Source organism: Gobius niger, assembly GCF_951799975.1.
Source record: "Gobius niger genome assembly, chromosome: 16".
NCBI lineage: Eukaryota > Metazoa > Chordata > Actinopteri > Gobiiformes > Gobiidae > Gobius > Gobius niger.
The window spans coordinates 3,363,086-3,435,174 of NC_136867.1; the positions used below are offsets into that span (position 1 = coordinate 3,363,086).

General features: G+C 42.5%; 1 protein-coding gene across 1 annotated transcript; it reads right to left on the bottom strand.

The window, feature by feature from the left end:
- Nucleotides 1-28,981: 28,981 nt before the first annotated feature.
- On the bottom strand, nt 28,982-59,815 carry tunar (TCL1 upstream neural differentiation-associated RNA). Its single transcript, XM_079573238.1, has 2 exons — nt 59,229-59,815; nt 28,982-30,203 (listed from the first exon to the last, which is right to left on the bottom strand). Exons 1-2 carry the CDS (start codon nt 59,298-59,300, stop codon nt 30,018-30,020), a joined length of 258 nt encoding a protein of 85 aa, XP_079429364.1. The 5' UTR covers nt 59,301-59,815; the 3' UTR covers nt 28,982-30,017.
- Nucleotides 59,816-72,089: the final 12,274 nt, after the last annotated feature.

The window sequence follows — 72,089 nt, forward strand, 5'->3', positions numbered from 1 at the left end:
TAAAAATGTTAAAATTAAGTATTTTCCTCCCCCTACATGTTCCAGCCATGTCCTAATGTGTAGAATGAGCTTAGACCTGTTCACCACAACTGCCTCTAAAATCCTGTACGGTCACTCAAAAATGTGTCACTTCGGCCCGAATTGCCGTCATGCACGAGCTTAATGTAGAAGGTGCAGTTACACATATGGCCTGAGGTGGCAGTAGTGAGTACAAAATGGCGAACTTGCTTCCAGCCCCTTTAACCATGAACAAATATTTAGTATAACCACTAAATCAAAGCAAAAGCTCAAACTGCCTTCATTTAAAGGGGCTGGATGCAAGTTCGCCATTTTATACTCACTACTGCCACCTCAGGCCATACGTGTAACTGCACCTTCTATATTAAGCTCGTGCATGACGGCAATTCGGGCCGAAGTGACACATTTTTGAGTGACCGTGCAGGATTTTAGAGGCAGTTGTGGTGAACAGGTCTGAGCTCATTCTACACATTAGGACATGGCTGGAACATGTAGGGGGGGGGAATACATAATTTTAACATTTTTAAACTCCCTATAGTCCCTTTAAGTCATTTGCTGAGGCGGCTCTTTAACACACTGACATGTGACTGAGCTGTGGCGACGAACATGTATTTTGTCACTTTTATAGAGTTTGGCTTGTGCACAATTTTTTTTCGAATTATTAAAGCAGTACTAAGTAACTCTTCCCCCTAGAGGCCATAAGCGCAACTGCAGGTGTCGCAGCAAGTTACGATTTTTTAACTTCTTAATTGTCTTCGAGAGTAAATACTACGCTGACAGGAAAGGCGAAGGGAGAGAGGGTTACTGTGCATCCAATTATACAATGGGAATATTTTTTTTCACTCAAAGTTGGCTGTAAATATTGTTTAAAGTGATGTTAGCCCGCAGTTAGCTTTGCCCGTTAGCATGTTAGCTTCTTCTTCGTGATTCCATTAGTGTGTATTGCTTTCTCCGGTCCGGTGGCAGTCAAGTTGCAAACATGGTTTTCTGGCCAAAGACACCAGGGGGCGATGAAAGACCCTCCAATCATCCCATAAACACTTGTATCACCCCCACAGGGACTACGGAGAGGATTTATTAAGGTAAACACGTTACTTAGTACTGCTTTAATATTGAATTCAATGTGTGCCTGTCGATCAACAGCGGTGCCATGAATCAGTCAAGGGTGGGGGAGAGGGGGGTGGGGGGATTGGCGGTGCAGTGGCTTATGGGATGCCACAAGCTCCTAATCGCTGGTGAAGAACCAGGGGCGTATTCATATTTTCTTTGACCACATAACAGTGGTTTAGTGGTTTGACAGTGCAGTTCATTTATATTCTATTATTACTTTATTATATATACCTTAACTAAGTGGGGGAAAAAATGGGTCGGCCAAAAAAGCGCTTCACATACAAACACATATCCAATCCAATGGGTGCTTAGTTCATGGTTTGTTTGTTGTTTGTTTGTTTCAGTTACAGAAATTGAATAACCTTTAATCCTGTGACATAGATATTTAAATTCGGGTGGAATATTCTACTTTCATTGGGCCAATTAAAATTGTTTAGTTTTAGGTAGAGCATAATGATTATTAGCAGATCACATTAAACAGGAGGACTGCACCAGGGACAGAGGATATTTGTGCTGAGAATAACACGTGTGACTTTAAAATAGGCATTAAAATGATGCTATTTTACAAAAGAATAATGATACTAGTTGTTGTTTCTGTGGCCCACAGGCCTGAACAAAAAACTCTAGGGCTTCAGTCTGATTTAGTCTCACCATATTTGAAGCCTATACCTTTAAGTGTATTGTCAGTAAGTTCTTGTTCTAAAAAGTTACGCTGGAAGAGGTAAAATGGCTCGAGCTCCACCTTTCACTAGAAACAGGCTGACTCGTCTCCAAAGCAGCGCATTTATAATACATGAATACAAATGCGCGCGGCTTATTAGCATAATTAATCTGGCGAAAATAGCGTGCGCGACCTGTGGCTTTTGTCACTGTGGCCTGATGACTCAATTATAATAAATATAAGGAAAGAGAAACTTTAGAGGCTAAAACGAGGAGAGAAGGAGCTCTGTCTCTGACTCTACACCATCATATCAGAGCAGCAGAGGCAGGACTCACCTCACCTCATGTTTAACTGTCATTTATGACAAGAAAGTTGCCTCTAAGGTCCACTAGAACAGGCTAGTGTTAAATAAAAGAACATTAGAGCGAGGCCAGACTAATAACTCTCTTTCCTGGCTCTGTGTCATTGCATTACAGTCCACCTCATCAAAGTCACTGCTGAACTGAAGCCATAGACTGTATATAAATGGACAGGTTCTGCTCACTCCTCCCCGTTTACCATAATGACCACGGTCGTGGGGGAAATCATGGAGGATTTACAGACTCCCCCCCCCAGCTCTGACGAAGCATGTTCCTAAAAAGGACATAAGGGCGGGATTTTCACCGTAGACTTGGCCCTTGCGTGATGTGTAGCTCGCGCAGCTCAAATGCTAACAGTCCGACCCTCATTAAGTACGAGATTTCAAAAATTCTTCTTACGAAAACCAGCCTGGTTTCATATATTGTGACTAACCCAGCGTTATCTCCGGAGGAATATCTAGCCTAGTCTAGTATTAAAAAAAATGAAACCAGGATTTAAAGTTGTTTTTAAGGTGTCTAAACTCCAATGCTTTTCAATGGGGGCCTAGCGGCGATATGGAGGTACTACAGTAATGGCGGAGCAATGGCGGCCCCCAGTGTTGTGGTCATAAAGCAGAGCAACCAGCGGCCATTGGTTGAAGCGCACGGTGCTGAACACCGGTGTGTGGGCTGAACCATAAGGCATATTTTAAAGGGGTGTCAGGGCGCTGAGATAATATCCATCATTATTGTTTGTGCAAAATTCTGTGTCACCACCATTGTATTTCAGCCCGGTTGTGTTCAGTTCTTATAGTGTCAATTATGAGGAAACTTAGAAAGTACAACACAGAACGCTTTTTGCAGCACTTTTGAGGGCCCCTACCCCGCTCTGGGCCCTGGGTACTCAGTACTCTTTACCCCCCAGTCCGACGCCCCTGTGAAGAACCACCAGAGGTCCCTAAGGTAAAGGAGGTATGAAAGGAGGCTCAGGCTCCTTCCTCACTGACAGGACTATTCAGCCTCTTCTTATCAGGGCGGACACAGATGCACATCCTCTTACCAATCTGATCGTTTCGGATGTACCTAAGTCTCGAGCCCATTCCTGTGTGGAGTTATGAATTTTTAAAGAATGCTCACTCCAGCCACTAGGGGGCATCTTAAATAAAAAAAATAAAAATGGAAAGGATTCCACACATGTCCAGCAGAGGGCACTGATATAAACACCAGTGGCTGTTTTTCGACCACTTTAAAGACGTCATCACACGCCGCCGAGAGCTGTTCACTCAGACCCTCAAGCTCCAGCTCCACTCCTGTTGGCTCATTTACCCAGGATGCACCTGTGAATCCTCCGCAGCCTCACACCTGAATATTACCCATAATGCACTGCAACCGTGGTCGTTTTTTTCCCATCATTTTTGCCCACACTTTATTTAGCAATGAAACCACCTAAATATAGAAGATGTAAAAATGAGGTTTATTTAGTTCATCTTAATGAAAGGCCGAACAGATATGTAGGTCGATATTGAGAAAACAGGCCTATGGTTGTTATCTAAGGTCAGAGGACACTCGGCTCCGTTTTGGAAGAACCCACCACTGAGGACGTCAACGAAGTGGACAAACGGAGGAATTGAGAAACATGCAGTAAATGGACAGTCTGCTGCAGGGCGGCTGTGGCTACAACAGCATCTTGCCACAGAGTGTGGAGTGAATGAATAATGACGACAGTGGAGCAGACTCTTGTGGCACAGGCTTGTAAAAGTGTATCACAAGTGCAAGCCCTTTATATGAGGCGACAGTCCTGAAAGTTTCCTCAATAGTATTTTCCCATTCAAATATTTTACTGGAGCATCTGTTTGTGGACCCCATTCACTCCCGATGTATTTTTACCCCAGGGAATGTATGCGGAGACCCATATATTTCTTTTAATTTGACTTCCTGTCAGCAGCTTAAATATCCAAATATCCTTAAACCTCCTCAAATATCCAAATGTGACTCAATTTCTCGGCTTAATCGAACGCTTCCAAACGTTTATAAATAATAAAAGCAAAGGTTTGTTGTAATTGAGGCATTGAAAAATAAAAAATGGATAAAATGTACACTTCACTTTTTGGATTAGAATGTTTTGTGACCTTTTTGTGCAAAGGGAACGCTTTAATGCAGATCTTTGTTATCTGTCCCTCCACATCGCTTGTTTCACCCCGCCTGATAAACGCCGTGCACCATCTAAAACCCAGGAATAACATGGTCTAACCTTGTACTGTCATCCCGCTCACCACCAGAAGAGGGCAGCATGTGTCTTCAGGCTGAGCACCAACTCCACTCTGTTATTCAGTGTGTGTTTGTGATGTGTTTTTGCTGATTTAAAGGCAGAGTTTGTAGATTTATTTGTAAATATCAACCAGTATCTCCAGGTGCTTCAGTTCAAACCTGATCATTGTATTTGTGTTGCTGTCGTCGTCAAAACATTTGACACGGAAGTTGGTTCACATCTTCGTCCACTCTGTATAGATTTATGAAACATTTGGGGCAGGGGTTTCCAAACTTTTTTGCCCCGTCCAGTTACTTTTACGCGACAAAAAACATCAGAGAGCGGCTTTTTCTCTGAAGACACGTTGTGACTCAGGAGGAGTTCACCCAGGAGAGTCGGCAAACACACTGTCGGCTCATAGCGCTCTGTGTGTCGGTCAGAAGTGTCTGAGGGGCATCATACAGTATTTGTGCCTCTGTTTCATCAACACAGCAGACAAAAGAACACCCGTATTCAGTGAGAATAATGAGAAAGAAGAGCTATAGAAGCCACTGAGTAAACTTCTCTTTCTGATGACGGCATCATTTCTTGTTTGGTACAAACTTGATAATTCAAACAAAATGAGCTTTTTTCCCTCATGAACAAAACTGATAGCTTGTACATAGGGACAATTAAAAATGTCTGAGTCACAGTTATTGTGAGGAGAAATTATGCGATTTTATGATTAAACCTCGTCTGGTGTCCATGACAGATTATTAAAAAAAAAAAAAAAAAAATATATATATATATATATATATATATACAGTATATATATATATATATATATACGGTATATATATATATATATATATATAAAATTAATTCTTTTTTTTTTTTCAGTACTGTCGAAAAACATAAACGAGACATTATAGTGCCACATTATAGTCTGCCTCTTTATGCTTTTACCCTTATGTAAAAAAAAAAAAAAAAAATTACATGGGCCTAATAAAATAATGAATAGGTAATAGAATATCATCATATCCAGTGGTTAAAGTGGACTTTGGGAGGTGGTGGACCCCATTACAACAATGAATGGGGTTTGTGACCCCCGTCCGTATGTATTTTATAAAATAAATCAGATTAAGAACAAATAATGACACTCTGGTAAAACAGCTCACACAGGCAACAATAAAAAATATGAATAAAAATAGATCTGCTACAGATCTATATCTGCATGATCTGGCAATACCCCCAAATTTGTCTCATGACCCCCTTGGGGGTCCCGACCCCCAGGTTGAGAGCCACTGGTTTAGAAGACTCACAGCTCTACATTCAGCACGGTAGTACAGTTAGCACTCGTGCTTCACAGCTAGAAGGTTCCATTCCCACCTGGACGGGGACTTTCTGTGGAGTTTGCATGTTCTCCCCGTGTCAGCGCAGGTTTCCTCTACCACTAAAAACATGTACAATAGGTTAATCCTTCAGCCAGGTGTTCTGGCCATTAGCCTGGCTTCACATCTGGAGATGGTCCCTGAGCGGCTCATTGCTCCTACAGGTTAAGGATGGGTCAAATGCAGACGACGAATTTCCCTACGGGGATAAATAAAGTGTAGCTTAAGGGCTGTGCACGTTGGGGCTGTGCACGTTAGGGCTGTGCACGTTAGGGCTGTGCACGTTGGGGCTGTGCACGTTAGGGCTGTGCACGTTAGGGCTGTGCACGTTAGGGCTGACGCTGAGCTCTTGTGCTTGTGTCAGGATGTAGCTGTATGTGGCTAACAGCTGCTAAAGCAGGGGGAGGAGTCTCTTATCCTACAAAAGTACATTCCTATGAAAGTTTCATAAGACACGTTCATGACTGAAATAAAGCACCAGGAGGAGGAGTTTTTATTTTTGCCTAATTGCAGATTCAGCCAATCAGCTTTCAGCTGGTGAGCGCTACAACATCGTCCCCTGAGCTGCACAACAGTCCAGAGTAATATGTGGTTTATCATTCTCCCCACACATGTGCTGTTGTTTATAGGTCCCCCTGGTGGACACTCTGGGTCAGCGGCTCAGTGATTTGGACAGCCCTGACAGATCCTGGAGGGTGAATGGACCCTTCTCAGTTTGAGACACAGCAGTCAGCTCCCGTCCACCCGCCTGAGTCAGCTCATTAGGAGAGCTGCTCACTGTGATCTGCCTTCTCCTGCCGGGGCTAACCACTCTGCCATTCCTCACTCAACTGTAAATGCACCATATTAAAGAAAGGCCAGCGAATAAAAGTGCCATGTTATTTAATAAGTATGCCCCAATGTATATCCTAATATTTTGTTTAATCAAAGTGCTTCAAATGCAGTTCCTGTCACTGAACTGATAACACAATATCTATCAATATCCTAAGGCTGGGTCCAGATGACCAAGGTGAGGAAACCCCATCAAAGGAGCCGTCCTCCCCGGGAGCAGCAGACCGGCCGTGGCAGCCAGGGCGCCGACACAAGGGTCCCCATAGGAGGCACGGCAGAGACACTAAATAAATGGGACTAAAATAAATGAATCGATATCAGCTAAAAGCTAAACTTAAAAGGTGGGTCTTGAGCTGCTCTTAAGAACATTTTCGTTCTCTGCAGCCCTGAGCTCCTCCTCAGGTGGTTCCAGAGGCGAGGGCCGTGATATTGAGTCTTTTTGTTGACTTTAGGAATAACTAGGAGACCCCTGCCGGAGGAGCGAAGGGGCCGTGAAGGTTCATAAGCTAAAAGCAGTTCTGAAAGATAAGCAGGACCCAGACCAATAAAGGAATTTTAAAGTTGATCCTGAAACACACAGGGCCAATGCAGCGATTCTAAAACCGGTGTAATGTGGTCCCGCCTCCTGGTCTTCGTCAGGACACGAGCTGCTGAAGTTTGTAAAAGTTGTAAACCTGAGATCCTCTTTTTGGGAAGACCAGAGAGCAGGGCATTACAGTAGTGGATACGACTGGTGATAAAAGCATGCATGAGCGTCTCCGTGTTGGCCCGAGAGAGAATGGGGCGACTCTGGCTATGTCCTTTAGATGGTAAAAACCTATCTTTGTGATATTCTTAATGTGTGGAATAAACACCAGCTCAGAGTCAAAGATCACACCAGGTTCTTCACCTGTGAGGAAGGATTCATAGACAGTGACTGTAGTTTGGGTAAAAGTCTCTCTCTCAGGGCCGATGATTAACATTTCAGTTTTGTCCTGGTTAAGCTGGAGAAAGTTTTCAGCTCAGCAGTGACTTGATGAGGTGGACTTTGTAATGCAATAACACAGAGCGAGGAAAGACAGACATTAGTCTCGCTCTAATGTTCTTTTATTTAACACTAGCCTGTTCTAGCGGACCTTAGAGGCAACTTTCTTGTCATAAATGACAGTTAAACATGAGGTGAGGCGAGTCCTGCCTCTGCCTTCGCTGAGAAGAGGATGGTGCAGGTGCAGAGACAGAGACAGAGCTCCTTCTCTCCTCTCTTTAACATCTAAAGTTTCTCTTTCCTCATATGTATTGTAATTGTCTGCCATCAGCCCAATACAGTGACAAAAGCCACAGGTCGCGCACGCTATTTTCACCGAATTAATTATGCTAATTAGCCGCGCATACTTGGATTCACGCATTATAAATGCGCAGCTTTGGAGACGAGTCAACATTGTTCTAGTAAAAGGTGGAGCTCGAGCCATTTAGTCTATTCCAACGTAACTTTAACAATTTACTGACAATCCACTGAAATGTATAGGCTTCAGATATGGTGAGACTAAATCAGACTGAAGCCCTTGAGTTTTTTGTTCAGGCCTGTGGGCCACAGAGACATCTTATAGCATCATATTTTTTTTTTTTGTAAAATAGCATATATTTAATGCCTATTTTAAAGTCACAAATGCACAAATATTCCATGTCCCTGGTGCAGTCCTCCTGTTTAATGTGATCTGCTAATAATCATTATGCTCTACCCAAAACTAGCCATTTCAACTGGCCCAATTCCACCCTAATCTAAATATCTATGTCACTACAGGATTAAAGGTTATTCAATTACTGTAACTGAGGCCAAATCGGATGCAATTACAAGTCAAACATTGACTTGAAACAAACAAACAAACAAACAAACCATGAACTAAGAACCCATTGGATTGGATATGTGTTTGTATGTGAAGCACTTTTTTGGCCGACCCATTTTTTTCACTTAGTTAAGGTATATATAATAAAGTTATAACAGAATATAAATGAACTGCACTGTCAAACCACTAAACCACTGTTATGTGGTCAAAGAACATAGAATATGAAATGTGAATTTCATATGGGGGGACCACCAAGGTAGTTTGTACCCAGGGCCCACAACTTGGTGCTACGCCCCTGCCTGGGGCACACCACATGTAATTCCATGGACCTTAGAGGAGCAAGTATCCACACTTGCCATGAACGTCCAGAGAGGCCGATGTGTTTTAAACAAGTTAAAAGAATAGTGTGGTCGACTATATCAAAGGCAGCGCTCAGATCCAGGAGAAGCAACACTGTGACCTTCTGTGAGTCATAATTTAATCTAAAGTCATTTAAAATCTTTAAAAGGGCGGTCTCGGTGCTGTGGTTTTCCCTAAAGCCAGACTGGATTTACTCCGGACATTGTGTGCAGTAATACATGATGTCCTTAGACCCAACACTTCAGGGGTGACATTAAAAACACGCAGTGATGGTCAGAGACAGCCAAGTCAGAGGACACAGTAGTGGACAATGCCATACGTGATGACCAGGTCCAGACTGTGTCCTCTGGGGCGAGTTGGCTGCGTGACATGTTGGGTGAAATCCATATCATTGAGGACATTTAAAAACTTGGTTGCAACCGGATCTAAAAAAATCTGCAAATTCAGTGTTAAAAGCTGTGCATTTCTTTGGGGGTCTATGAATAGTGACGGCTAAAATGGGAGGATTACTAAAAACAACAGCATGACATTCAAAAGTGTTTAAATGCTCCAATAAAACAGGTTTGATGGCAAGAATATTATAAATTACTGATGCAGTGCCACCTCCCCTTTTTCAAGGGGAGAGGAGGCGGGCTCCAGAGAAGTCGGGGTGGAGTCTGTCTTGTCTGAAATGTTCGGGCCTGTTAAAAAAGCTTAAAATGATATTCAGGATTTTTGACATCGGGCCTCATTTCCTAGTTATCCAGAGTGTTGCTGATTTCTGGAGATATTTTTTTGGTGTAATTCAAGCAGTTCTTGTATTTGAAGAGTTTCATGGCGCAAGGCTAATGCAAGGCTAGCGCATTTCTATGGTATCAGCTAGCCTGCATTAAAAACAGTCTGACCCGCTCCACAGAGCACCTGAGGCAAATCACTTATAACACCAGACGAACCATATAAATGTCTGTGTCGATAGAATCATTTCAACCATTTTGCATTTAAAATACCTTATATTTGAGCAGCATCAGCTTCGTGGTTGTATAAGCTACACGGGGGCGGAATGATCTGCGAGAAAATAGTCCCTCAAAATGCGATAATTCATGTGATGCAAGGTCAGTTACATTCCAAAAATTATTCTATCGACACAAACATTTATATGGTTAGTCTGGTGTTATAAGTGATTTGCCTCAGGTGCTCTGTGGAGCGGGTCAGACTGTTTTTAATGCAGGCTAGCTGATACCATAGAAATGCGCTAGCCTTGCATTAGCCTAGCGCCACGAAACTCTTCAAATATAAGAACTGCATGTATTACAAAAATAAAATCAGCAACACTCTGGATAACTAGGAAATGAGCCCCTATGTCAAAATTCCTGAAATATCCCTTTAAAAAAATTGTCCACATATGGGATGTTTTTGTCAGTCCAATATTTCTTTTAAAAACAGGTGGAGGAGCCTAAGTCTACGGAATTTTCCTTCACCAAAACAGGGAGCAGAAAAGGGTCCAGAGAGGCTGCAGGTTTTATTGTTGATTTTGATGGTGTTTATGAGTGAAATGAAGTCCTGCTTGAGTTTTTCTGACTGCTGAAGGATGTTTGGGGCGGAGTTGTTGATATCCAGCACGAGGGCACTTGGGTGGCAGGAGGTGTGGCCATTCGTCGCTCTCCAGTGGAGGTGGTGTTCTCTCCTTGTAGACAGGAGATGCGGTGTAGTGCAGACTACCGCAGTGTCTGACCGACTGCTGGGGGTCCACCACAGGCCGAGAGTCGTGGAGGGGGCGTCCCGGACTGAGTGAGCCCCGGTTATTTCCCAGTGCTAGGCCTTCAGTGTCATGGGGGCCAGACTATGGACGACTTTCGCTGGCTAGGATGTCTGTCCACTGGTCCGACTTCTGTGGAGTCTAACTAATCGGACCTTTGGGTTTAGCTCAGACTTGAAACCAGTAGTTTTCGCAGCGAGAGACAGCGCTGGGACCGGACGGGGTCTGCTGTGGGCGGGCAGCTGAAGCGTTGGACTGGTGGTTGGAGATGTTCCCGGAAGAATGGACCGTGTCAGCGAGCTGCTCACTGGTGGGACTGGATTGAGTTTGCCCACGATGATCACAGAGTCCCTTTCCTCCTGGATATTGTTTTATTTATTTATTTATTTATTTGAGCATACATTTTGCTCAAAAGGAGTAGGCTGAAGCAAAAGCTTATGAGCGCCTACCCCCAACTCAAAATGATGAACTTTTCATTTCTCATAGTATAATCAGTGTAAACAAAACAACAACAAGGAACAATAGCAAAGAAACAAAACAAAAAATGAAGAACTCGTTTCCTTTCAGAACAGCTTTTTGACGCACAACCATTGTTTGAGCTATTCCCATAATAACAGAAGCAAACACTATTACACTATTACTATTTCCTGCAAGATCGCTACAAAGCAAGTAACAAAGCGACCATTCATATATTTCTTTCAGTTTCCAATGCCAAATATCAGCCACGTTCACTAGTTTTCATGACATAAAGGCACATTAATGCACGTATTATAGTCCGTGTTCTTGTTGCTCCAGTTGTCATTACCAGGCTCAACACAATTTTAATCTCTGTGCATTTTTAATGTATTATTATTATTTATATATCTTTTATTATGTACAGTGTATGATGTGACCCCTACATCGAGTGGTGCGTTAAAAAGCCGGGTGTAGAGCGGGCCAGTTGAAGAGGCAGTAGCTCCCCATCGACAAACCTGCCCCCAGCCGCCCTAACAGCTGATTTTGTAGATGTTGTTCGTCTGCTGTAAAGTGCATTAACCAATGAGGTTTATGAGCCCGTTGGAGGGGCTCATTATTTATTATGTTTTAAGAACAATATTGAAATCCGATTCTCCAGGTCAGCAACTTTTTGGGTAAAACCAGTACCCCCGGTATCATATGAGTCCACCAGGCGGTTAAAAATTTGATAAAAAATATGTAAAAGTATAGATCCAAGTAAAAACGATGTTAATAGCGGGTGCAGACTCCGAGGTTTGCAAAAAAATGATGTAAAATTCAGTTTAAGGGGCTGGATGCAAGTTGGTGATTTTATAGTCACTACTGCCACCTCAGGCCTTATGTGTAACTGCAGCTTCTATATGAAGCTCGTGCATGACGGCACTTCAGACCCGAGGTAACACCTTTTTATGTGACAGTGCAGGATTTTAGAGGCAGTTGTGGTGAACAGGTCTGAGCTCATTCTACACACTAGGACATGGCTGGAACATGTAGGGGGAGGAAAATACATCATTTCAATTTTTTAAACTCCGTATAGTCCCTTTAAGGTTTCCAGATTCTGTTCAGAAAATGTCTTTAAAATGTGACTTATCAAATGTGTGTTTGGAAAGCCTTGGGCGAGTGAGACCACCTTTATAAACTGTTGGGCTTTTCCCATAGAATAATAAAACTGAATATTTGGTTAATGAAATGTGAATACTTTAAATGTGAGTGTTTTATGAGTGTTTTCGGCCAAGTGTTAATAATGAGGGAATTTATTAGAGAAACATTAACTGCAATTAATCGAATTGTGAATATTTGCGATTTTAGAAAGATTCATCAATTGACAGCACTATTCAACGCTTTAAAAATATTGATTGATTAAATGATGTCAAGCAAATGTTCTCAGTCTCGTTTTTACTGTCCCGACACATTCCCACATGTGAATCTACCTCCTCATGAATTGGTCCTTTGATGGCTCTGCATGGACAGGATCTTAATGAAGGTACCCGTGCATATTCTCATGGTGTTTTCAGGTTATCAGGTTCACCCCTCCACAATCATGCTCCTTAATAAGTCATTGCATTACCATGCGCTCCATAGATCACCTTGACACCGTATGGATTATCCGGGGGGTGTTTCGGTATCATTAGAACATCATTAAAAGTCTGGCCTTGCATACGTGTTACATCATCCACCAGCCACTTCGGGAAGCACGGGGGCCTCCACCAAGGCGTTCATCCGGTTAGTGAAAACATCGTCATTTTGAGTCATTAAAAGGGAAAACGTACCCTTTGCAATGCTGATTTTAGGATGTTTTGTCACAAGTGAGCCGGAGATTTCCCGGAAATAACATCATGGTGGCTACACATGTTCACTGGGATGACGCTGTAATCCAAATATGGTCATTTCCTTTCCAGGGGAGTAAGCCATGGCTAGAGACGGGAGAAATATACAGGCACATGCACACACATTACAAAACTTTAGACCCGTTTTCTCCAAATGAGGGTTTAACTAATTACTCAACTTATTCTTTAACTTATTTTTTTCCCATCACACAGCATTGTAGATTTCATTTTACACAGAGAGCAGTGTCTCATCTCTCAGGGAGACCAGACACTGAGGGGAGGGCTTCTCTCTTTTGAATGGGGGACGATGGAGTTCGTGAAGAATTGGACAAACGGAAAGTTTACGAGCAGAACACTTGACAGTAGGGGTGGGCCATGTGACAAAAATAGAATATCACGATTTTTTAATTATAAACACCCTATTTCGATTTTTTTATTGTACAACAATAACTTAAATTACACACTGAAGAAGAAAAAGATCCATCCATCCATTTTCTTCTGCTTTATCCGGGGCCGGGTCGCGGGGACAGCAGTCTCAGCAGAGATGCCCAAACTTCCCGATCCACACACACCTCCTCCAGCAGTTCTGGGGGGACCCCGAGGCGACACCAGGCCAGCTCGGAGACATAGTCCCACCAGCATGTCCTGGGCCTTCCACGAGGCCTTGATGAATGAATATGCTAATTTATTCAACTTTGTTATAATCAACACAACAAAAACAGTTTGGTAAAGGCTTGTTGTTCGTGTCTATTGCTGTTTTCTGAGACGTCTCTCTCATGGCGTCAAGCTGTAACGCTCTGTCGCTGTCTGACCCTTTCACAATAAGAGTCTTATTAAAGCAATTGGCTTGTTGCACGGTATGGCTATGCTAGTTCCTCTGACCTGAAGTTGTGAGCGCCAGTACTTCCTGTCTGTATTCCTTTCCTGGAATAATAATCATATTTTCTAAAGATCACATGGTGGGCAGTGAGTTCCCGGTAGATGATCATTTACTGTTCAGATTGGAGACACCTGTGATCATAAAGGATTGATGGTTTGCCTTGAAGCTAAAAGCTAATATGCTATAAGAGGCATTATTTCAAATTGTATAATGCATGAAATATGAGCTTTTTGCTTCAAGACAAACTCACTGATCCTTATAAATATAGATGTGTCCTCCATTGAAATATTTACACTGTACAGCAACTCGTTAACCTGCAAGATGTGATCATCTACCAGGAACTCACTGTCCACCACAGAATCTTTGGGAAATACGATGATTTGAACGGGTCTAAGCTAATCTTCAAGTACATTAATACGAACAGGAAGTACTAGCCCCCACAACTTCAGCTCAGAGGAACTAGCGTAGCCACATTATGCAACAAGCCAATACCATGCTGTGACTTTTATTGTGTAAAAGGCAAACCGGAAGCAGTTAGTTAGCATAAGTTATAACTTGACCAAGTAATTCACCAAAGTTGGAGAAGTCTTATATTTTCAAAGACATGGATGAACAGCGCATTTGTGAACACGGTCCAGGATTTAAATTAAACAAATAAGAAGGATGCAGCGCCTGACAGAACTGAGAGGATGAAGGACACACTCGCTTCTTCGCACATGTGCCAGATAAATAAATAAACGCGTTACGGGGGAAAGACACTCACATAAATACAGCTGAAATAGAAACAGACTGGGTTTACAGCTCTAGATCGAGGAGCCTGGTCGTGTATGTGACTGTAGAGGAGCGGCTCACTGCTAAACGCTCGCATTAGCGTCCGTCATTGCGCAACACAAAGTTTGCGGCTTGGGTTTGCTTCACTGACCATGAAAAGAGTCAACTGTGCATAAGTGCTTTGAATCGTGATAAAACAATCCCATAAAAATGACAGATCGTCAGCTCTGGAGATCGTAAGACGGTCTAATATCGTCATATCGCCCTGCCCTACTTGACCGACAAACTCGTTTGGACGTTTTCAGGTGTTGTTATGGTCCTTGTCGGTACATTCTTTCTTTAGGACACATTCCCAGTTTCCTTGAAGGTATCCACCCACAATAAAATTCATTTTTGCAATCAGGAACATTGCCTCTAGGGGGGATTTTGAAGTGACGACGATGAGTGTCCGCCTCTACGACAAAAGCGAGTTACTCCAAACACAGCGAATCCCCACGGCTCGACCACTGCTTCTATTCAATGGGTTTGTCTGAAAACCCTGAGCGTTGACTGTCAAAGGTCTTATATTAAGCATTGTTAAAGGATCTGTATCATGCTATTTTAGCCATTCCACAGTCAAGTAGATAGATAGATAGATAGATAGACCTTTATTGTCCCACAGGGGGAAATTTGTTTTCACAGCCGTCACAGAGACACACACAAAAGACACAGAAGACAAACCAAAGACAGTAACAGCACACTACGCAAAAGAGAATATGCGGGGGGGCGGGAATTACAGGTCGTTCAATGCGGCTATGGCGGAGGGGATAAAACTTTTCCTGAAGCGTTCCCGCTCCCACCGCGGAGTCCTGTACCTACGGCCAGATGGCAGCAGGACGAAGTGAGTGTGGAGAGGGTGATCGGAGTCCATGGCTATAGTACGTGCGCGGCGTGTGACTGCTTTCTTGTTGATGACAGAGGGGTCTGTGATGGGGAGATTAATAATTTTGGAGACTGTTTGTGTGAGTTTAGCTGTTTGTGTGTATAGGCATTTATATGAATGATTGTACCTCTACCACTATGGAGCACTCATTATTGTGATAAATATAAGTGTTTTCTGGAGGTATTTTTCGAACCCGAAAGACACAACGCTTCGATTCAGTTAGCCCCGCCCCCTCTCTCGCACATACAACTTTACCGTAATATAAATAAACAGCAAGAAGTGAAGTTACTTCACAATGCAGTTATAAGGAGTTGACATCTGCAACACAGCTTCATAAATGGCTAACACACAAGCTAATATGCTAACACACAAGCTAACCCGCGTTTGGACTGACTCACCGCTCTGGTCCATCGCTGTTTACATTATGGGACTCGCGTTGGTTATAAAAGTTAATCCACTTTGGTTCTGGCAAAGGTTCACAAACATCCATCAGAGACAGTCACAGAAAAACAATATTTTGCTGATAGTCTCTGAATCCCGGAGAAAAAAACAGCTAGACGAGTGGCCTCTCCTTGAAAAAGGTTGAATAAACTCTCGTCCTCGTAGCCAAACGCGCCTCTTTTTCTCCGTGACATTATTGTTAGTTAAGAATAAAGAACAGGTGTGTCCAGTTATAACGAGCTCCATCTTCAGCTGCAGCGCAAACATGACTGATCTGTTCAGACGCTCAGGGGTGTTTGTTTTGGCCTCAGCTGACCTGGAAGCACCTCGGGCACATCCTTTTTCTTTATTTTTTTTTCCTTTTTTTTCTTTGTTTCTTTCTTACGACAGAAATAATGAAAAAGCTGTTTTACAAATTAAAATCAGTCTGTAAGACATTACATTACAGACGTCGAGCACTTCCGTTCCGCTGTGACTACACAACTAGGGATGGGCACCGTTAAACGGTTCCTACTTGGAACCGACCGAAAAGCTCCGGTCGGGGGCGGTATCGAAAATTTTTAATTCTTTCGGTGCCAACTTGCAGTTCTTTTTCTCTCCAGACGTCAATATGTGACCCGCAGTGAGTCTCAAAAAAGCTACATGAAAGTGTGCGCAGATACTGACCCGCTTCAGCGCAAATGGAGCGAAGCAAAGACATATTTTATAGATGTAACTTATAGCGAAGCAAAACTTGCTAAACTTCTGTAATAGAGATGACAGAGCCGCGGTCTGCGTCAGGACTGAGCAGGACTGAGCCAGGACGTGGACTACACCGGGTAAAACCCAGAGCTAAACTAAATCAGTTATGAACCAGGACTAAATAAGAAACTTGAGCTTTAGTCAAAGTGAAAAGCAAAAAAGAGCAGTGACAACAAGAAAGACGTCTTTACCTTTAGCGACAGACCCGGAGGCGGAGCTTACGAGCTCTTGTTTACAACTTTACAGCAGCTGCAGCGACAGGAATATCAAAGATTGTTTGTTGAAAGCGAGCGCTCACTCTGTATTAGACATTGTTGGTCCAGTTTTGGTAAATTGTCAGTGGCAGAGTGAGCGCTCACACCATGTAAGGATCTTTGAGCGTGAAGTTGCTTTCGCTGTGTCCGACACCGCAGTGTGTTTAGAAAAGTTTAGCTGAAAGAAAACCATGTCCTGATGTGGATCTGTCCCGTCTCTGCAGCTTAAGAGGTAAAAACGTCCTTTCTTTCTTTTTATTACTGCTTAAGTGGAAATTGTGCTCAAAACACAAAGTCACAGGCGATGCTGCTGCTCCTGTGTAGCTTCTGCTGTGCCGTTTTAGGATTTTTTCCTGAACTATACTTTTAATACACGTTATTTTTATTGAATTAAAATAACATAGGTATCGAAAAAAGTACCGTTAAGGCACCGGAACCGAAAAGCAGGTATCGTTAAAGTACTTGGTATCAAAAAAAAACGAACGGTACCCATCCCTAGACACAACTGAGCAGGTCAGTCGTTCACCAGGAGAGGGAGGAGCCTCAGAGAGCAGGATTCAGGAGGATTACTGAGAGCTGCGTGAATGAAGCCAAAAACCACTCTGGGGGTGTTTTTAAGGATAAGGAAATAGCATAACAACATGGCTAAAAGCTCTAAACAGTCGATTTTGCATGATATAGGACCTTTAAGGCTGCATTTGCAAGCGCAGTGTCAGGTGGGACTATTTGGAAATTTGAGAGCGAAATGGGTCAGAATGAACGTAATGAACTTAAAGTATACAGGGAAGTTTCCATGGATCTCGATGTTGTGACGTGCAGTAGTGCAGTTATCTAAAGCTCTTTAAAGGAACATAATATCTGGGATTCTCAAAATTGGATTCAAACGACTTCCTCGTTTTGATGACATTTTCCGACAATTGTCTTAACGCTATGCTTGAAGCTTTTATGGTTGGTTCTAGATTTTCAAATTGAGCTTATATTTTGAACACTATTTTACCATCGACCTTTCTCCTACTAAATTGTCGGACTAATAAAGTTTTTTTTCGTGTGTGCTTTGTCTCTCCTTCGTCTCGTCGTTACACTAAAAACATGTGAGACGGGTCCCGACGGCGGATTTCCATCGCTAAGTCTGCGCATCCCCCCGGCCGCCTCTGCTTCACTTACCCGCACACACACAGCCAAATCCTCCCATCAAAACACGGCCGGGGCGACGGGCGAGACCAATCCCCAGACGGATGTGCAAGTTCGGAGAGAGGGAAGGAGGAGGAAGTTCTGACGGGGTGACAGTGAGGAGAACTCGACTGACAGAAATGGCATATTACTGCGTAGAGCGACAATATAACGCAATACAAACGTAACAGCGTGACTTAGGCTTTCTTTTCTCTTTTGAAAGTTCAGTTGGTGGATGGAAACTTCCCTCATCAGAAACCTACCTGGGGTCGCATTTTGAGCCACAGCTTTAAGAATGATTTGCTCCTCCAATTGCCCCACTGAGCTTCTTTCCTCTTGGCAATCAAACCTCTCTTAGATTGCATACATGACATAAAATCTTGGATGTCGTTGAACTTTCTAAATCTGAACCAAAACAAAACAAAAGTCATGTTTTTTGTCCCCAGTGTTGTCGGCCACACTGCTGCTCTTGACTTGGGTTCTTTTTGGGGTTTTTGGGACCCAGAGCTTCAAATCAACCAACATATTTCTGGTGTGGTCAACAATGGAAAGTAATCCGACTACTGACTCCTTTAAAAAGTAACTTTGATTATTTGGTTTTCAAAGTAACCAAGTTAGATTACTCGTGAATTTATTACAGTGAGTTTAGTGTGGTGTTTATTATAGTGAGATTAATCTCCAGCAGTTTGGGTGTGTGACCACTAGATGGTGCTACATTACTGCTATTGATGGAGTCTGATTGGCTTCAATGAGCTGCTTTTCACCTCATGCTGTAGCTAAACAAACCAATGCATTTCTATGAAGCTTACGGTTGTGTCTGACCTCAGGTCCTGACGCTGATGATGACCGCCTCCTCCAGCATTAGCCGTTTGCTTCACTTCACCTGATGAGATTTTCACGGTAAGTTTTGACTGCCACTTGGAATGTTTCTAAACCCCTTAACTCCCACCTGAACCGAGCACATTTCTCCAGTTTGGCTTTACCCCAGTCCAAAAGCTGCGAAAAAGCAACAAAACTGAGACGAAAACAATGATGGAAATGGGACAAAAAAGTGAGAAAACGTTGACAAAAAAGTGACGAAAAATGGATGAAAAAGTGGCAAAAATGTCACATAAATGTCACAAGAAATGGACCAAAAATGGACAAAAAAATACAAAAATGTGACAAAAATGTGATAAAAAATTTGACCAAAAAATTAAAAAAATGTGACAAAAAATGACCAAAAAATATATAAAAATGTGACAAAAAGTGACAACAAAAAAAAATACAAAAATGTGATTAAAATTTGACAAAAAAAAATTCAAAAATGTGACCAAAAAAAAGAAAAAAAAAAGTGAGAAAAAATGACCAAAAAGTTACAAAAATGAGTTGAATACCCAACAAAAAAATGATGGAAAAAAATCTGATAACGTGAGGAAAAAGACCCTCTCGGTTCAGGCGGGAGTTAAGAGGTTAATGTGATGTAGTGTGTTTGAAGCTTGATAGCACTTTGTTGTCAGCACAGAGTGTACAACAAACCTTAATATTGTCATCTTTATCCGATACAAACTCAGATAGTGACTTTTTAGTATTTCCAATGAGAAAACGTTCATCTCTGTCTGGTGTTTACGTTTGTGCCGTGGTCCTCAGGCTGGAAATATGACTTGTCGCATAGGTTAGGTCACTCTTGCGACTCAAGAAGAAAGCCATTTAGTGCATCTTTTTATAAAGGAAAATGACAAAATAGTAACACACAGTGACTTGGAAAAGCAACTTTAATCCGATCACTGGTTAGGAAATAATAATGTGTTTGATTACTCGTTACTGAAAAAAGTAGTCGGCGTAAAGTAGCTAAGTAAGGCGTTACTGACATCACCGGTGGTCAAGTCTAGTTTCTTCAACTTAAGGGGAGACACTGCAGGCAAAACTCAATTTTTTCAGTTTTCAGGTTTTGGGCCAAATTGGTCTCTGAACATATAAGCTTTCACTCGCAAACAGAAAATATGCCTAATCTTCACAAAAACATGTTTAAATATTGCGCTGATTCAATGTTCCCCCATAGACTTATATGGGAGAATGCAATTTCAAGTGCCTTTTTCTCAAAACACATTTTTCTGTCATTGTGGCGACGCTATGTCCACGTCAGTCGGACCTAAAGACTTCAAATTTTCCAGCCTTGGACTGAACAATATTTGGAAGATTTTTTCAGAGAGATTTTTTATTATTTAATCCCTATTCGCCTGCAGTGTCTCGCCTTATTAAGGCGAGACACTGCAGGCGAATAAAAATGTATATTTACAGATATCAATTTGAAACCTTTGCTGTCGATCACTGGCATAAATTTGAGGAAAAAATACATTGCAAGTTTTCTGTCATTTTATCTTTTCATATAAGAACAAGGTGTTTTATGCCTAAAAATGCCCCAAATTTCCCATCTTTTCGGCGACGAAATCTGAATAATGGATAGAGCTACATTCAAATTTATGGTTTCATTTTATTGATGAATGAGTTGCCAATACTTTCTCAGAGGGGATTTTGGATTTCTTGTTTAGTTTTAAAATAAGCTGTTTTTTAGTGGAAAAATGTGTAAATATGTAATTTTCGCCTTATTTTTTGACATTCAAAACTCAATAAATGGGGCTAAGGATTAAATAATAAAAAATCCCTCTGAAAAAATCTTCCAAATATTGTTCAGTCCAAGGCTGGAAAATGTGAAGTCTTTAGGTCCGACTGACGTGGACATAGTGTTGCCACAATGACAGAAAAATGTGTTTTGAGAAAAAGGCCCTTGAAATTGCGTTCTCCCATATAAGTCTATGGGGGAACATTGAATCAGCGCAATATTTAAACATGTTTTTGTGAAGATTAGGCATATTTTCTGTTTCCGAGTGAAAGCTTGTATGTTCAGAGACCAATTTGGCCCAAAACCTGAAAACTGAAAAAATTGAGTTTTGCCTGCAGTGTCTCCCCTTACAATGACAACTTGTTAGAGGCAAACCTGTCCTGTCCAGGCACCATTCTGAATGGATTCCATATTACTGTATCAAAAATGTAGCTGAGTTACACTACTTTGAGTTACTTTTGGCAAAATAGAAACTGAATAATAAAAATAATGCAAAAGTGCAGTCAGAGTTCCTTTTCCTACACTTTCCCCATTCTCTTGTGTTTTGTTTTGAGGACATTAACTACACATAACACAACTGCAACTGTTTTATAAAGTACTTTTCTGGACACTCAAAGACAAGCTACAATTGTACCCTGTTTTTGCATTACTGAACATTTTTATTTATAGCTGTATTTTCTTGTATTTACCCTGTTTAGGACAGTTTTATTAATTTTTCCATTCTTTTATGATACAGCACTTTGGCCAACTGTGAAGTTTTTTTTTTTTATATAACTTAACTTTTCTTATATGTTATACAACAGATACATTTCCCCAACACCCTCTTTGTGTTTTGAGCTCTTCATTTCTCGTCTCCAGAACACAGTGGAGTCATTAAGAGAAGCTTGAGAGTTTTCAAACCCTTTGCTCCGCATTTAGGGCACACTCCAAGGCTACACGCGGCAAAACACGCTTTGTAGTCAGTCAGCTTTTACCGCTCCAAACTGGGTCGCCATTATCAACGCGGGCAACGGCACGGAACCCTTTCCCCAGCGCTTCGCCAAACGCCAAAAAAAGATTGAAAGCGTTTGGTGAAATGGTCCGGCCACGCTAAACCAACAGACCCTTGCGTAAAGTAATAGCTATGGCCTGTGTTTGCGGACCAGGAGTGATGCGCCACTTTCCCATGATTTATTGTGCTAATACGTGTTCAGAAGCTGGAGATATGAAAAGTGCAGTGTGATTAAGTGCCCCTGCTTCACCACTGTCAACTGCCAGATTCTTCTGAAAATCCCTCCCTAGTTTGCCTAAGCAGGGCCTTATCCGAGCGGAACGTCTTAGGGAGAGATTTGCGCCGGTGGATTGGAGATGGCTTTGTCTCGCAGCGCTTTTGTGTGGGCACCACTTTTAGATGAACCGCAAAAAAATTGTACCCTTGTTGTTTTTGTTACGACATCAGCGCTGTGACCTCGCAGCAGGAAGGTCTCAGGGTCAGTTCCCCCCTTTGTTTGCTCCAAACGTCCCGTGAGCTGTAGGGCTCTTCTAGCAGCCGGTGAATGTCAGTGCATGGAAACAATGGTGGTGTTAGACAGCGTTTGTGCCTGTGAAAGACAGGTTGTGTTCGATAAATTGAGTTTTTCTCAGTAAATCATGCTTTAAAGCTGTTCTGCGGTTGGATTTTCCATTTTGTCGGAACTACAGCGATCAATGTTGTAAACTGAGTAAGTTAATGATTAGAATGGACGTCTGCAGATCTAAACAAATTGTGTGGATTATGTTTTAAAGGTCATGCAAAATTGACCATGTTGTTATGCTATTTCCTTATCAAAAACACTTCCAGAGTGGTTTTTGGCTTCATTCACGCAGTTCTCAGTAATCCTCCTAAATCCTGCTCCGCCCTCTGCTGGAAAACCACTGAGTTGTGACACTCTGACGTGTTTTACATCATAGTGTCAAACAGGAAGAGCCCGACGTCTGTAATGTAGTTCCTTACGGCCTGATTTTAATTTATAACACAGCTTTTTCATTACTTCTGATGAAAGACAGCAAAAAAGAAAGAAAGAAAGAAAGAAGTGCCCGAGGCGTCCGCGCTGCCCGTGCGGAGAAAATAAATGCACCTCCATCTGAACAGATGTCGTGTTTGCATTGAAAGTTGTGAAGATGGAGCTCTTTCTAACCTACTCTGGACACGCCTGTTCTTTTGTCTTACCTAACGATAATGTCACGGAGAAAAGCAGGTTTGGCTACGAGAGGTGCAGGACTTTAATCAATCTACCTAAAGAAGAGGACACTCGCCAGAAGTTGGAATTTCTCTCCGGGATTCGGCGACTATCACCAAAATAGTGTTTTTCTGTGACTGTCTGACTAGAATCAAAGTGGATTAACTTTTATAACCAACGCAAGTCCCAAAATAAAAACACCCAATGGAGCGGCCAGGACATTGCGGTGAGTCAAAACGCGTGTTAGCGTGTGCGTTAGCTTCATAAATGGCTAACACACACGCTGTGTTGCAGATGTCAACTCCTTATAACTGCTGCTGCTTGCTGTGATATTTTATTTGTTTTACTGCTAGAGGTAGAGGTACAATATATCACATAAATACCTAAAGTTTACTTTGGGATGGCTAAAATAGAATGATACAGATCCTTTAAAGTTAAACCGAACTGCGCCGGACACATCAGGCTCCAAATTCTACTTTACTTTAAACATGAAATAATTTGTTAATCAGATGTTTAATGTCATTACACACTTTATCTAAATCATGCTTTAGCCAAATCTAAAGAAAAATAAATAAACTAGAAAATGATAAACATAAATGCGTGAAATTCAGCACAAAGTTCAGATGGATTAGTGATGCAGACTAGGCTACTTCTGTTCGTACAAACATTCATCGAGACCAATTTCGGACTTTTGCCTCAAAAGGCAGATTGTGGTGGTAATCAAGTGACATTTCATCACAATCCGACAATTACTCACCTTAACTCATTGACTGCCAATGACGTGGTGTCAAGTCTTTATAGCTCAAACTTGACGAGGACGGGTTGTTGACTGGATTAAAAACTGGATTCCACTCGGATCCTTTTGCTTCTCACTTTTTTTATTTTCAGTTAGGTCAGGTGAAAAACCTTGAAGACAACAAAAACCCAGTGCAAGTTAAATACAAATGGTCACTACAGAAAATTCATAGGCAGAATAGCGTAGAAAAGGTTTACATTTTATATTTTATAACAAAGTTCAATTAATTTACCATTTAGTTTTTTTTATGTAAATAACCTATGCATTCTTAAAGTTGTAAATACATTTTAACTTTTGTACAAAGGTTTTAACTGTTTACATTTTAAGTCAGAAGTATTCTGAACAAATGCACAATTAGTTTTAAGTTGTATTCATGCACAGATTTTAACACAACATTTAAGCTCAACCTTCGATATTTCATGAAAGATGAAGCGTAATCAGCTGATTCAGAGCACACACAGGTTTGTGCAGACAAAGGTACAATATGGACGGTTTCTGCCAGATAAATACATCAGATTAAGAGATCAGCTGCTACAAAGCAGCAAACAGGTAGCCTACGTCCTGGATGTTTCCGCCTCGCCTGCGACAAAACATCATAAAATAAGCATCGTTCGGGGTAAATTCATAGCCATTTTTATATTCTGGCAAAAAAACTAAAATGTTAAAGGTTTGAAACAACTGCTTAGAATTGAAAAAATAAAATAAACTGTGAGTGGGGTCAAGCATTTCGATGCGGTTTTAACATACAAAGCCTTCATTGCGACAGTCAGTGTTGGCCAGAAATAATGGCAAAGTAATGTTTTACTTTGACATACTTTGACATCTATTATAGAAAACGCTATCTCAATGGCCGCCGCCTGGGCGCCGCCATGTTTATTTCCCATACCGACTTTGAAGCTAAGCAGGGACGGGCCTGGTTAGGACTGGGATGGGAGACCGTTTGGGAACACCAGGAAGCCGTGGTGCTGCGGTGCTGCTGTCCGAGGACAACCCGCCGTCACAAAAACGCGAGTGCACGAGATCTGACTGCCGTGCGCGTGCGCGCATCCAAACAGGGCGCTGTGTGTGTGCGCGCGCGTTTGTGTGTGTGCGTGTGTGTGCGTGTGTGTGCGTACGTGCGTGTATGTGTGCGCGCGTGCATCCAAACAGGGCTGTGTGCGCGTGCGTGCGTGTGTGTGTGTGTGTGTGTGTGTGCGTGCGCAGGCGTGTATGTGTGCGCGCGCGCATCCAAACAGGGCGATGTGTGCCATCGTCACTCACCCTAAACTGCAGCTGTAGACGCTCCGCACAGGTACAGGTACATCCTCCAAAACACATCTGCGTGTCTTTGTTTACGTCTCTCCTGCCCAAAACCTGCTCAAACACGAGCCTCTAATCAAACGCTCTGCTCCGACTGATTTATCCTCCGTGTGAGTGAAAGCGAAAATGAAACCACCACTTAACGAGCGCATGGCCTGCACTGCGTAGTTTTTTTCTTTTTTTTTACTTTGCTGCTGGACCATTTGTTTTCTTTTTTTTCTTTCATGTATTGTGAGCCCAGAGGTACATTTTATTCTAAAGCAGCTTTGAAAGCACTGCCAATTTTATTGTAAGGTTATAAATACTGTCTAACAACGCTCATTAGGCTATTTCAGTTCAAAACCTACTCATTATTTGTTTTATTGTGCACTACCGTGATGCACCAAGCCACGGGTCCTGCACCGTGACCCAAACCGTTAGAGCTCAACCCCTAATATTTATCCATAATTATTCCACTGTCTCTTGAATTCTATTCCCTGAGTTTACCATATAACATAGCATATTGTCGTTGTAATTAATAAGAAAGGAGTACGGGTGCATCAAACACTCCAATTGCTGTTTGTTTGAAATTATTTTTTGCATTCATTATTTTAAACATTTGTAGTGGCCATAGTTTTTGGAATGGGTTGGGAACCACTGTTCTACAGCTGGACTGTATGACGGGTTGGACATTTCTTTGTAATCACTCATAATCTCAGGATATCAAATGTGGAGACTAGCTAGTTGTATATAAATATTTTGAGCCTGGATACTAATACATAAAAATCAACACTCATTCTTGGGTCCTCATTTTTGGACATCCCAATCTGGTCACCCTAGAGCAGGGGTCACCAACCTTATTTCAGCTGAGGGCTACTTTAAGAGCATTAAGTTGTTCGAGGCCAGTTAAAAACAAATCCTAAAGACTTAAACGTACACTGTTCACTTATAGGATATTGACCCCATATTATATTAAAATAGCTTTATTTTAAACTCATACTGAGTCACAAGAACCGAAATAACTGTAATTTTAAGAATTAGATTCAAGAAAATGAAGTGTTTTACACTTTAGAAAAAGTCCCAAGGGCTACTGGACATGCTCCAAAGGGCCCCTGGGTGCCCGCGGGCACCACGTTGGTGACCCATGCCCTAGAGAGTGCACGCTGAGGCCTAGTACATTGCTATTTGTGAGTATTTTGGACCGAATTGCCATCCATCCATCCATTTTCTTCCGCTTTATCCAGGGCCGGGTCGCGGGGCCAGCAGTCTCAGCAGAGATGCCCAGACTTCCCGATCCACACACACCTCCTCCAGCTGTTCTGGGGGGACCCAGAGGACCGAATTTACAATTTAAAAATGTTCTGTATTACAGTGGCCCCTCTCTAAATGAGAGAATGCTGCAGGAGTGAAAAATGCCTAAACAACGACACTTTTGTTCACGTAAATAACTCCCTCAAGAGGAGACACTGTTAGCTCTGTTCTGGGCCCATTTGGACTCCTCAGTAAACTTACAAACTAAATCATACTAAAAAAAGCTTTTTGATTTTAATAATTGCACTGATTCAGTGTTTCTCCATAGATTTATGGGAAATTGTACTACTTGTATGTGTGTAACCACTGTGCCACTGTTTTTCTCACATTGTGGCAACAATATCTCCACACACAGTAAGTCGCACCACAGACTGCAAAGTTTTCAGCCTTGGACTGAATCCTATTTTGACTTTTTTCCCCCCAATTCATAAATGAGTTTTAAATTTCAAAAAACAAGGCAAAACTAGATATTTGCAGATTTGTCCACACATAAACGGCTCATTTTAACAAAACAAGATAAACAAGATATCCAAAATCCCCTCCGGAAAAGTCTTTGTAACAAATATACCAGTAAAATAAATGAATTTAAACCTGGCTCGATCCATGATTTGGACCTCATCGCTGAAAACATTGGACATTTTGGGCATTTTAAGGCATAAAACGGCTTATTTTTATATGCCTGAAAATGCCCAAAATGTCCTATATTTTCCTCAGGATAATTGAAAATACTGAGGCATTCGGTTACCCTAAACCTGTTAAAACTCCTCCGATGTTGCACACTGATTACCCCGAGAGCACATGGGCGGACGGCAGTTAAAAATACCGTGATATCGCCTTCTTACTGCTATATTTCAAACCACCACCTCCACAGTCCCCCCCGCACTTCTCCATTCCCATCACGCCTCCCGGATCTAATTACCCATGCTTGTGCCGCGTTTGACCCTCTCTCCGCCAAATAGAATTACTACTACACAGAGTGCGGCCGGCTCGAAGGACCCTCGTCTGAAATTAAATTATCTGCGTTCAGTCCAGGAAAAAAAAACAAGATTCAGTGACGTATTCGGCGAGATATAGCATTAAACTTTGAAGTTGGGCTGCCTTTAGGAGCAGAAGGTAGCTCGGGGTGAGCATGTCGTTGTTTTTGTGCCTGGATGGATTAATTGCCCGGATGTGAATTTTGGTCAAGTCTTCAACACAATCTCAGAAAGGATGGAGGAGGATAGGGAAGGACATTGTTGTTTGAAATCAGGCATTGACAGAGAAATGATGGAAAGGATTTTAGAGCGAGAAGGAGAAACAGAAGAACAACATATTTTTGCCAAAGCCAGGTTGTTGTGCAAAATTTTATTGGTTTAAGGGGGGTAACAATGACTTTCCTCAGAAGTTACTTCCAATTAACAGTTAATCCGCGGATAGGGATAATAAAAATACTGTATCATAATAAAAAAAAAAGTCAAACTACTGTCATTTTAACTCCCAGGTAGTGCCTAAGATAAATATTGTAAGAAAAGGTTCCCGCGACCTACCAGTTGAGAAACACTGCTATAGCTGCAGCAGAATATCGCGTAATATAATAAAACATACGATAAATATTCTATTTATTCATCAAATACATTTTCTACTACTACTAAATCTGTATTCATAAAATAAAAACATGACCAAACAGTTCAAGAAGATTTTATTAAAGTTTTTACCAAATGTGCAAGCTGAAAAATGCAATTTCTACACAACAGAGTAAACTATTATTGAGTTATACTCCAAAACATATGTTACATTGTTTTAAGAGATACAAAGAACACACGTGTATTCATGTGGATACATTCAGGACACTGGGCCATGTGCTTAATAAGCTTCAAGAGGAAGGATCGACCAGAAAGTCCAGGGGTAGAACCGCAATGACGTCCTAAGTTATTCATTTTCTGTAATTTATTGCCCAAAATAGTCGGAGTGAGTGCAACTTTACTTCATGAGATGTTTGTTACAATTCAAGAAACGCAGATTTTTCCAAGACTTTTAAAATATTTTGACAGGTGACGATGATTGAGGCACTTATCGACTCACAAACACGAGATCTTCCCAAAGTCACAGAACATTCTCTAGACTAGAGACACGTACACATTAGTCTGCCAGCTAGACAACTTCCTACAGAAGTCCATGTGAGAGCTGCATGACTGGCCACACTGTCTGTGCAGACCTGTCGCCATTGGATTCCATGTTCCACCGTATCGTGTCGGATCAGCCTTTATGTGAAAACGCTCCTGGTAATACTTGGACAGTTGAGAGGATGTATTCTACACAGTGTCAGCCTGGTATTCCCAAAGACAAAATACAATAGTATTTATATAGCCACACATTTACTGTAGTGTCTATTAAATAATCACAGAATTACTCAGAGAAAGTTCATATTACAAAGTTGATCACTTTTACAAAACATTTTCAATAACAAATCAACACTAGCAATACATTAAAAGTATGTACAGCGTAAGTCAAAAATCATCGGTATTAATGACCTGATTTATTGTACATCGGGGAAATATCCATTTCCTGGTTAAGGCAAAGTCTCTGCACATGTGAGGCTGTGTGGAGCATGATTCACAGGGAGGCTGCAGACGACTGTACATCAGGGGTATGTTAGCTCAGGCGTGGGGTGAGGTTTGTCCTCCCCATGGTAGTAGCATTGTCCTACACTCTGAAGACTAAACTGGGAACAATACATTTGATAGGATTGTTAAGATTTGTTATAAGTTATATTTCAAAATGATCTGTGGAGTGAAAGTATACACATGCTGGGGGGGAATTCTTCCCATGGGGAGAACATTTCTTACTCCTGCTTCACATGTTTGAGTTTGGTAAACTCACGTTTATCATTCATGACCAACAACACAGCTGTGATAGCCTGGTACAAAGGAGATATAACAGAGGTTACCGTCCCAATAGACAGCATGCCTATTGGGACGGTTATGGTCTACTACATAAGGACCATAACCGCTCCAATACCCTTACAGCTCTGGTGTGTACTGTAGACTACCACTGTTTAAACCTGAAGGACTGCTCATGGGGGATATGAACACTATATATCATATATATGATATATATATCATGTCATATGTATATTATATGCACTTCACAGTATTATCTTACAGTACACCATTCACCCAAAAATGTCTAGCCCCACACGTGTCAGGCTAAACATTCGGCTACATAAGCTGTAATGCCGTGATTATGGGTTCCCATTGGTTTCAGGTGATTGCAGATTTTTTAAAAAAGGAAAGAAAAAGAAATGTCTGATTACAAACTTAGTGGTACCAGTGGACTAAACTCCCCAAACTGTACAATTTAGATTTGTATAGGAACATGTTGAAAAAAGTCTGTCCTGCATCTGCTGCAGCTGCACAGTCAGTCATACTGTGTTTATCTGCAAACAGAGCTGTAGCCCTCTGCCCCAAAGTGGAATCCTGTGCTTGGACAGCGTCTCTGACGCCCATCACAAAGTCTCCCAAGTGTTCTGGTAAAATCTGCCATTGTGATCCTCTCACAAGTCAATATTTGAAAGAAAGAACCAAGACCAGCGTTTAGAGTCATGAAGATGTGGGCAAAGATGACAACTATGTTCAAATCCTACTGAGTGTTCTGGTTGATGAGCAGTGCATTCTGGTCCAACAGGGCGACTCGGGGGTGGAGTGTAGGAGCAGTGGAATAGATAATGACCAGCCCATGGTCTATTTACAGAGTGCTGTTGATGTAGGGGAAGATGATTGATGACTGGCATGTGGAGGTTCATGTGAGAACAGGTTCTACAGGCCGGTGGAGAGTAGATGATGACCAGTGTGTTCAGCTCCTAAAGGGTTGTGTAGATGTAGACGAAGATGATGACCAGCAGGTTGAGGATGGTCCCGATGATGCCGAGCATGGCCAGGATGCTCTCCTCCTTGCTCTCCTTGTCTTGGATTCCCCGTTCCTCATCATTGTAGACAGTGTTGACCATTGTCCCTGGGGAAGGCTGCCGTTTGCTTCTTGCACCGGTCTGTGGGATAGAACAGGAAAAAAACACCCAGAAGTTCATATTAGTAGTAGTACTTTTAAGTTAGCAATAACAACCTGATAAAAAAAAAAAGAAATATATACAATTTAACTTACAATATAAACTACTTACAGACTGGATTTGCCCCATAACCATCAGGTTCAACACTGTTTCTACCTTCATCACCAGTAAACATTCACTGCTGTCTTATTTAGGAGCATAACAGTGCATTCATTCAAAGCACAATGTGAAAGGGGCTGGATGCAAGTTGGCCATTTTATACTCATTACTGCCACCTCAGGCCACATGTGGATTTTAGAGGCTGTTGTGGTGAACAGGTCTGAGCTCATTCTACACATTAGGACATGGCTGGAACATGTAGGGGGAGGAAAATACATAATTTTAACATTTTAAATTCCCTATAGTCCCTTTAAAACAGATGGGAAACATGTATCTATAGAGTTGACATTGGAGAATGTTTAGGAGAAAAAATGCTAACTGATACATGTAAACCAATGGATGCCACTAAGCTAGTGTTAGACACAATTGCAAATTGTACCGTTTCTATCAAATGCTCCTTTTGACCTACAGAACCAGTGGGCTAATCAGATCCTATTCTTTGACAATGCACACATTTAGTTTTAGAGCCTGCACACTACTCTAAAAACTTCCTGTAGGAGGAGACAGAAAGTATTGATACCTGCTCAAATGAATATCTCGCTTCAATACCACTTTTAGTATCGATTTAGTATCAAGCAATCAATTTTTTTGGGACAACCCTAAGGCTATATCCACACGAAGACAAAACGCTTATATTTTCAGAAACTTTCTTTATTGGCCATTTGCAGTTTAAAAAAACACATTGGCCTGTGTGAGGCGCTGTGACGCTAACACGGATAATAGATGCATGTGGAATGTAAACAGTGAAAATGAAACTGATTCAAGGAATTAGGATCTACAGAAGAGACAAGGAGGAGAGTTTATTCTTCAGACGTAACGGGACTAAAGCAGAAAAACCTGTCAGTGACTTTTACTGTCAGTCCAAAAACACAGACTGATTCGTGTTTTTCTACTTGTCACCTGTGGCTTGTGGACTGCGTGGAGCAAAGAGGAGCGGAGTCAAACCATCATAGATCCATGAGTAAAACTCATTCTAAGGTCAGTAGATTATGGATCACAGACACCACTCTGGAGCTGTGATGTCACCGTTTTAGTAAAAGTTGCAGAGACGTTGTAACAACAGCGCCACGTAAACAGCGTTTTGAGGTCTTTCCACTCTGGGACCTAGTTTGGAAAATGTTGGTTTACAGACCCCCAAAACACCAGGCTCGTATGGACTGATCAAATATCTTCGTGTTTGGTCCTCAGCTTGACTTCATATGGACAGGGCCTAAGGCTTACAGTGGCAAGCGAGGCAGTCAAAAAAAATAATCTGAATTTCCAAAGTCGAGCTTTCATCGAATCAGAATAGCAGAAATGGCATGAATAAAGAGTTAATTTTTTCGATATTGTAAACCTTCAATGAAGGTATTCGAGTCGTCTTCTGTACTCAGTGGTTGGAGTCTCGAACGTTTCGCCTCTCATCCAAAAGGCTTCGTCAGCGAACTAGCGTTCTGTTCAGCTCGCAGCCTAGGTAAAGACCAAAGGGGAGGAGTTGGGGTAGGCCTGGCTCCTCCCCAGAAACTACCGGTACCCTCCCTGTGAGTAAACACCTTTGAAGTAGAGCGTCTCTAACGACCTGCTCACTCCAGAGGATCGATGTGTCCTGAACTCTTCAAAGCTGATCACTATTGATTACCTGACTATTCATGGCTGATCACTGCTAATTACCTGCCTATTGTTCTGTTGCTGCTGATGTGCCGTCTCATTGGACTGGCAGAAACCGGCTGTCGCTGAAGGAGGTTAGAGTAAAGTGGAGAAAGATTAAATCTGAGTCCCCCATTCCGGTTCATGGAGGGATTTTCTTTCTTGACAATAATAGCTTATTTTACTCCTCGTTCAAACCAACCTTCTTCTTTTGCTAAGATTTTGACCTCTCCGTCCTCAAAGGAGTGGTTGGAGGCTTTGAGGTGGAGATGCACAGCCGACTGGGGGCCGCTAGTGCTTTCTCTTCGGTGTTGATAAAGTATTTTCCGTAATACTTGTTTTCGTTTCTCCAATAAAATGTTCTTTGCATCTAATAGAATAAACTAAATTGCTTCGAGACTCCAACCACTGAACACAGAAGACGATTCGAACACCTTCATTGAAGATGGACCACTCCTGTACGACTGAGAGCTTACACAGATATATTGTAAACATATATCTGTTATACACGTGTGGCTGTCCCGCGCGTCCACAGATATGACGTAGCTTCAGAAGAACCGCATCTTGACACGTTCACAAATACTAGAGGCTGAATCAACTCCAAGACATCACTCCAGGTTTGACTTTTTATCCAAACTGTCGGCTCCAAAAAGTGAGTATCGATCCGCTCAGTCCGCGGTCAAATCTCTTCAGTGTGATGTTTCCTTCCACGGCCTGAGCGAGTTGAAGTCCGAGCCCCTCCCTGGAGACCCCACACTTCTTTCACGGGTCGACAAACTCCCCGACACCGGCTAACAACTGCACGACAAGGCTGCTAATGCACGCTAAAAATACTGCTGCGCCACTGGAGGGGGGGTCGACTGATCCTGAACAAGACTTAGAAAACACCCAGAAAATGTTCAAGGATTTTGCATTTTTTTTCCTATCTGAAGACACGACGCCATAGTGAAAATAAATAATACAAAGTCTCCGAGACACACTTAAAAAACTTAAAGGAATAGGCCACCGTTTTTACATACTAAGATATGTTCTTAGCTCACTTTAGCAGAGTTAATATATCCCCGTCTGGTCTTTGTCCGTGCGCTCTGTCACGCAAACGGAGCACATACGCAGCCTCTCCCACATGTCACATAGCTCCGAAAAAGCTCACGATAGAAGCTACCAAGCTCTTCCACGTGTTCCCTATTTAAATAAAGTTACGTGAAGTGTTTTCATGCGAAGTATATTTACCCAGAAATGTAGCATGTCGATTTTATAAGCAAATAAAAAGGGGGACTATATTGTGAGGCGTAATGATACGAGGAGCACAGCGTCCGCGTAGTAACTCCTAAAGACTTCCCCCGCTCACTTCCGTCAATAACCTTTAGGAGTTACTGCGCGGACGTTTTACTCCTCGTATCATTACGCCTCACAATATAGTCCCCCTTTTTATTTGCTTATAAAATCGACATGCTACATTTCTGGGTAAATATACTTCGCATGAAAACACTTCACGTAACTTTATTTAAATAGGGAACACGTGGAAGAGCTTGGTAGCTTCTATCGTGAGCTTTTTCGGAGCTATGTGACATGTGGGAGAGGCTGCGTATGTGCTCCGTTTGCGTGACAGAGCGCACGGACAAAGACCAGATGGGGATATATTAACACGACTAAAGTGAGGTAAGAACATATCTCAGTATGTAAAAACGGTGGCCTATTCCTTTAAAAAAGATCGTTTTATCAGATGAAGTAAAAGTTCATTGAAAGTTTCCATTCCATTTTACTTGGGTTTTGATTTGATTGAATGGTTGACTCATTCACAGCTGTGGTACATTCAACATTGAAAGATAAATCAAAAAAAATATTTTTCAAACCTGTGTTATTAATAAAATGTGCCCCTGGGCTCACAATGCAAAACAAAATTGTAGTTTTTTAAAGGAATAGGCCACCGTTTTTACACACTGAGATATGTTCTTACCTTAGCTTTGACGAGTTCTTTAGGACCTGTCTGGTCTTCCCCCGTGTCTTCAGTCACGTAAACACAGCACAGACGGCGTTAGCATTTAGCCTCTCCCTCTCTCCACTATAGCTCCAAAACAGGTCAAGATAGAAGCTACCAAGCTCTTCCACGTTTTCCCTATTTAAATATGGTTATGTGAAGTGTTCCACTACAAAGTATAATTACACAAAATTAAACAATGTGGATTTTTAAGGCGTAATAATACCAGTTACAATAACTGTAAAGTGAAGATTACTGCGCAGTAAAGTGAAGATTACTGCGCGGATTTTGAACTACTCCTGGTATTATTACGCCTTACAATATAGTTCCCCCTTTTATCCGCTTAGAAAATCCACATTGTTTAATTTTGTGTAATTATACTTTGTAGTGTAACACTTCACGTAACCATATTTAAATAGGGAAAACGTGGAAGAGCTTGGTAGCTTCTATCTTGACCTGTTTTTGAGCTATAGAGGAGAGAGGGAGAGGCTACATGCTAACGCCGTCTGCGCGGTGTTTACGTGACTGAAGGCACGGGTGAAGACCAGACAGGTCCTAAAGAACTCGTCAAAGCTAAGGTAAGAACATATCTCAGTATGTAAAAACGGTGGCCTATTCCTTTAACACGTTTGTACTTCTTTCTACACGTAACAGTGTGCTGCTTTAAAGGTGCAGTCCAGAGTTACTGATTTATGTATAAAACCTTTCAAATGCTTAAAAATGATAGTATGGTCCTGTGCTATAACCATATATATAATATAATAAAGATGAGTGAGTCCCAATCAGCCCCATTCATTGAAAAGGTTCCCAAGTCCTGTGTGAACCTTAATGGCTGCTCTGTCTCCTCCTTTGCAGCCTGTTCCTTCAAAAAGGCAGGAAGCCGTGCACTCGCGGGGTGGGCGGAGCCTCCACAGAGCTCCACAGGCAGATAAACAAAAACCAGCGTGGTTAAACATATTTCACCTACCCCAGCGTTTTCAACTCTTGGAGCCAGGCTTTAAGCCGTTCTAGGGAGGTCTGAAGTCCATTTAGACGTGTCTTTTGGAGTCACCCCTGGCCACAAGGGGGTGGTATTACAGCAATGTCAGCTCCCCGCCATGAGGACCATGCAGAAGCACGTTCCTCACCCATTGGCTATAACATACTGCTGGTGTTTCAGGATATACATTGCGCTTTCTAAGTCCCGCCTCCCCCCAATAGACTCCTATACAAAATGACTGGTTTATCTAAGCCAATAGGATTTGAGTATCCAGGATGCAGGATCTGTCAATCAACGAGCGCCCCTGCTCACAGCCCCCACCTTCCTGATTCAGAGCTCACACCCCCGCCCCTCCTCCATGCTTCTCCTCTGCTGCTCAGGCAAACAGGTAAACTTTATTCACGTTTATGTGGTGCTTATAAAAAGCTACTGAATGATATTGGAGCTGCAGTAATCCTCGCTTTTCTAAAAGTTTAAAAGAAAAGAAAATGAGGCTAAGTTAGCGTTCTCTGAAGATACCAATAGACAACGTAGTTTCCCATTTCAATGTTTTGTTGTCACGTATAGCTTTGGATTAGGTATGTATAGGTGTGTGTATACTTATGAACTGTGTTTATGATGCGACGGTGTAATTCTCAAGTATGGAAGTAGATTTTCTGAGAAACTTTATTAGTCAATTATGTTCAACAAAACATGACAGTTTACACCGGTCAGTGTAGTACATGGTCATCCCTGTGTCCACGTGTGAAAGCCTGAGATGACCATCCTGAGAGTCGTCCCCTTCCTGCACCACGTGGTCTGCAGGAGCTCAACACAGTCCACTGTAAGTGTCTTCAGTGTAGAAAGTCTGGGATTTCGTCGTGAGTGTTTGGAAGACGAGGGAGGGACAAGAGAAGGTGCATTGTTTGAAAAAATCACCAAAACGTACCGAACTCTGGACTGCAGCTTTAAGCTTTTGGTTTCACTCTATATAGACAGCAGTTAAAACAAGCACAGAGCATTTGATTTGGGCTGTTCCTGGACAACAATATGCTAGTACTTTTTTGGAAACAAAGCTTTTTGTATTAGCATTGTGACCAGACTCTTACACAGTTGCACTGGATCCATCATCTACTGCAGCCTGGTCATCAGCAGGAAAAGCCATTACAAAGCCACACAGATTTCATGTGTTTCTGGAGGATGTAAACTTTACAGGTCGTGAGTGTCTGCAGCCTTTAGTTTAGCAGTAAAGGACCTATCTCACCGGAGGAGAGTTGCAAAGACGGCCAGTTACAGCAGTCTCTGTAATGTGTCTGCAACTCGGATTATCTAAAGGCCGAAGACTAGCTGGAGCTATGGTGAGTCACCAGGTAGTCTGTAAAAATGAACAGGCTAGATTTCAGAGGAGAGTCTGCATGGTCTCCATAGTTGTGGCAACACTATTTGTTGTCCTCAACCTGTGAGAGGGTTCTGTGACATCTCTGCAATGTCTCTGAGACCTGTCTGATAGTAAAGAGGTCTCAAATAGAGGTATGGAGTCTCTTTGAGCACACGGGTGGCACTGTGGTACAGCGGTTAGCGCTCATGCTTCACAGCTACAAGGTCCAAGGCTCTGTCCCCAGTCCCAGGGGGCCTTTCTGTGTGGAGTTTGCATGTTCTCCTCGTGTCTGAGTAGGTTTCCTCTGGGTGCTCCAGTTTCCCCTACCATTAAAAACATGTACAATATGCCGGGATGGATGGAGTGAGTGAGTGAATAGGTGGTGATCAGAAGAGCTGATGGCAAAGACTGGTTGCCTTCAGTGTTAATTTCGTCGACTAAAATATTTAGTCTTAATTTTAGTCAAAGTGATATTTTTTCCGACTAAAATTGGACTAAAACTAAATTAAATGTTTCTCATGAGACTAAAACTATGACTAAAATGTCCAGATATTTTAGTCGACTAAAATAAGACTAAATAAAAATGAAAAGGAGAGACTAAAATCCTCCAAACTTGTATTGACCGTCTGAAAAAGCCTCATATCATATAAATTCACTGTCAAATGAACAGGTTTGTGCTTTATTCATGTGGAAGAAGCTCCATGAAGTCGAGGACCACGATTAAATATGATTATAATGAATATTATAAATATAAGTCGACTAAATTAGTCTCAATTTTAGTCGACTAAATTGACATGCAATTTTAGTCGACTAAAACTAGACTAAAATTGAAAAGTTTTTTTTGACTAAAATTAAAACAAAATATGTTGTCAAAATTAACACTGGTTGCCTTGAAGAAGAAGAAGATCTTTATTTATGAGGCGCCTTTCACAGACATGGTCACAAAGCGCTTTACATGAGACCGTTTTACATTCTCTCCACACTCGGTGGTGATAAGCTGCATTTGTAGCTTCAGTTTCCCCTGGGGGAGACTGACAGAAGAGCTGTTGCGACTGCACACACCTGCACCAGCGGTCCCTCTGACCACCATCATACATCATTCATGCTGGCCTATTGTACATGTTTTTAGAGGTAGGGGAAACCGGAATACCCAGAGAAAACTTACGCAGACACAGGGAGAACTTGCAAACCCCACACAGAAAGGCCCCGTTCAGGTGGGAATCAAACCCGGGACCTTCTAGCTGTGAAGCGAGAGCGTATTGCTTCTGTCCGTCTACCCCAGGGCAGATGTGGCTGCAATAGTAGCTTACCACCGTGGTGAACATAGGTCCTGAACACAGGGTTGACCCCATATGCATACAGCATGTCACTGAAGGTGGGTCTATTTCCCACCTATATTTAGAATCAGCTCTGGAACCAACGTGAGCCTCTTTATAGTTCTGAAATGTCCACGATCCGCCGCATACTGTAGATGGGCATTTCCTGTGAGCATATCATGGTTTGTTTGTTCCATCGTGTGCGACATGGCTCATCCCAGTCTTTTTATAACCCCCATACATCAGAAGGCACGTCTTTGTCAGCGCCAACGTCCCAAAAGACCCGGGGAGGGACAATAATTGCTCTCATCAACGCGTATTGTGCTCCTGACGTCCATAAAGAGCCCGTCCGGGAACAATGGGCCAAGACGGGGCTTTCCTCCAGCACACCGGAGAGCGCTGGAGTGGCTCTCTCACAGAGCACTCGGGTGTGATGACAAGCACTATACTACCAGGACCAGCAATGGAACAACATACAGCACCGGAAAAGGAAGATGCCCTGGGGACCAGAGAGAGAGAGAGGGGACAAGTAGCAGGCGCTGTAGAACAACTATCTGATGCTAAGATTCCCTATGTTTTTTTTTGTTTTTTTTTACTTAAGTGCCCTCAAAGCAGAATACCATTGTCGGAGAACTTCCTGACTTCATTTCCTGTCAGTTCTGGAATAGTTGAACTTCCAAGCAGGGCTGGCTGGAGGATACAACATTTTGTTCTCCCTTTAGGTAGTTTTCTGATTGGAAACACACCTCTGTGAGTGGCTATGATCGCTTACATTAATGAGTCAGTGTGTAGTGGTGGATTCTGAGCCAAAAAGACAATTCTGCCAATATTTGTGGTTGAAAAGTGTTGATTATTCTTTTTATTAGAGGTTATATAACAGCAGAAGTACGACTGCTGATCTGTTTGTCAACGATGAAATATATGTAAGCCATCTCGGGTTGACTTGTCTAAAATGGTGTTGACTAGTAGTCGACCCCATTTTAAACGAGTCGACTAGTTGTGTGTTAATATCTCTCCCTCTCTCTGCCTAGTTTTAGCATGAATGTCCCTTTTCCTTGTTTTAATGGGACAATAACCAGTGTCCCCGTCCTGGAACCGCCACCTTGAGGTGGTGGAGGGGTTTGAGCACCCGAATGATCCTGGAGCTCTGTTGTTGGGGGCTTTGTGCCCCTTAAGCGTCTCCCATGGCAAACAGGTTCTAGGTGACGGGTCAGACAAAGAGCGGTTCTGAAGCCCCTTATGAGAGACCAACAGGCCCGGTTAAAACCGTGAGGCCGTTCTTCTGTGGACCCACCCCCTGCAGGAGGAGCCATAAGGAGCTGGTGCAAATAGATTTGGGCAGCTCCAACAGCTGCCCCCATGACCAAGCAACGGACAAGAGGAAGAAAATGGATGGATGTTGATTATTCTATTTATTAAAGGTTATAAACAACAGAAGTACGTGTGCTGATCTGTTTGTCAACAGTGAAATATATGAAAGCCATCTTGGGTCAGAGTGGGGGGGGGGCTATATTTCATGTTTAGCCCAGGGGCCTATGGGTAGGTTAAATCAGCCCTGCTTCCAAGGGCCTGATTTACTAAGCAATGTGCTAAATTGTGTTCAATAGTACTATTACTTTTAGGGCATTAACAGACTAGTCGACTCGTCTAAAATGGTGTTGACTAGTAGTCGACATCATTTTAGACGAGTCGACTAGTTGTCTGTTAATCTCTCTCTCTGCCGTTTCACCCCTTTTCCTTGTTTTGATGGGACAATAAACAGTGTTACACCGAGTTACCATCTAGCAGCTCGTTTTTTAGCGTGTTCCACATATAGTTTCGTCAGCTGATACGAGCGAGCTGAAGCTGGGACGGTCTCTCCACTGTCACCGCGGCCCATCGCACGCACGGCTTTTAACTTTTCTCTCCCACGGACTCAGGGTTGCCAGATGTACGATAACTATCATATTTGTATAATCTATTTGAACCCTGTACGATGCATGATCATTTCAGAGGCTGGTTAAATGCACTGTCCCCTCAGTTTTACAGTTCCACTATCGCATTATCCTCCTGCCTCGGCTGCAGCCAGGGGGGGCGTCTGGTCAGCAAGACGTAACTCCGTCTCAATGCTCGTGACGCTGTCATTTACCCGCTTCTTTATTAGCTTAGCTAATTAGTCAAAAGGAGACAATGGCTTCAACAGACAACAGCGGTCTTAAAAGAAAAAATAATTAAAGCAGCGAGGAAAATAAAACAACACCGGTGACAATGCTTTTTGCGCAGGTGCTACAGCGCTATTGTCATATTTATAGTTTACGATAGTTTGTCCTGAAATACTATGGTTTTGTAAGATATGTATGATGTAATGGAGAATGTGGCAACCCTGCACGGACTCATTCACATGGAATCAACTACGATCGAACACTCCGGGAATGAAAACTTGTTTACTTCAGACCTTTACTAAGAAGAAGAAGTAGATCTTGTACATTCACTCCACACTCGGTGGTGGTAAGCTACTTTTGTAGTTTCAGTTTCCCCTGGGGGGGACTGACAGAAGCGCTGTCGCGACTGCACACATCTGCACACATCTGCGCCACCATCATTCATTGACTCATACACATCATTCATCCTGTCCTGTTGTACATGTTTTTAGCGGTAGGGTAAACCGGACTAAACCTACACAGACACGGGGAGAACATGCAAACTCAGCACAGAAAGGCCCCGTCCAGGTGGGAATCAAACCCGGGACCTTCTTGCTGTGAAGCGAGAGCACTAACCACTGATCCTAAGAGTAAAGAGGAGCACAGAGGAGGCCAGGAGGAGAGCGAGACAAACGGAGGAGGAAGGGCCGGTAAACACTGAGCGTTGCCAAAAAATTAAAATCAAACTTGGAAATAAGCCACTATTATTGTATATTATTATATTACATGACGGATTTGGATGTGGACTGAATGTACTCCATGTATATGTGCCGTTATTTCTCTGCTGCTAATATGGTGACGTCATCACATGACTGATAGACTCAACCTCAACTATCAATATCTATGTCTATGTCTATGTCCTGCCTGGGATTACCTCTGTCTCCAAATATTGTATTCATATGTACATGTGCTCATGCCTCCTGCGCACATCCAGCTGGTTTAAGGGTATCTCACAGGACACGGCCATAACTGCAGCAAACATGGACAGGCTTTTTGTACCAAGGGTTTGGGAGTTGCATCTTTTTGATTCTCTCCATGTGACAGAGCTGTTGAATTGACACCGGGGGAGTCTTTGCCCCCAAACAAATCTATCCCACTCTGAACTGGAGTTTCTACCTATCTTGGATATACACAGTTGTTGTATTTAGAAGCGAATGTGGAGCACACATGTTTGGTTTCCCCCCGGTGCGCTGCAGAGAGCGGCGGACTGTGCCAGTAGTTGAGCCGTGTTGACAACAGCTGTGTCACTAACTGCCTCTTGGACCTTCTCCAGCTCGGCTCGGCTCGCTCTCCTCCTGCAGCTCAGAGGACACCGCGAGAGGACACAGTGTCTCCGGTCTGGACGGGCTTCAGGGGCGCCAGGATGAATCTAAAAAATGTTTGGTAAGTTCATTTAAAAAAACGGCTTAATGCAAAGGTAGCCCTGGGTAAAAGAATGCAGGCACTACAGTTAAAAGCTGCTTTACCCACTTTATATCACTATGTTTGGACACGGCATTCCTCATTTGAAAGCTAGGAACTGCCAGCTTTCTGTCAGTGAGCTTTAACTACTCGGACAAAAATGTAAATTCAACATCTGATGAACTTGCGTGTCAAAGTCCTATGGGACGGATCCACAGTGATGGTTTCATATCTGAAGCGTGAATGAAGTCGGTAAAAAAGATCAAACACTGACGCCAACGTAGCTTTTTGTTCTCACCATAAACACAGCAAAAAAAAAACACATGTATTTCAAAGTTTTATTGTGTTCATAAATTAATAAACTATTTGCTCTCATTCAAAAATATATACAATAAAATTCAAATTCATTTAGTTATATGAGTTAACCAGATAGAACAGAATTGTTTTTTTCTTATTACTGTTCAAGGTTTTGTGTTTTTGACCCCACGGCTGCACATGCGTTTCCAATGACATCACACATAGTTCCGGCGGCCATTTTGAATACCGAAGTAGAATTATGCAGTACTACAACGTGCAGCAATATCACTGCTCAGGATGAAAATGAAAGACAATTGATAACAGTGGCGTTTTTATGTGTTTCGTAATCATTGAGCTCGAAGATAACAGCGAAAACACGGCCCCGGAGACGCACGTTTGTTTGATATGACCAGCAAATGTGGCAAATGTGACAGAGCAGCTCTGTCTGTCGAGCTACAGCAAGATTTACTTAAGATCTGCTTCACTCCTCATTTTTACAGGTTGTCATGTCAGCTGCTCAAGACGCTAGCATGCTACTGGTTAGCGTTAAATCAACTGTCAATGGCTACAACACAACAAACGCACGTGTGGCTCACATCTATGAACGCTGAGGAAATACTACAGTATCAGCTCAGCTCTGACCTCTGTCACATGTTGTATCGAAGCCTAGATGTTTGGAGTGTGGTTCAGGGCTTTCTCTTGGAGTGAAATGCTAACCGGTAGCATGCTAACGTCTTGAGCAGCTTAAACACTGACTGGTTTCTTCACATAAACGGGTGTCTCTGGGACAGTGTTTTTACTCTTATCTTCTTGAGCAATGACTACGAGTAAATAAAAATTCCAATCCGTTGTCTTTCTTTTATATCCTGAGTGTTACATGTTGTAGTACTGCATAATTCTACTTCGGTGTTCAAAATGGCCACTATAACAACAAAAGTCACATGACTGAAAAGCATGTATATATATATAGTGAATATAGGGGTCAGCATGGCGCCTTTACGTTCCATCACAGTGGACTCAACAACGCTCCAGGATCACTTCCATCCAAACAGTTGATCCTGGAGCGTCCCAGAGACCACTGTGATGGAACGTAAAGGCACCATGCTGACCACTCATACAGCCGTGGGGTCACTACAAGGTCAAATACGCACAAATATCAACTTTTTTTCACATAAAAAGTTGCATAATGCAGTTTACATTGAGGAGGTGGACAGTTTCAAGTACCTGGGTGTTCACTTCAACAATAAACTGGACTGGTCCCACAACACCAACTCCCTGTACAAGAAGGGCCAAAGTCGCCTCCACCTTCTGAGGAGACTGAGGTCGTTCGGAGTGACCAGGCCTCTGCTCAGGACTGTTTATGACTCTGTGGTGGCCTCTGCTCTCCACTACGCTGCCGTGTGCTGGGCCCCGGGCAGCACAGAGCGGGACAAGAACAGACTGAACAAGCTGGTCAGGAGGGCCAGCTCCGTCCTGGGCTGCCCCCTGGACTCTGTGGAGGAGGTGAGGGACAGGAGGGTGTTAGCCAAGCTCACCTCCATCATGGACAACACCTCCCACCCACTGCACGGGACTGTAGAAGAGCTGTGCAGCTCTCTCAGTGGCAGACTGAGACACCCTCAGTGCAGGACGGAGCGCTACCGCAAAGCCTTCATCCCCACTGCTGTCAGACTGTACAATAAGACTGTGAAGTAACATGTGCAATAATCTCTGTATCAGCTGCACTTTATTAATTCTGAGTTCATTCTTCTTGAACGCCGACTGTAACAAGTGAATTTCTCCTTTGTGAGATCAATAAAGGTTTATCTTATCTTATCTTATCTTATCTTATCTTAAGTGCTTCCTGTAGCACTTAAAATTGAAACCAGGTATTTCAGCGGAAGAAACTGCTTTTTGGTGCATCAACGACAGCTCATGAAACTCTCTGCAAATAACAAGACAGTCCTACCTCGGCTTATAAGTTAGCAGGTGCTACTTGCATCGTGGGGTTTTTTTGGCTTTGAAAGGAGAAAAACGCATCACACTCGGTTAGCTTCTAAGATTTGGAGAAAGCAACGGTTGCTATGAGGTTTGATTGGACAGTGACTGCTTTGGGGCGGGGGTTGTATCTTGTAAACCCTCTTCAGGCATCTAAGTGTTGATATTTACAACAATGTGTGTATAAGGAAAAGACAGCATTTAACATGGATCATGTTGACCGTCATCCCAAAGTGAAGTTGGAGCGCCCTCTCAGTCAGCAGTAGGATTTGTACATGCTAAATAGATTGTCAAAGCAGTCTGCATTTTTTCAAGGACCTTTACAGCATGGTTAAAACTACAAAAACAGTTGATTCTGCTTACAGTATGCCCTCTTTAAGATATAAAGCAAATTGGTGTTAGCCGAGCTGGCAATCCAAAGCATGGGGGTCATCCTGCTTTCTGTAGATATATTCCACTCAAGAAACAAAGTGTAAAACAAAGTGTAAACATAAACTACTCTTACTTTTGTGTGAGTAAATGTGCTCATGACTCCACAGGCCATTTCATTTGAAAACATTGACCTCATATGTGGGGTTTAAAAAAGAATGTTATATAATCCACACCCCCCCCCGTGAACATCTATGGGGCGCCGTGTGTGGCGTTGTATTTGTGTCAGACGATAGCATCGCCGCACGCTAATCCACCACAGCCACATTAGCGGCGCTGCTGTGCTCCTCATATTCCCTCATTAATAAGTGTGCACAGATACGATTAGGAGAACTGGGTGAGTGTGTCACATCTCTGTCGGTTACTTTGGAACAACCAAACCCACGACGCTCTGATGGGGGAGGCGGACTTCAACCCTGGGAAATGTTAGCCAGAGACGGCACAATGTGGTGACTCGGGATGGGCGATACCACATTTTTCGGAATCGATACGATACCAATACTTTTGAAGTCTTTTTTGTTGATACCGATACCGATACTGGTCATTTCATATGGGTGAATGTATTTCAATCAATACACATTTCTAAAACTGGTTGTTTTATATAATTAATTGGTCAATAAAAATGATATCACTTTAACTGGTTAATGAAACAATGCTAATGTGAAATTAAATACACAAACAACATTTTAAATTAATACTTAAATGACAAATAGAACCTAAACCAGAATGATAGGACTGGCTCAGTTCAATCCTTTGCTGTTGTGACTGTTTTGGCTCAGAACAAAGAACATCCTGATCCTGATAATTGCTGCCCCGCCTTCCTTTTACATATGCAAATTAGTATCGATACTTTTTGCCCAATATCGATACTTAAAAAGTAGCCGTTTGGTATCGATCCGCCTATCCCTAGTGGTGACACCAGCACTTGGCAAATAAAACACAACATTAGGGTTTGTACTCTGATATTTGCCACTGAAGTTCCATACCAAGTCTACCAAGCACGGACGATAAATATTGCAGCCAAAAATGTGTAGTTTATCAGTGAAAGATTGAACGATAGGTTGATGTAGTAATTACCACGACTGCCGTGAGCTCATGGGCCAAAAACAGCTGAGCAAAACAGACTTGTACTGTTTCCAGCATTGACAGTATCGACCCTGTATCAGGCAGAGGCATTGTTTGTCTCAGGAGGATTTCGTTATCTGCTCATCGATTGTGCTGTCACTCTTGGACTCCATTTGGACAGTCTGGAGTCTTAAGTCTCCTCACTCGGAGGTATCTGAGTCTCTGTGTGTTTATCACCCACTACCTCACAGCGCCTCTGTTTTTGCACAGCGGTAGAAACATATTCGCCCACGCTACGCTCCGGTGTGGCGTGTGCACATGTGTCTGTGTTTTGTGCCTGTTCATTAACGCTCGCCGCCTCAACCAAATAAACAAAGCCGTTAAAAGACACGGACAAGCAGAGACCAACGCAGAGGCCGTAAGTTTTACTCAAGGAAGTAAGAGTGACTTAAAAATAAGTCAAAGTAAGAAGTAGTGACCCACATTATTCCACAAGTAGAAGTAAAAATAAAAGGACTTATTGTAAAGGCACTCATTGTGGCCTACTTTTTCCTGAAACTAGCTGGCACTGGAAGTTTCTGGCTTCCATTGTAGCCGCTTTAAGTAATTTTTGTGTTTGTCTTAAAGGAATAGGCCACCGTTTTTCCATACTGAGATATGTTCTTACCTGATCTTAGTTTGTGCCTTCAGTCACGTAAACACAGCACAGACGGCGTTAGCATTTAGCCGCTCCTCCTCTCCACTATAGCTCCAAACCAGATGAAGATAGAGGCTAACAAGCTCTTCCACCTTTTCCCTATTTAAATATGGTTACGTGAAGTGTTACACTACACAAGTATAATTACACAAAATTAAACAATGTGGATTTTCTAAGCGGATAAAAGGAGAACTATATTGTAAGGCGTAATAATACCAGGAGTAGTTCAAAATCCGCGCAGTAATATCTTCACTTCACTGTGTGGACGCCAAACTATCCATTCATTCATCCATCCATTTTCTTCCACTTTTCCGTTTCCGGGTCGTGGGGGCAGATGTTGGAGTTGCCCAAATCACATTGCACCAGCCCCTTATGGCTCCTCCTGCAGGTGGTGGGTCCACGGAAGGACGGCCTCACGGTTCTAACCGGGCCCGTTGGTCTCGCATAAGGGGCTTCTGAACCGTTCTGTGTCTGACCCGTCACCTCGGACCAATTTGCCATGGGAGACCCTACCAGGGACACAAAGCCCCCGACAACAGAGCTCCAGGATCATTCGGGCGCTCAAACCCCTCCACCACGATAAGGTGGCGGTTCTAGGAGGGGCTACACCAAACTACTGCTGGTTTTATTGCGCCTTACAATATAGTTCCCCCTTTTATCTTCATCTGGTTTGGAGCTATGGTGGAGAGGGGGAGAGGCTAAATGCTAATGCCGTCTGTGCTGTGTTTACGTGACTGAAGACATGGGTGAAGACCAGACAGGTACTACAGAACTCGGTATGTAAAAATGGTGGCCTATTCCTTTAAGGAACAGGTGTCGTAGGAGGAGATCGAGCAGCCATGTTTATTTTCACGGAACACTCGGGTCCATTACAATGAATTGGGCTGAACGGGACCTGCCGATCTCTATGTGTTAAATCTACAGCTTGCTCCAATACCGATTGTAGGAGCCAAATGTACATTTCTCCCAGTCATGGTGACCTTATGTTTGATGTTTGAGTTCCCTACAACTTCCCTGTGTTGTACAGTGTGGAACTTGGAATAAAAGAATTTGGTCATAGGGACCAATAATTATAAGTACAATACTTGGACTGGGTTGGTGGAGATACGCGTTGGGGAACCTTGAAAAACCTAGCAGCCAGGAGGTGACCAGCACAGGGCCATTTCGCCTCTACACCGACACCACACATGTTCCTGGTATCAGTGAGTTTCTGAACCCAAACCTATCCGATACTAAATTGTTTTGGCTCTCGGTCCATTCTCAATGTTGCAGTATTAAAGTCACACAGGTGTGCCTTGCCCAAGAACACAAGGCCAGTCTGCACAAGTGGGAGACGAGACTTGAACCACTGATCCTCGGATAAGCCGACCCGCTCCACCATCTGAGGCACTAAGTCCTAAGTCATATTAAATATATGACTTAGGAAAATGTTGGTGAAATCAGGGAATCAAGTCCCTGATTTCACCAACTAATCAGAATCCCAGATGCCATCACTTTGACCAATGAGACGAGGCTTCCTTTGAACCGGCCTGTCGTATCCAATCAGGAGGGGACATGTTAGTTTGTGTTCATGTGTTTTTTGATTTTGATGACGTCTTTTGTCACTGAATAGTACATAGCTCAGCTCACCATTTAAACTTGCCGTTAGCGTCTCAAAAGCGACACTTTGGTTTGTTCATTTGATAAAATATCACATTCATTTTATATTTGCTAGTATTGATGTCCGGCATTTCTCTTGCAAATATGTTACTCTGAAGGACGGGTGTTCACACTAAACTCATGAACGTTGCTGAGTTTAGCCGAAAAACTCACATTAAAGGGGTTAGATGCAAGTTAGCCATTTTATACTCACTACTGCCACCTTAGGTCATACATGTAACTGCACCTTCTATTTTAAGCTTGTGCATGACGGCACTTCGGACCCGAATTAACACCTTTTTGAGTGACAGCGCAGGATTTTAGAGGCAGTTGTGGTGAACAGGTCTGAGCTCATTCTACACATTAGGACATGGCTGGAACATGTAGGGGGAGGAAAATACTTGATTTTTAAACTCCGTATAGTCCCTTTAAACAATAACTGAACAAATCAGCTGATTTCCAGTCAGGTGCAGAAGTCAGTAAGATTGTCTTTTGAACCCGAGATCTGATCCCAGTTGAGGTTTATGTTAATGTGCATTTTCCGACTGGGGAAGAGGTTTTTTTTCCTAATTCCAGAGGACATCAGGGAAGGAATCAGGAAGAGACTGGAGGAACTTGACTGTTAAACCTTTAAATTTCAGTCTCACTCTCGCCTCGTTTTGCAATCTTACAGACTATCACTTTAAAATATGCACTTTACTGCAGTGCTAGTTTGTCAACCAAATCTTTTCATAATAATTGTAACATTTCATTCAAACACGCACATACTAATACAAACTCAGGTATCTCCCCAGTACAGTAAAGAAATGTGATGTTTAACTGCACTCGAAGTATCTGTTTGGAAATGTCTGTAGGACGGAGCTGAGGCCTCTCTTTTCACACATCAGCGGCTGCACAGGCTAACACCGCGCGACAGGCGCGCTCGCTTTTGGCATTGTTTTCAAACGGGATTAAAGCAAACACGTCCCGCCAAGAGGAGAGGCACACGCGGACACGCAACAAGCACACAACAGGCACACGACAGGCACACGACAGGCACACGACAAGCACACGACAAGCACACGACAAGCACACAACAGGCACACGACAGGCACACGACAAGCACACGACAAGCACACGACAGGCACACGACAAGCACACGACAAGCACATGACAGGCACACAACAGGCACACAACAAGCACACGACAGGCACACGACAAGCACACGACAAGCACACAACAAGCACACGACAGGCACACGACAAGCACACGACAAGCACACGACAAGCACACAACATGCACATGACAGGCACACAACAGGCACACGACATGCACATGACAGGCAGACGACAAGCACACGACAAGCACACAACAAGCACACGACAGGCAGACGACAAGCACACGACAAGCACACGACAGGTACACAACATGCACATGACAGGCAGACGACAAGCACACGACAAGCACACAACAAGCACACGACAGGCAGACGACAAGCACACGACAAGCACACGACAAGCACACGACAGGCAGACGACAAGCACACGACAAGCACACAACATGCACATGACAGGCACACAACAGGCACACGACATGCACATGACAGGCAGACGACCAGCACACGACAAGCACACAACAAGCACACGACAGGCAGACGACAAGCACACGACAAGCACACAACAAGCACACGACAGGCAGACGACAAGCACACGACAAGCACACGACAAGCACACGACAAACACACGACAGGCACACGACAGGCACACGACAAGCACACGACAAGCACACGACAGGCACACGACAAGCACACGACAAGCACACGACAAGCACACGACAAGCACACGACAGGCACACGACAGGCACACGACATGCACACGACAGGCACACGACAAGCACACGACAAGCACACGACAGGCACACGACAAGCACACGACAGGCACACGACATGCACACGACAGGCACACGACAAGCACACGACAAGCACACGACAAGCACACGACAAACACACGACAAGCACACGACAGGCACACAACAAGCACACGACAAGCACACGACAGGCACACGACAAGCACACGACAAGCACACGACAAGCACACGACAAGCACACGACAAGCACACGACAGGCACACAACAAGCACACAACAGACATGGTGGGTCCATAGAAGGACGGCCTCATGGTTCTAACCGGGCCTGTTGGTCTCTCATAAGGGGCTTCTGAACTGTTCTTTGTCTGACCCGTCACCCAGGACCTGTTTGCCCTGGGAGACCCTACCAGGGGCACGAAGCCCCCGACAACAGAGGCCCCAGGATCATTCGGGTGCTCAAACCCTTCCACCACGTTAAGGTGGCGGTTTCAGGAGGGGAGAATTCTCCCCACATAAAATACATTTCTTGACGTTTCCAAAGATGATAATGGTGATTTGCATACGACAATATTTATAATGCTAACTGACTGAAATACCTTTCTTAGGGCTAAAAGCTTTCATCCCCCTAAACTAACAATATTCCTTATGGTCAGTTCCAAGACTGATTTTGAAAAAAATGCTAGACTTTAAGAGGCTACAAACATTATACAGTGCCACAAGAAATCATCATCATCAAACATCAGAAATAAAAAAAATGTAAAAAAAGAACAGTTGTTATTTCACAAATAGAAACCACAATATGATTCAAACAAACCTTATTTCGTGTCACAATGTAGTGTTAAAGCAAACGCAATCAAATAAATTATAAATAGATATTGGGATATACTTAAATGTGACAGTGGAGAGAAGCCATTCCAGAACGACCCACAGTGTGCTTTAGAAGAGCCCCAACCTTAAGTGATAAACTGTTTAGAAGTCATCTACCCCCTTACAACCAAAAACATGGCTCTGGACTAAACTTGGAAATTATAAATGTGGCCATTGTAATCGTCGTCATAATATGATGAACGTTGTGTTCATTTTAAAGATGTCAACACGGACCAGCAAAATGAAATGAAATAATGTATCATTTGTCATACAGAATTTGTAGTGCACAGATTAGAGTGTCCGCATGAACATGCCATTAAACTGGGAACCTCCAATATAGTATGGCAGTGCACGATAATGAAGCAGCTGTGAAAGCCTCTAAAAGCAAATGTGTTCAAGACAAGGAGGCAGACTAAAGCTGTCCTTTTGGAAATCTACTTTGACGGCACAATATCCTGGACTAAACGATGAACTAGATTTCATTCCTTTTTTGTGAACTAACCCTCATTTGTTTTTGTAGCTGTAAATAGATTCTCATGCTCTCTGTGTTACACTGTGCCTTAAAGTACAATTATCTGGTCATGAGGCAAACAAAAGGTCCGGCGTTTCTTTAAATGTTGGCCATGAATTAATAAAAGCTTATTAATTTCTTTTTTAAATCCATGAAGTGCCTCAGTCTTTGCTTAGAAGTAATGGTTTGATCCTCACTCTGAAGAGCACCTGGGTTCAACTTTTTTACTTTTAGACTCGTGAAGCACTCCAGTAATATAGCAAGTAATATATGTTTTTGTGCAATGATGGAGTAGCTTCATTTATACAGTATCTTTTGAGTCAGCCTGTTTACTTCGGTTGTTTCTTCTCTGACTGATGAAGTGCTCTGATCTTTATCTTTATCATCGATGGAACATGAAACTGTCCACATTTTTAAACCCCATGATCCATCACCCAACTCCTCAAGTGCTCAAAGGTACTTGCTAGCGTGCCTTTAATTGAAAGCCCATCTGAAATCCTAACCAGTCACACACAACTCAACTTAAACAGCATAGTAATCCAATTTCTTTGGTAGTCTACACTACCAAAGAAAGAATAGTTTTAAAAAAGAACGGAGTAAAATATCCAGAAATGTAATGGTACCTAAACTCTGAATTCCTGAGAGCGTCCATGTAGTGGGGCTTCCCTCTGATGGTTATACAAGATGTATTTAAACCTGTTAGCTGCACACATGAGCGGTGGTCCTGGGGGAGCCAGAGACGTGCACTCCAGACAAATGTGGCCACCCCGCAGCTAACCGCAACTAACAGCACTAACAGACGCGCTAACGTAGGCTCCAGGCGTGTGCGAGAAGCTGCATGATTTAAGCCACATTGCGGAACATTTCACCCAGCAAAAGGTATTTTATTATGGATGCTTTAGTGGTGAAAATGACATGAAAACTGTGAAGTGTCTCCTCACACCTGGATCTCTGAGAAGATGTTGCTGCTTAGCTTTGAAAGGTAGCCAGTCATTAGTTCAGCAGTTCATTAAGTCAACAGTCTTTATGCCTTACTATTAACAGACATAACACATATGTATCCCTGAACACAGGCTCCCCTCAGGGTTGTGTCCAGAGCCCCCTGCTGTATACTCTGCTAACATACAACTGCTCAGCCACTCAACCGGGCAGTCACATTGTTAAATTCAATTAATCTCCCATAACAACGAGATGCCATACAGACAGGAGGTGCAACATCTGGAGACCTGGTGCAGGAACAACAACCTCTGCTTAAATCCAACAAAGACAAAATAGTTGATTGTGGATATTCAGAAGACCAGCTGCCCAAACTCCCCTCCCTACATCATGGGCACAGATGCCCAGCTAGAGTCCAGCTATAGTTAGCTGGGCCTGTATTTGAATGACAGCCTCACCTGGTCAACTAACACAGCCAGCAACGTCAAGAAGGCCCATCAAGGACTTTCTGAGGAAAGTCAAAGTTGCTGACCTTGGCCCCTCAAGACCTCGCCTCTTTCTACAGGTGTGGGGTGGGAGCGTGCTGACCCAGTCCATCACAGTGTGGTACAGTCGCTGTTCAGCCCAAGACAGGAGGGCACTGCAGCGTGCGGTCAATGTGGCAGGAAAGATTACTGGATGCACTTTCACACCAATCAGTGACAGTCACAATGAGCGCTGCAGAAGATGGGCCACAAGGATCATGGGGAACCCCTCACACCCCTCCAACCAACTGTTTGTCCCGCTTCCCTCAGGAAGAAGATTGAGGAGTACCACAGCGAACACTTCTTGCCTATATATACTATATATATATATATATATATATATATATATATATATATATATATATATATATATATATATATATATATATATATATATATATATATATATATATATATATATATATATATATATATAACCAAGTGGCTGGTATAGTGTACAGGAACATCTGTGCAGAGTATGGGCTGGTAACCCGAAGGTCAAAGTGGGAAACACCTCCAAAGGTGGTGGAGAATGACCGAGCCAAGATCCTGTGGGACTTCCAGATACAGACGGACAGAATGGTAATGAACCAACCGGACATTGTGGTGGTGACAAAGAGCAGAGGAAATCCGTTGTGGTCGACATAGCAATACCAAGCGACTTCAACATCAGGAAAAAGGAACACGAGAAACTAGAGAAATACCAGGGGCTCAGAGAAGAGCTGGAGAAAACCTGGAGGGTGAAGGCATCAGTGGTGCCCGTGGTCGTTGGGGCACTCGGGGCAGTGACCCCCAAACTGAAGGAGTGGCTCCAGCAGATCCCAGGAAATACATCAGACATCTCGATCCAGAAAAGTGCAGTTCTAGGAACAGCAAAGATACTGCGCAGAACCCTCAAGCTCCCAGGCCTCTGGTAGAGGACCCGAGCTTGGAAGAAAAAGAGACCGCCTGCGGAGGGTGAGGAAGAGTTTTTTATATATAATATATATATACATATATATTTATTTGTTATTATTTTTTTCTGTGTAGTCTCTCAGTCGTACAGGAGCTTTCCATCGTCAATGAAGGTCCTTGAGTCATCTTCAGTACTCTGTAGTTGAAATGTCGGTTCAAAAATATATATTTAAATTTTTCGATTTTTATTTCGGCACATCACTAGACCTTGAGGACCGAATTTCGTTCTGTTGTGCTTTTTGTGGCATGTTGGAATGGCAAATAAAGTACCTTGAACCTGGAACCTTGAACATTATTTGGGTGACAGGACCAGTCATAGAATCATATCACTCTCTAAAGCAGAGCCCGGGATGTCTATGCAGACTACAGTCATGGCAGCTCTCTCTGGTGAGATAGGTCCTTGAAAGAGTTGGGATGTTTTGGAACTTTGAAGTTTGATGCTAACTTTACTAATGCTGCTAATTTCATGTATTGGTTTATTTGGTTGGGAGAGTGCATGGTAATGAACACACAATAAGACTCATGCATGTAAACACGCCACACCGGATTGATTGTAGCCGTGGGCTAATTTCCATCCGTGTTCCCCCATGCGCACTCTCAAACACACTCTCATTCATCCTGGCCTATTGTACATGTTTTTAGTGGTAGGGGAAACTGGAGCACCTGGAGGAAACCTACGCAGACACAGGGAGAACATGCAAACTCCACACAGAAAGGCCCCGTCCAGGTGGGAATCGAACCCGGGACCTACTAGCTGTGAAGCACTACCCGCTGCGCTACCATGCTGCTAGCGCAAATGCTAACAGCTGTTGCTGCATTAGCCCACTGGTTTATTCGTGCGTCTTTCTAATTACTAAAGTGCTTGGGTGATTCATCCTGAAGTGGAAGCCACAAACAAAAACATGTGCTCCTGGCTCTGAAAAGACGTGTCCTGATCGTAAAAATGCTGCAAGCTTAGCTTTTCTCCTCATTATTATTGTTGTCACACAAGAAAGATCGAGCAGACATGTCTTTCGTCAGCATTACACCGACACTTAAATGTGCATATTTAATCATATCCTTTAAGAAGCGAGTGCCGTCCAGACAAGAACCGGAAACCACTTCTTGGGCTTCGGAAATACTGTTAGCTTGATCTTAACGTTATGCACAGAGTCAATTACAGGAGGTCCCTTCTAGATTCTTTATTGTCATAAGCCACTGTAGAAATAGCATTGCTTATGTCTGGAGCATCAACAACCTGGAATGTTCCGCAATGTGGCTTTAAACATCTAACTAATCTTTTTTGACGTCAGGCATGTGTCATCTGAAAGTCAGGTCAGTGCGTTCTAAATCACTCTGCACTCTTGTAATACGATCTTTGCTTTGCCAACCTCCGCCAAGGTGATTCTTCGTGCATCAACAAAACCAAGGGCGATTATACAGGCCCCTAAATTATTCACTCTTCAGCCTTTTAAAATGCTTCTAGAAACCTAATCAGCAGGATTTCAAGCTTTATAACCTAAAATTATGCATAATATGGAGGGAATATCTTAGCTCACAAAATAGTCTTTTTGCATGTTTGTGTGTCTGATGACAGAGTTATTTAGTGTTCATGAGTCTGATGACAGAGTTATTTAGTGTTCATGAGTCTGATGACAGAGTTATTTAGTGTTCATGAGTCTGATGACAGAGTTATTTAGTGTTCATGAGTCTGATGACAGAGTTATTTAGTGTTCATGAGTCTGATGACAGAGTTATTTACTGTTCATGAGTCTGATGACAGAGTTATTTAGTGTTCATGAGTCTGATGATAGAGTTATTTAGTGTTCATGAGTCTGATGACAGAGTTATTTAGTGTTCATGAGTCTGATTTCAGAGTTATTTAGTGTTCATGAGTCTGATGACCGAGTTATTTAGTGTTCATGAGTCTGATGACCGAGTTATTTAGTGTTCATGAGTCTGATGACCGAGTTATTTAGTGTTCATGAGTCTGATGACAGTTATCTACTGTTCATGAGTCTGATGACAGAGTTATTTAGTGTTCATGAGTCTGATGACAGAGTTATTTAGTGTTCATGAGTCTGATGACAGAGTTATTTAGTGTTCATGAGTCTGATGACAGAGTTATTTACTGTTCATGAGTCTGATGATAGAGTTATTTAGTGTTCATGAGTCTGATGACAGAGTTATTTACTGTTCATGAGTCTGATGACAGAGTTATTTAGTGTTCACGAGTCTGATGACAGAGTTATTTAGTGTTCACGAGTCTGATGACAGTTATTTAGTGTTCATGAGTCTGATGACAGAGTTATTTAGTGTTCACGAGTCTGATGACAGAGTTATTTAGTGTTCATGAGTCTGATGACAGAGTTATTTACTGTTCATGAGTCTGATGACAGAGTTATTTAGTGTTCACGAGTCTGATGACAGAGTTATTTAGTGTTCACGAGTCTGATGACAGTTATTTAGTGTTCATGAGTCTGATGACAGAGTTATTTAGTGTTCACGAGTCTGATGACAGAGTTATTTAGTGTTCATGAGTCTGATGACAGAGTTATTTACTGTTCATGAGTCTGATGACAGAGTTATTTAGTGTTCATGAGTCTGATTTCAGAGTTATTTAGTGTTAACGAGTCTGATTACAGAGTTATTTAGTGTTCATGAGTCTGATTTCAGAGTTATTTAGTGTTCACGAGTCTGATGACAGAGTTATTTAGTGTTCATGAGTCTGATTTCAGAGTTATTTAGTGTTCACGAGTCTGATGACAGAGTTATTTAGTGTTCATGAGTCTGATGACAGAGTTATTTACTGTTCATGCGTCTGATGACAGAGTTATTTAGTGTTCATGAGTCTGATGACAGAGTTATTTAGTGTTCATGAGTCTGATGATAGAGTTATTTAGTGTTCACGAGTCTGATGACAGAGTTATTTAGTGTTCACGAGTCTGATGACAGAGTTATTTAGTGTTCATGAGTCTGATGACAGAGTTATTTACTGTTCATGAGTCTGATGACAGAGTTATTTAGTGTTCATGAGTCTGATGACAGAGTTATCTACTGTTCATGAGTTTGATGACAGAGTTATTTAGTGTTCATGAGTCTGATGACAGAGTTATTTAGTGTTCATGAGTCTGATGACAGAGTTATTTAGTGTTCATGAGTCTGATGACCGAGTTATTTAGTGTTCATGAGTCTGATGACAGAGTTATTTAGTGTTCATGAGTCTGATGACAGAGTTATTTACTGTTCATGAGTCTGATGATAGAGTTATTTAGTGTTCATGAGTCTGATGACAGAGTTATTTACTGTTCATGAGTCTGATGACAGAGTTATTTAGTGTTCACGAGTCTGATGACAGAGTTATTTAGTGTTCACGAGTCTGATGACAGTTATTTAGTGTTCATGAGTCTGATGACAGAGTTATTTAGTGTTCACGAGTCTGATGACAGAGTTATTTAGTGTTCATGAGTCTGATGACAGAGTTATTTACTGTTCATGAGTCTGATGACAGAGTTATTTAGTGTTCACGAGTCTGATGACAGAGTTATTTAGTGTTCACGAGTCTGATGACAGTTATTTAGTGTTCATGAGTCTGATGACAGAGTTATTTAGTGTTCACGAGTCTGATGACAGAGTTATTTAGTGTTCATGAGTCTGATGACAGAGTTATTTACTGTTCATGAGTCTGATGACAGAGTTATTTAGTGTTCATGAGTCTGATTTCAGAGTTATTTAGTGTTAACGAGTCTGATTACAGAGTTATTTAGTGTTCATGAGTCTGATTTCAGAGTTATTTAGTGTTCACGAGTCTGATGACAGAGTTATTTAGTGTTCATGAGTCTGATTTCAGAGTTATTTAGTGTTCACGAGTCTGATGACAGAGTTATTTAGTGTTCATGAGTCTGATGACAGAGTTATTTACTGTTCATGCGTCTGATGACAGAGTTATTTAGTGTTCATGAGTCTGATGACAGAGTTATTTAGTGTTCATGAGTCTGATGATAGAGTTATTTAGTGTTCACGAGTCTGATGACAGAGTTATTTAGTGTTCACGAGTCTGATGACAGAGTTATTTAGTGTTCATGAGTCTGATGACAGAGTTATTTACTGTTCATGAGTCTGATGACAGAGTTATTTAGTGTTCATGAGTCTGATGACAGAGTTATTTAGTGTTCATGAGTCTGATGACAGAGTTATTTAGTGTTCACGAGTCTGATGACAGAGTTATTTACTGTTCATGAATCTGATGACAGAGTTATTTAGTGTTCATGAGTCTGATGACAGAGTTATTTAGTGTTCACGAGTCTGATGACAGAGTTATTTAGTGTTCATGAGTCTGATGACAGAGTTATTTAGTGTTCATGAGTCTGATGACCGAGTTATTTAGTGTTCACGAGTCTGATGACAGAGTTATTTAGTGTTCATGAGTCTGATGACAGAGTTATTTAGTGTTCATGAGTCTGATGACAGAGTTATTTAGTGTTCATGAGTCTGATGACCGAGTTATTTAGTGTTCACGAGTCTGATGACAGAGTTATTTACTGTTCATGAGTCTGATGACAGAGTTATTTAGTGTTCACGAGTCTGATGACAGAGTTATTTAGTGTTCATGAGTCTGATGACAGAGTTATTTAGTGTTCATGAGTCTGATGACAGAGTTATTTAGTGTTCACGAGTCTGATGACAGAGTTATTTACTGTTCATGAATCTGATGACAGAGTTATTTAGTGTTCATGAGTCTGATGACCGAGTTATTTAGTGTTCACGAGTCTGATGACAGAGTTATTTACTGTTCATGAGTCTGATGACAGAGTTATTTAGTGTTTATGAGTCTGATGACAGAGTTATTTAGTGTTCATGAGTCTGATGACAGAGTTATTTAGTGTTCATGAGTCTGATGACAGAGTTATTTAGTGTTCATGATTTGGAAGCAGATCGGAAAAAGCTGTCCATATGGAGAATGAAACGTAACACTATAGGTCTGTTCTTAGATGGGACATGGCAGCTCGGCTAAAGGCACTATACTCGATTATTTTTCTCATAATGGAACAAAATCTGTTTTTGTCCGCCTTTGGTATATTGTAAACTCAGACACGTGTGGGTAAAAACACATTTGCATCAATTTCATAGGTTATTGCTTTCTCATATCTGTTAAAGTGACCCTAAAAAGTGACCCTGCAAGTTGCGAAATGATCGTCCCTTCGACGAATTGTGATTATACATATGTTCAGAAAGTTAGTTTTAGTTCAAATCCTTCCTAACATTTGAAGTTGGATTGTTTTCAGCGTGGCACAGAGGTTAGTGCTCGTGCTTCACAGCTTGAAGGCCTCAGGTCCGATCCCCGGCCGGACAGGGCCTTTCTGTGTGGAGTTTGCATGTTCTCCCCTTATGTGTGTTGTTTCCTTCGGGTATCCCACCACCATAAACATGTACAATAGGTGAATCCTCCTCAGCCTGGCACCACATCTGGAGATGGGTCCCTGGGCACTGCACTGCGGTCGCCCACTCTTCTTTACGGGTCGCTCCAGCGACATCGAGGGATGGGTCAAATGCAGAGAACAAATTTCCCAACGGGGACAATAAAGTACACCTTAACCTTACTCTTAAAAAAGAAATCAGGTATAGGGCCTTTAAACGCTAAGAAGAAAGAACTAAAACAGGAGCATCACCTCATGACATAAGCATGTGATACAACAGAGCTTTTTGAGCTCTTCAGGATACAGACTGAATCAGGATAAGGTCCTCCATTTTTCAATACAGGCTACACTATCATGTATATATATATACAAACAGAAGCATGCACTCAGTAACAGCAGTACTCTTTCTTGAGTAATAGCATTTTTGGTTTCCGTTTCATGATGTGTGTTGACAAACAAATACACTTTTTCGTATTTCTTATTGAAATAATTATATATTTTAGCTAACATCTATGGGATGTTCTTTGGAGATCTTTTGGAAGCACAACAATGTTGGTTCTCAATTATCCAGGCGGTTAATTCAAATCTAAGCAAACAAAAACAGCTGGACTCGGGTAACAAAAAAGAAAAAAATCTTTGGAAGTATTTGTATGAAATGTTTTTCAGTCATACAAAAACAAAATGCATTCGATTTCATGCATTTATATTAGTAATCTTCTTCAGCAAAGGTTTGAAAGGGACTCACTGGCAGTGTCTCGCCTTAAAATATGCTGAGTGAACTGAAAACATAACTTGCAAATCTATTCATGATGCCAAAACTGCAGATATTTATTTTGCAATTCGCCTATCCCTTTGTCAAAATAAGGCTCTCCGTACCTTACAAAGCATCAGGAGTAGCAAGACATTGGACATTCTGGTTGGAGGCGTCTTCCCCGAGCTTGTGGGCATTCCTGGGCTTTAGACTGGGTCTTCTCCCCTCTCATGGTGGAACTCGTGGAGGTCCAATGTCTTCACCGCTCCTCTCCTCTGCTCCACCGAAATTCTCATCGCAAGTTCTTGGCCAGCGTCTCCTCTTGCGGGCGCCTCCCTCCAGTTTCTTTGTCCTCCACTTTCTGTCAGGAAAACGGCAAGTTTCCAAAGGCAGGAGTTTGATGGCACTGTCAGACTTCCGTGGTGGTTGGTCCTTCCAAAAACGGAAATGCTGCGAAACAAATCGAGCTTCTCAAACTTTTTCCCATTTGTGCTTGTTCTTTAAACAGAGCGACTCGCTTCCTCCATCCAGTCTGGCGTGTTCTGAAGGGTAGAGCGAGGACAGGACCATGAAGCGAGCGTGAAACCTTTCTTTATCGGGGGTGGGCGGTGTTGTGGAGAAAGTCGTCACCCCTCGCAGATGCTGTCATGGCTGTTGTTTCCGCGCTCGCTCGCTCTCTCTCTCCCTCTCTCTTTCTCCTGGTCCTTACAATCCGGAGGTATCCCCCGCTCGCTCGCTCGCTCACACACACACTCCCTCCATTCTCTCGTACATATTAATGCAACTGCGGTCGCCATGGAAACCCACTCGCGGGAGTCGCGCGGTAGCGGCTCCCGCGATGTGGAGCGGTAGTGACAGGGGCTGGGATGAGGGGCCAGGGAGGTGGGCTGGTGACTGGTGTACGGGAGATTAGAATAAGAGGACGACCTCTTTAGCACAGAGAGCACTTTGTGGCATCAATCACGTTGTCCTGGTCTCTTTAATATTTTTTTCATTGAAAGATATTTTGAAAATGTCATAACTCTGTGACAAAGTACACTGCCGGATAAAGTGTCCTTTGCCTGGATGTAGCCAACTGTGTCTCGGTTCAGCAACTCTTTGTGCCCAAAGAATGACATCAGCTGACGACCTAAACGTCCTGAATGACCAGGTTTTTCCGTCCATGGATTTCTTCTTCCCTGATGCCAAATTGGCATATTCCAAGATGACAATGCCCGGATTCATGGGGCTCACATTGTGAAAGAGTGGTGTGAGAGAGATCGGCTGCTGCAGAGTCCAGATCTTGACCCCATTGAGAGTCTTTGGGATGTGCTGGAGAAGGCTTTGCGCAGTGGTCACACTCTTCCGTCATCAATACAAGATCTTGGAACAAAAGATAATGAGTTAAAGAGGGGGTATTATGTTTTTTTCAATCACATAGCACCAGTCTATAGCACACTGATGAAACCTTCTGTTGGTCTGGAAATGCAGTAAATTAGAATAACTGCCTTGTATAAAATTGCTCTCTCAAAATGGCTGTAGTGAATGTCTTGAAATAGGCCTCTGTCTCTTTAAGAACCTCTGACCCTTTCAGACACGCCCCCTCCACACGCTGTCTGTGGCATCAGTGGGGAGGGGGTTCTGCTGAGGAGCAGTGGTTGGTTACTCGGCTGGTGACGAAAGCTCGGAGGCGTCTCCAGGAGGTGGGGGCGTTCCTAGGAGGACTCAGGCAAACCTATCCCTAAAATGGCCGCCATCAGAGTTTTTACAGATTACTCAACAATACGTGAATGTGCCAAGGCAACACTTCAGGCATGTTTTTAATGAGGGAGTGACAGAATAACATGATGTAAAGCTTGAAAAAGTCGATTTTGCATAATACCCACTCAAACACTCAAACATCCGCATAGACATTAATTCATAAGGTCTGATCAAGTGTAGCAGCTGGAATTTCCTGATTGAAAACCATGCACAGATATTTAAACTCAGTCATCAGTTAATCGTGTGTAAATCCACTTTCCAGACCAGAGGAATATCTATGAAACGTTCGCCTTATTTTCATTCTAAACACGGCACATCATTGCATTGAAGTGTGTTCTTATAGTTGTTACACCTGTATAATTGGTGCCAATGAGATCGCATTTGAGATTCACTGTTGACAGGCTTGTAGCCATGATGTGACACCACCTGCATACCCTCCGGGAGCAGGATTTTGCAGCCGTCTCTGCAAAAGTGTTCTTCAGCATGTTCTTCAGCTGTTTCCTCTGTTCCTCTTACTCTAAAAGAAACAGGCCACCGTTTTTACACACTGAGATATGTTCTTACCTGAGCTTAGACGATATATAGCTCCAAATGGGGTGAAGTTAGAAACGACCAACGGGCAGAAAGACCAGACAGGTACGCATCAACTCGTCTAAGCTCAGGTAAGAACATATCTCAGTCTGGATAAATGGTGGCCTGTTCCTTTAACCATACATACACTTCTTCCCTCCCAACTCAAAAAATCAATCAATCAATCAATCCATTCTGATTCTGATACTTTCAACTACCGCAGCAGCAGTCTCAACCTTCCCATCTGCTCTTCATCGTGAGGGAGAAAAACACAAACCTACCATTCTCTTGCTTCCTCACATCCCTGAGGTTGATCCATCGAATAAGCTAATGACCTCGCTTTGTCTGAGTTTCTCTTGCTATAATATAGGAATGAAACAATTGGTGCATGTAAGTCATCAGCAGTGGTAAGAAATCACAAGAATACTTCGAGACGAAAACAACTTTAGTTCCACACACATGAAAGGAAGACTTCCTTTTTGACTATAGCCTAAAGGAAGGGCACTCTTTGTATTTTAACGAAGTTTAATGCTAATTTTCAAAACAGCAACTCATGAATCCTTTAAAACTGTAATTTCTCATTCATCCCCCCCAAAAAACACAGTTTGGATATTTACTCTTGAGCTGTTCCACCAGCTCAAGACCAGGCAGCTTCCCCAAAGTCGTCATTTCAGTGCTGAGGCACATCTTACTCCTGGGAATACATCTTGAATGGAATATAGGAATGATGATGCATTGGTTTTATTCTTTTGGACGCTCAAAGACATTGCATTATTTATTTCCCGCCCACACTTTGGCCAGCCACAAGAGACACGCTTTTCCAATTCTTACAAAGACAAATGCTCTGGGACCCAGGGTTATTATGATCATGATTCCCAGGAAAATTAACCAAATGGGATAAATGCATGCAGGCCAGTGGCGTCAAAACAAACTCTCATCTTTTGGTGTTTCTGCACCCTGATGAAGGCCATGTTACAACAAAAGGCTCTTTAAAATGTCCATAACGGTCTAGTGATGGGATTTACGGCTCTTCTCTGAGAGCCGAGTCTTTGGGATCCATTCGTTTCAAAGAGCCGTTCAGAAGACTGGCTGTTTTTTAAAGGAACAGGCCACAGTTCTTCCAGACTGAGATATGTTCTTGCCTGAGTTTAGACGAGTTGATACGTACCTGTCTGGGTTTGTGCGTGCACGTGGAAGAGCGTGGCAGCTTCCAACTTCACCCCCGTTTGGAGCCATAGGAATACATTGGGAAAGGCCGAATGCTGAGAAGATCTTTGGTCGTTTTGCGTGACTGAGTGCCCGCGCAAAGACCAGACAGGTACACATCAACTCGTCTAAGCTCAGGTAAGAACATATCTCAGTATGAAAAAACGGCGGCCTGTTTCTTTATTATAAAATTTGAATAAAACCTTAAAACCTTGACAGTTTAAACCTACAGTCTAGGGTGGCAAGATTCTGACCAAAAACCTGATTGATTGATTTTTATGTTTGCTACATTTAAATGCATAAACTGCTAAAATGATGAGTGAAGGAATTTTCTTAACATATTCTTGCCCCACATTAGGCTTTGGTTCTATGTGGCACAGCGCCCTCATCTGGGGAAGTTCGGCTTCCACCTTTCCCCTGCATTCAGAGTCCCTCTGGGGGACAGCCACCTGACTAAAATAAGTCCGGGAAGGAATCCTAAAGCGTCTTTCTAAACACTTTAGAATCTGCTTTTTGGAAGTTCAGACAAACCTTTATCTACTGCATTTGAACCTGAGATCACAAGTCTGAACTTTGTGCTACACCAGCGCCCATGCAGCGCTTCTCTGGTCTTCTTTCGCCTCGTCTAAGCAGGCAAGGCAAGGCAAGTTTATTTGTAGAGCACAATTCATACACAAGGCAATTCAAAGTGCTTCACAGTTGCATAAATATAAGAAAACAAATACAATCAATAAAAACATCAACATAGAATTAATCAATTACAGTAAGAGGCAAGAGTGTAGATAAAATACTTTCAGTTATATGCATTTTTAAGTCTTGTTTAGATTCACTCTGTCTTGAGAACTATTTTAAGTCTTGTTTTAACTCGCTCTGTCTTGAGCACTATTTCGCTTTGTCTTGAGCACAATTTTTAAGCCTTGTTTGGACTCGCTCTATCTTGAGCACTATTTTTAAGTCTTGTTTGGACTCGCTCTGTCTTGAGCACTATTTTTTAAGTCTTGTTTGGCCTCGCTCTGTCTTGAGAACTATTTTAAGTCTTGTTTTGACTCACTCTATCTTGAGCACTATTTTTAAGTCTTGTTTGGACTCACTCTGTCTTGAGTACTATTTTTAAGCCTTGTTTGGACTCGCTCTGTCTTGAGCACTATTTTTAAGTCTTGTTTGGACTCGCTCTGTCTTGAGCACTATTTCACTCTGTCTTGACACTATTTTTTAAGTCTTGTTTGGACTCGCTCTGTCTTGAGAACTATTTTAAGTCTTGTTTTGACTCACTCTGTCTTGAGTACTATTTTTAAGCCTTGTTTGGACTCGCTCTGTCTTGAGCACTATTTTTAAGTCTTGTTTGGACTCGCTCTGTCTTGAGCACTATTTCACTCTGTCTTGACACTATTTTTTAAGTCTTGTTTGGACTCGCTCTGTCTTGAGAACTATTTTAAGTCTTGTTTTGACTCACTCTGTCTTGAGCACTATTTCGCTCTGTCTTGAGCACTATTTTTAATTTTTAAGTCTTGTTTGGACTCGCTCTGTCTTGAGCACTATTTTTAAGCCTTGTTTGGACTCGATCTATCTTGAGCACTATTTTTAAGTCTTGTTTGGACTCGCTCTGTCTTGAGCACTTTTTCGCTCTGTCTTGAGCACTATTTTTAAGTCTTGTTTGGACTCGCTCTGTCTTGAGCACTATTTCACTCTGTCTTGACACTATTTTTAAGTGTTTGCATTTGTAGAAATAGGCGTGGATACTCAAGACCACTTCAACGACTCCTCTGAACGATTTACCGTGAGCACCGATCGGAGCTAGAATCAGACTCGTTGATCTTTTTTGGGATCCTGCTCCAACCACTGAGCCACTGTGGCCCCAAGCTCAGACAATTTGCTATTCCCACACGGCCTCCCATCCCAACTAACCAGGCCCGACCTCGCACAGCTTCAGAGGGAAAAAAATGGAACCACGCATAATATCAATCCGTGAAATATTCATATATATTCATAAGCTCTCTCTTTACCCTTTGGCTCATGGAGGAAAACAGAACTTCAATGAGACTAATTGTTATGTTTAGTTATGACTAGAATTCAGATTACTGCCGACGTAAATAACCCGCGTCAGTCAGGTTTGCGCGGCGGAAAATTCATTCTCTCTGAACGATATTTCATCACGCAGAGAGCTCGCTGCGCGGCTAATGGAGATGTTTGGCTTGTAAAACACTTGCCTACAAATTAGCGCTAGCCCGACGCCGCTTTTGTGCACGAAATGACCCGGAATGGACAGCAATAAAAATGTAAATGCAGGGGGAAACGTGCGAGTGAATTGGAACCAGCCGCGTGTATGATTTTATTGTCGGCCGCTGTCCTTCTCTGCTCTGGGATGACTATTAATCAGGATGCCCGGTGATTTCTTCATTTGGACGAGGCGACATCGGCAACTTACTGCATTTAACCCCGTGCTGTGTTAATATTACCCAATATAAAAAGCAATTAAAAGAAAGCTCGGGGAAGTCTTGTATGGTGCACATGTTCAGAGAGGACACATCATGAATCTGGGGCTTAAAGGAACAGGCCGCCATTTTTACATAGTGAGATATGTTCTTGCCTGAGCTTAGACGAGTTGATGCGTACCTGTCTGGTCTTTGTGCCACACAAAACGACCAAAGATGTTGTTAGCATTTGGCCTCTCCCAGTGTATTCCTATAGCTCCAAACAGGGGTGAAGCTGGAAGCCACCACGCTTTTCTTCGGGGCACGCACAAAGACCAGACAGGTACGTATCAACTCCTCTAAACTTAGGTAAGTGCATATCACAGTCTGGAAGAACTGTGTGCCCTCAATCAGGCAAATAGACCAAAGATGTTGTTTGCATTTGGCCTCTCCCAGTGTATTCCAATAGCTCCAAACAGGGTGAAGTTAGAAGCGACCATGCTCTTCCAGGGGCACAAAGACCAGACGGGTACGTATCAACTCGTCTAAGCTCAGGTAAGAACATATCACAGTCTGGAAAAAGGTTGTTCTGCATAAAATCACCATTGGCCACGGGAGTCTGTCCTGCCCACTTACAGCCCACTTAATGTTCTAGATCTGGACCAGCAAGATCTCGCTCCTACTAAGATCAAAACGTTTTGTATAATCTGCGTTTCTCGATGTCTCTGTAAGAATTAAAAAGTAACAATGGAAAACAGGCTCCAGGACTGGCGAAGACTTTGACTCGGACTCCACCTACTGGCCGCTGTGGGAATAACTAATAAGAAAAAAAAAACTTTAAATTTTGATTTCCAGCGTGGTTTACATAACTGAGCAAGAAATAAAGTGTGCAACGAGCGGGCTTTGAGAGTTTCCAGAAAAACATTGCTTCATTTTGTGATGCAAACAAAACAAAGAGGAGCGCCACACATCCACGATTAGAGCGGGGGAGTCTAACCGGCTTGAAATTAGCTGCTGGATTGTGCGGTTTTAATAAACATTTAAAGATAACTGCCAAATGCACTTGCTTAACATCCAAGTACGTATCTTGCTACGTAACCATATCAGAGAGTTCCTGATCTGGGTCGGACCTAAAAAGCGCCAAGAACCACAAAAGGCTCCTGCGGCGGGAAAACGCCTAATTATTATTTTCAATTTGTGAGTGGTTGTTTAAAATGATTAGCCTGGCTAACCCTAGACTAAAATCACAAGTGATGTTTAGTCTGGGGACCACCAATTCATTTTCTCGTAGGAGAGGTGTGGTTTACGATCGTCCACAGTCGTTTATTGGGTGCTACGAATGTCTGTCATGCGTCTGCACGTGGCCACAGCCAATCGTATCATCGTATCCGATGACGTATGACGTACCCGCTGTAAACTTTCCAGCTAAACTATTTAGAACACGGCCTAAAACTTGAACGCGTCTGCTGCTGTCATGTTTGATCCGTAAATAAACTTTTTTAAATCCGTAAATAAACTACCAGCTTACGTGTATCAAATAGCTCTTCATCGTCTTGCCGTCCCTCCTCGTTCTGTGATTGGTTCCGAAATCCATGCGAAAATTTCGGCCATGGTCCCCAGGCTGCTGTGCAGTTCTAAATGATTGGAGCGCACACAGCAGTCTGGCGTTAGCCAGGCTATAAAATGATGGTTATATAAGTTCCTTCTGCGTACCTTCATTAGTGTAACATGCCCTCTTTATCCACGTGCGTGGTCTGTCCCTCAATGATGATCAATCTACGTGCCAGTAAGTTGTGTTCCTTGAGTCTCCCTATGAGCCAGGGGTGTCAAACTCATTTTGGGTCAAGGGCTGATATGAAGCTCCCACGGCGGGTCGCGGGCCGCATATAATAGAGAACATTTTCCAACAAATAAATAATAATAAGCTGTGATTTGGTCAAAGCCCCAACTTGCCTGTAGCTTCATTAAAGGAATAGGCCACCGTTTTTACATGCTGAGATATGTTCTTACCTAACCTTAGACGTGTTCATATATCCCCGTCTGGTCTTTGTCCGTGCGCTCTGTCACGCAAACGGAGCACATACGCAGCCTCTCCCACATGTCACATAGCTCCAAAAAAGCTCACGATAGAAGCTACCAAGCTCTTCCACGTGTTCCCCTATCCCCCAACGACTTCCCCCGCTCACTACCGTCAATAACCTTTAGGAGTTACTGCGCGGACGTTTTGCTCCTCGTATCATTACGCCTCACAATATAGTCCCCCTTTTTATCTGCTTATAAAATCGACATGTTACATTTCTGTGTAAATATACTTCGCTTGAAAACACTTCACGTAACTTTATTTAAATAGGGAACACGTGGAAGAGCTTGGTAGCTTCTATCGTGAGCTTTTTTGGAGCTATGTGACATGTGGGAGAGGCTGCGTATGTGCTCCGTTTGCGTGACAGAGCGCACGGACAAAGACCAGACGGGGATATATTAACACGTCTAAGGTTAGGTAAGAACATATCTCAGTATGTAAAAACGGTGGCCTATTCCTTTAATACACGTACACTTGTATTGCACTTTACAAGCCTGTGTCACAAGTTCCTCAAAGTACTACATAGTAGTCATTATTCTTTCACTCCACACTCAGTGGTGGTAAGCTGTTATTGAAGCCACAGCCGTCCTGGGGCAGACTGTCCATTTACCACGTGGCTATATAATGTGGCGTTCATATCCTGAGCTCTTGTTATGTCAGTGCCCTCTGCTGGACACGTGTGGAACTCTTTCCTTTTTTACATTTAAGGCCTCCTAGTGGCGAGAATGAGCATTCGGGTTATTCTTTTAAAAAATCATAACTCTGCACAGGACTGGGCTAGAGACTTCCTTTTTTTTTTACATGCTCTACAGGGCAGGGGCCTGATCCGGTCCGCGGGCCGTATGTTTGACACCCCTGAGTTAAGACTGCTAACACTGCTAGTCAAATGTATTTGGTATTTGACACACAAAAAATGGCGCTGTGATATGCTTATGCTGTATTTGATTTTATGTTGGAAACGTTGTAAATCAAAATGAGCCTAAATTATTAGTAGAGTTTTAATATTATTATCATTTATTATACGGCTCTTCACAACATAAGTAGAACGCTGATTTGAATGGGATTTCCCAACCTTCTACCGGTCATTATTTTCTGATAAAGGACCTCTGAAAAAAATAATGACCGCTGCCAATGGCAACGGAGTTGGTGCTTTCATATCACTCCGCGCGTACGTAGTAGCGACACTATCTGTCCCGTCACTGAGAGAGAAGTCGGGGAATCGCTCGTAAAGTTAGCGTGAGTCTGACTTTCAACTTACCCAGAGATTCACCACCATTCCTCCAACTGCACCTTCAACTAAGTAGCTAGGCTAGCTACTAGCCTTGCTGCTTCTAGCCTAGCCAAACGTTGCCGAGCAACGCGTAAACTTTTGGGAACTATTTGTTGCAGAAGTCATTAAATAAACCTTTCGACCTTCATAAAAGTGTACGAAGTTTATGTTGTGTGTGTTCAGTTGGCAAATGGCCGTATAATAAGCGGGATAATGTATAGAACGCTGGTCATTATCGGGAAAATAAGTACCTTCGATAATGACCAGCGTTCTATACATTATCCCTTAAATAAACATCACATTTGTTAAATGATTGAGGTGAGCAGCCTGCGTGCCGGGAGCTGTACTGCTCTGTCCACTAATTTGTGTCTGCTGTCGCTGTTTTTGAAGAACCGGCAGTAAAAGTCTGGCCTCCCGTGTCTTTGTGCATGACCATCTAAAACACACCACAAAACCACTGGCCCATTTGAATACGAGCCGTTCTATATTTCCAAATGTTGTTGATAGGACGCTGAACTGTGCGCCAACACTCGAGATCAAAGAAGCAGCGCTAACTCAGTAACGATCTATGAGCCTGTGTCGCTGCCGCGCCTCATTCCCCCTCAGCAAAACCCTCTCATTATCGCGCCATGTTTAGGCAAACCTCATTCATTGGTCATTTTTGCAAAGCCCTTGTGTGGTGAAATGGAGACGACGAGAAAGCGTGTCAAAGTGTCAAAGTTTAAAGTTCTTGCAGTACTCTTGCAGTCAGAATCTCTTTATTAAGGGGAGACAGGGAAAACTACAATTGGTCTGTGAACAAATAAACTTTCACCTGGAAACAAAAAATATACCTAATCTTCACAATAACATGTTTAAATATTGCACTGATTCAATGTTTCCCCATAGATTTTTATGGGATAACGCAATTTCAAGGGCCTTTTTCTCAAAACACATTTTTCTATCATTGTGGCGCCACTATCTCCACGTCGGTAGCTCCTAAAGACTTCAGATTTCCCATCCTTGGAATGAACAATATTTTGAAGATTTTTTCTGAGGGACTTTTTAATATATAATTCCTAGCCTGATTAATTGAGTTTTGAATGACAAAAAATAAGGCGAAAAATCCCCAAGTCCCCTCTGAATAAGTCTTGGTAAGTAATTTATCAATAAAATGAAACCATAGATTTGAATGTAGCTCAATCCGTTTTTCAGATTTCATCGCCGAAAATGTGGGATATCTGGGGCACACACATTGTTTTTATACGAAAACATAAGATGACAGAAAACTTGCAATGTATGTTTTTTCTCACATTGATGTCAGTAATCTACAGCAAAAGTTTCAAATTGATATCCGTAAATTTAAATTTTTTCCCTATTCACCTGCAGTGTCTCGCCTTAATGAGGCCCCTGGTGGCAGGTGGAAAGGTCAAACATTTTCTGAGGCAGCGCTTGGTGTGACAAATTCAGGAGCCGCAAGCTGTACACAATGCATATATGTGGAAACAAGTCACATTCCCCCGTTTAAATCATGCATCACTTTACGTAAGGACAGCCTGAATTAGGACAGAGTTTCTGCAGATTGCTAGAGACACACTGTCCAGAAGCTACGAGTAATAAGCCCAGTCAAAATAACATGTTGAATATTACATGTGCTGTGTTCTGTCTCAGATGGGGCAGATGGCGGGGTCCTGCCTGTGGCCTACTCTCCAGTGATCATCTCTTTAGCATATAGGTCCTATATTTAGGCCCTACAGTCACAGCGTAAATAAGTGATGACATGTAAGAATTAAACTGCTCTGGCACTGGTGTGATGTGGTCTTGTGGCTCAACTAGGTCACGTAATGTTCAGGGGCACTGGGTTATTTCATCTGCTCCATAGAGAATCTGAAGGGCGTAGCAGTGATCCCTGAGGCACACCAAGAGCTGGTTAATCCCATACTCCCGATGATGGTTTTATGGGTGATAAATTCCTCAAAAGTATGCGTAGAATGGACTCACCTCTCGTCAGACTTTGCTAGGAGTGGGACATTAGGATAGCTCGTCTCTGTGGAATTTAGCTGCTTGGAAAACAAGTAGTAACAGAAGATAGTCCTGTTCCAAATGTAACCCATTGCAAAAATAGCATCGTCAGTGTCTAACATATCATGGAGCAACACATGGGTGAGGAAAGCACTTCTCTTTGGTCTCATGGTAGGGGGCTGACATTACTGCGATAGCAACCCCTAGTGGCCAGGGGCAATAACAATGTAAACTCAACACGTGTCAAAAACAACTTAAAGCCTGACTCCAACTTTTCTGAAAATAAAGCCTTGACAAAACTCCTAGAAGAGTACAATATGTTTGACCATGCTGGTTTTGGTTATATTTATTTTAAAGTCTTAGCTTTGGGCATAGATTGACAGGCCCTGGAGCACTATGGAGGATTGTTGTGACAACAACATATATCCTGCAGTGTTACGCAGTGTGGCTTTAACAACACCTTTAGTGACTCCGAATGCCCCTTTGACAGCAGTCGCATGCATAGAAAATATTTTTTCTCTTGAGCTTGTTATGGACACGTCACTCTAATTTATACTATTATCTTGTTCAGAACATAGTCTTATTCAATTCTAATTTATTTTGAATAAGCGGAAATGAATGTTTCATGTTTGTGTAAGCTCCCGTTCATCCAGGTTGTCACTCATTGCAAATGTTCAACATTGCAAATGATGGACAACAGGATTGAGGAGTATGTAAAGGCTTTATAAAATTGCGACCATAAACCATTACTATTAATCTATAATTGAGTTTAATATGACAACAATAACAATAGCCCATGACCTGATCCTTGAGGGCCTCCATTGGTCAAATGTAGATCAATCCATGCGTTTGAGTAACCATAACGGTTCCATGTATCAGCATTAAAGTTTTTGATGCTGATACAGACAGAGTTTGAATACATAGCAGCCCCAATATGAAAAAAAACTTTCCTGTTATCTGCTGAAGGGCTGAAATTAAAGCTTTGCTTTGCCCAGTGGCTCTAAATATTGGCTACTTCAGCTGTAGCTATAAAAAGATGCAAAGGGCTAAAGTTGCAGAGGTGAAAACTACCGAGGGCATTGCAGATGGATCTCGAATGCGCACTAAGCTAGTGATGTCAAACATGAAACTCCAGACTCCGAGTTGGTTTTAATTAATTTCACAGGGCAGGTTTCCCAGCATGCATTTAGACAAACAGAGAGAACATTTTTATCTCATCCAGACAAACAGCAGACGAGTGTTGTTCTAAATTCAAGGATAAAGCCTGGGGTGTTAGAGGCTCTTCAAACACGTCGTGACGGCAACAAACCTACAGAGAAATAAGAAATCATCCATTATTTAGGAGTTTGAACGTTAGAGTCAGCACGGGACTGAACTGGCCGAAAGGTGATTATATTGAGAAAGATGTCATGTGTGAATGCTATATCATATTTGCAAAAAGAGCTGAAGATTTATTTTATTGTTACAGTATAATACAATGCACTGACTGCTGGAGATGTGTTGGCCTCTCATTATTGTGTGAAACAGCAACAGGCCACATTTAAAAAGGCAGAAAACTGTTTTACAGATCATAGTTATCAATAAGATAGTTAGCAAATAATCTAGTACGGTACATTCTGTTAGCCTGCTCAATGTATTTTCCCAGGGCGACCAACTTTTCACCAAACTTTGGAGTGAGACATTGGTCGGTCCCGAGCTGGGGGGCCTT

Excerpts from the sequence above, each read along its gene's own strand:
- tunar (XM_079573238.1), bottom strand. The coding sequence starts at position 59,300 with ATGCCCACAAGCTCGGGGAAGACGCCTCCAACCAGAATGTCCAATGTC. Across the intron at positions 30,204-59,228 it reads TACTCCTGATGCTTTGTAAG|ACCGGTGCAAGAAGCAAACG; the intron begins GTACGGAGAGCC and ends TCTATCCCACAG.